General features: G+C 55.5%; 1 protein-coding gene across 2 annotated transcripts; it reads left to right on the forward strand.

The window, feature by feature from the left end:
- The first annotated feature begins 30,311 nt into the window (after positions 1-30,311).
- CD82 (CD82 molecule) lies at positions 30,312-55,235 on the forward strand. Of its 2 annotated transcripts, XM_065882101.1 has the most exons (8): positions 30,312-30,388; positions 35,718-35,790; positions 40,633-40,757; positions 40,913-40,987; positions 50,132-50,233; positions 53,503-53,709; positions 53,935-54,018; positions 54,315-55,235. In XM_065882101.1, exons 1-8 carry the CDS (start codon positions 30,326-30,328, stop codon positions 54,390-54,392), a joined length of 807 nt encoding a protein of 268 aa, XP_065738173.1. In that variant the 5' UTR covers positions 30,312-30,325; the 3' UTR covers positions 54,393-55,235. The 2 variants fall into 2 exon arrangements, with proteins under 2 accessions (XP_065738173.1, XP_065738174.1); XM_065882102.1 differs by lacking the exon at positions 40,913-40,987 and having other exon boundaries at positions 30,326-30,388; positions 54,315-54,392.
- The last annotated feature ends 14,499 nt before the right edge of the window (positions 55,236-69,734 follow it).

Raw genomic sequence — 69,734 nt, forward strand, 5'->3', positions numbered from 1 at the left:
TGTGCTCTCTGCCTAGAAAAATGACCGAGGTAAGTCATGGTGAAGCCTGACTCCCGCTGGAAGAGAGGAAATGCTGAAAAACCAACCCAATTTGACATTTCAGTAAATAACTGAGACACACATCTACTCATTGACTGTCCGTTAAGCTCCCAATGTGTGCCCAGCATTACGCTGGGTGCTGGGAAGACAAAGCTGAATGGCAGTGCCACCCACAGACCTGGACAGGAAATCCACCTGTGTCCACCCAAAACCTGCACCCCACCCTCCTCCTCCATCATGCTTCAGGTATCTAAAAACCTAGAAATCTCTGCCTAAATGGCCCAAGCCCAGTTTTAGGGCTTACACAAGCGACTTTTCCAGGTCCATCCATCTGAGGGTACAACATGGCCCCGTGTGCACCCCTAGAGGGGTGACTTGAGTGGTAGCTATAGGCAAGGTGTGTGGACAGAGTTTGGGCATGTGTGCTGAGGTGTTCACAGGCCTGAGTCCTAGGCTACTTGTGACACAGGACACAGATGGTGCTAGGAAGAGAATTAGGGTGGGTGTGCTGAAGACTAGTGTCAGGGCTGACTCACCCCTACACCCACCATGTCCCTGCATAGAATTACAAAGAGTACAAGGATTCTAAATTTCAACATGGCCTCCTTGGTCATTAGAAAGAATATTTCTCAAGGCAGGAGAATAGACATATTTTATTTTACAGCCTGTTAAACGTTTAGATATATATGTGGGGCTCGGTTTTCGCTATCAACATGTCAGAGTAGCTCTGTGGTACAGGATCAGTGCCCCAGGCTGTAACTCCTATAGGAGACCCTCTTCTATAGGCTGCAAAGGATGGTGGGAGAGTCTGGCAGAGATTCCAGAAGCTGCCTGCAGACTGCCCTCCATGTTGCCCCAGCTGCCTCTATCTCTAATCTGGAGTGACAGAGACAGGAAGGGGTGGCAGAAGGGACTCATGTGATCTAATGCCTGCCTGGGGGAAGGGGGGCATTGCTGATGGAATCCAGCTGTTTTGCCACCTGCCAATCACCATCACCAACACCCCCAGCTTGAGGGGAGGGTATCCGGAGCAAGGTAGGAGAGGAAGGTATTTCATGCCCATTTTGCACGGATTGGCTAGGGTGGGAGATGGAGTCCAGGCCAAGACAGAATAGCACTGTGGTTCCCGAAGTATGGTCTCTGGACCCGTAGCATCGACATCATCTAGAGCTTTTTAGGCTCTTGGCCCCTTGCAGGAAAGATGGTGTCCTTCTGTGGGAAGGGCAACAGTATGGGACACTTCTGGGCTTAAAGAACTCCCCAGCCCCACTCCTCCGGCTTGGTGTGGAGATTCTATGAAAGGGACTTTTTACTGGAAAGAAAACATTTACTTACTGAGCATGCACAGTGTCCAAGAGAGGAGAAACACTTCACGAGCCCTTCCACATTTAAGCCTCAACAGCCACCCTCGAGATTGCTATTATTTTTATTATCATGATATCCTTTTTTTTTTTTTTTTTTTGTGGTACGCGGGCCTCTCACTGTTGTGGCCTCTCCCGTTGCGGAGCACAGGCTCCAGACGTGCAGGCTCAGCGGCCATGGTTCACAGGCCCAGCCACTCGGCGGCATGTGGGACCTTCCCGGACCGGGGCACGAACCCGTGTCCCCTGCATCAGCAGGCGGACTCTCAACCACTGCGCCACCAGGGAAGCCCCATGATATCCCTTTTAAGGGCTCAGTCTAGAGGGGTTAAGTACCTTCCTTGCCTTGCCTTGGGTCACAAGGCTCCCAGGAGGCTACTTGCTCTGTGTGATTCTCAGAGCACCCTGACTTCTTCACCTTTATGCTAAACAGTGGTTCTCAAACTGAAGTGTGATTCAGAATCACCTTGAAGCCTTGACAAAGCGAACTGCTAGGCTCATCCCCCAGAGTTTCTTGCTCAGTAGATCTGGGATGGGGCCCCCAACACACACTCCTAACAAGTTTCCAGATGCTGCTGCTGCTGCGGGTCCAAAGACCTGCTTCGGGAACCACCGTGCTGGGCGGGGATCCAGCTCCCCGCCCTACTCCACCCATGCAAAACTGGCACAATCATACCTTCCCCACAATGGTGTCCTTGTGAAATGCCAGTGAGATAATGGGAGTGAAAGAGCTTGTCAGCTGCACAGCTCAATGGCTCTGGTCATAACCCAGGGACCTGACGCTGGTCCCTGGGGTCTGGGTGTGTGGAGGGCTGGGATGCAGGTGGGGGTACCACAGCCATCCGGAGATCTTTTGCAGCCCATCTTAATTCTGAGCCACTTCCTCTCAAGGGAGAAAGCCAGCTTCTCAGGGATGGAACAGCAGCCCCTGCTGCCCCCCAGCTCATCAACCCATGCCTTCTCCCTTACCTCTGGCAGCCTGCTAGCACTGCCTCGGCAGACGGCTGGTCCGGGCTGCTCCTCCAGGGGCCAGTCCAGGCAAGCTGGTGCAGCATCAAGCCTTGTGATTCACGGCCTGGGACTGGGTCCTGCTCACCAGCCTTGTGAGACTCAGAGGCCGTGACTTCCCTTCTCTAAGCCTCAGGTTGCTCATTGGTAACATGGGCGCAACATCTGCACAGAGCTGTGCAAACTCAACGGCCAGTACTTTTAAAGTACGTTTCTAAGCCACAGCTTGGCACACAGCCTGGCCCCTGGCGCAAGTTCAATCAGTGGTAGCTGTTAGTATTTTCAAAAAGTGCCTGGGCCCAAGCCACCTCCTGGTAGAGGCCCGGACTTGGAACGCAAACCGCTCCCACGCCGTTCCCCGGTTGCACCCGGATACACCCGCCCCGGAATGCCAGCGTGGGGATCCGGAGGCCTGCCTGCCTCGGGTAGGGTTGCCAGTGTAGGGCAGGGCAAGATTAGGGAGGCGGTGAAGCGAGGAAGGGGCGTTCCTGGGGAGAGGCCTCATGCTAGGAGGGCCGGGGGCGGGGATAAGCCCTGAGGAGAGGGAGTCGGAGGCGGGGGTGGTGGGAGGGCCTAGGGAAGTGGCCAGCGGCCTGGGAGGAGCGTGGGAAGGCTGAGGAAGGCCGAGGAGGGGCGGGACCGTTAGGAAGCGCTGGGAGTGAGGTTTCCCACCCGGCAGGGTTGAGGCTCATGCCCACCCAGACAAGGCTTTATCCGGGCAGGGCCCGGGGCCTGGAGGGGCGCAGAAGACCCGGCCGAGGAGGCAGGCCCAGGGAGGGCCCCATCCACAGGGTGAAGTTGGGCCGTAGCGGGGCGGGGCGAGGGGCGTAGCTCCATCCCCCGAAGGACCCGGGCCGGGGCTGGCCGGTTAGAGCAGGGAGGCCGTAGCGGACAGAGCCCGATCCGGCTGGAAGCCAGTCAACATTCCTGCAGGGTCTGGGGGCGGGGCTGGCGGGCCCAAGTCTGGAGGCCGAGGGGGTGTGTCTGGGGCGTGGCCTCCGGAGGGCGGGGCCTGGCCGAAGCCTCGGCGTTCCCCGACGACTGCCGGGAGGGCGACGATCGAGCTACTGAACCCAGGGCTGCGCAGTCGGACGCTGACTGGGGCGCGAGCGGGTGACGCCAGGCTTGCAGCGCGGAGCAAAAAACAGAGCCAGCAGGTGAGAAGGGGGTCGGGGGAGGCCTGCCGGCAACCACGAGCAAAGTTAGTTTTCGTCCCCACTTCCAGAGGCCGCTCGGGCAGTTTTCTCGCAACAAGTGACAGGTCGGGCCAAGAAGGCAGCTGGTGGGTGAGAAGGAGCTTAATTAAGTTCCCAAGTCCTGACCCCCAGTTCTCCGGCTCCCTCGTGCTCCAGCTGTGTGACCCTGGGCGCGTACCCCCACCTTACCCTGGACCTCTCGGGTTCCAGTAAAAGGAGGAGGTTGGACTAGGTGGACTCCGTGTTCTTACTGCCCTTTCTCACTGAAACCCCGGAAGGTGAGGCTGGTAGGTGAGAGCGGACTCAACAGGTATTCGGATTGCGTCGCCCAGACTACAGTTTGTCTCCCTGCAGAGTGACACTGAGCAAAGTGAACTCTCTGCGAGCGTGAAGCGAATTGCTTTAAAGGTCACACTAGTTCCTCGCATGGGACTTGAACCCACAGGCCTGGGAACCGGGGGCAGAGGCGGGGGGATGGGGGTGGGGTGGGTGTCCAAGTCAGGGAGGTTTCAGCCTCCCCTTCCCCCCAGCTCTGAGAGCCTAGTAAGACTTGGGGTGGGAAACTCAGCAGGGCATTTGTCCCCCTCCCAGGGCTTTTCCAAGTGAGCTGGCTTGGGAGGCCCCTGGCGGCAACTAGGGGACAAGTTCTTATCCGGGTGAGTGGGGAAGACAAGGGAAAACCCCGCAAACATTGGGCCCAGAGTCAAGCCCAGAGCCGGGGCTCTTGCTGCATGTGCAGGGTCCCTTCCTTGGGCTGGAGGTTTTTGTCCCTGGTGGCGGTAGGTGCTCTGTGCCAGGGCCATAGTAGTTGGGCAGCCTAGTTCAGTGGTCAAGGACTTGGGACCAAATTTGGATTCCACTCCCCCTTCAAGCTTCAGTTTCCTCATCTGTTAAATGGGGGTAGTGATGGTACTCAACGGTAGTAGTGAGGACTTAATAGAATAATGTGTATATAGTGCTTAGCAAGGCGCCAGGCACCCAGTGAGGCCTCATTGTATGACAGCTGCTCTGATGTGGATGGGCAGGTGATAGACTGGCTTCTTGCCTGGGAATGAGGCTGTTTTTGGAGGGCTGGCTGCAGCTCCTCTTGACCTTGTGAGAGCCAAAACTTGCCACCTGCCACCAGCATCACTTTGTCCATTTTGGGGTTGGGGAATGTGTCATCTGGACCAAAGAGTAGCTGAGTTTTCAGTAGTATTGCTTGCAGTTGTTAGGTGTCTCGTTAAATAAACCCCCAAATGTTTACTTGGCACCTACTATATATTAGATGGAGCTAGGTGATACAGAGGTGAACTAGCCTCTGGGTTCTGCCCTCATTTTGAGTTGCTGACAGTGAGGTCTCCATCCCCACCATGCCTCTGCTGGAGAGGATAACTCACACCCAGAGCTCAAGGCCAGATGAGGTCTCATGGGTTTGTACTGCTCTGGTGGCCAGAATCCAGCTCTTCCATTGCATGCTTGGCTCAGGGTGGAGGTGAGGGCCAGTGTGGGCACCTTTTATCTGTTTGATCAGGGTTGGGCACTGAAGGTGGCTGGCTCCCTGCATCTCCTGGGGAGATGAGCCCTATACTGTGGAACCAGCTGGAAAACACTATGGGACAGAGTTTGACTGAGGGCTGTGCTATGTGGAGGAAACAGCGTGTGTATGTATGGGAGGGTGGTGCTCAGGGCAGGTGAGACACGGGAGAAAGGGAGGTGGTGAGACTTGAACGGGACTTTCTGCCTGGGATCCCAAGTCCTGGTTGGGCTTGGATCAACTTGGGGCCCCAGACTCCCCTCTCCAAGCATTTGAGTGGCTTAAGATTAGAGTTTGGTCTGGTGGGGAGGGAGAGGGGTCAGTAGGCGTTGCCTGTGAGGGGGGCAGGGAGGAGATGTTCATTTCCAACAGTGCTTAGTAAACATCTACTGGAAAGTCCTCCTAGCACCCCTCCATCCCACGTGATGAATGACGGACGATGACACACTGACCCCATCCTTAGTTGCTTACCATCTGGTGAGGAACTTAGACAAGGGGACTCTGATAGGAGATAGATGAAGGGTCAGAGGGATCTTTAGGAAAGCTTCATGGAGGAAGTGGAGTTTTGAGTGGGCCCTAAAGATTGCAAAGGTTTCAGTAGCCACAGCAAATATAGTGTTTTGGGAAGAGGAGGATGCCGAGGGGAAGGCAAGGAGGTCAGTGTGTTCAGGGGATTTTTTTTTTTTCAACCTTGTTTGAAAGTAGCCCACATACTATATAGCAGACACTGAGCACAGCTTCAGTACTTTTACAACCACCAAGACCAGGGTTCAGATCCGATGGGAAAGGGAACCAGAGGGTTCAGGGGATTTTTAGGAAACTGTTAGATTGATCAGTCTGGCTGAAGAGCTGGGACCGTGCAGGGATGCGAAGGGGGAATGGTCGGTTGGATCAACTTGTAGAGGACCTTGAATGCCAAGGTGAGATGTTTGGATTTGATTTGTAGAAAGTGAGGGCCGCTGAAGGTTTCTGAGCAGGGGGATGACATAGTCAGGGTGGCACTTTTGGAAAGATAGTCTTGCCAGATGCGCTGGGGTGCAGGACCCAGTGGTCAAGGGATAACGAACCGATGGCTGTGATGATGGGGAAGCAGGGGCCTGGGGGGCTTTGGGGATGTCTGCAGCTGGGGGATAGGAAAGGCACTGTTGGAGGGGAGGGGGAGCAAGTGTCCCAGTGGGTGCCCTTTGTTTCTTTCGATCCCCCATGGAGCCTAGACCCTGGTACATAGCAGGTGCTCAGGAAGGTGGCTGGATTGGGTGGGTAAAGGCACTGGGGAGGGTGACAAGTGCTACAGAGTGATAGAGAGGGAGCCGCCCAAGAAGGCTGTGTGTTTGCCCATGAAGGGGAGGCCTCTGGGCCGAGTGGAGGGAACTTGAGCCAGTCAGCAGGGCCTGGGGCAGAGGGAGAGCAGGGCAGCTGGAAAGAAGTGCCTGCAGCTCTTCCCTCTCAGTCCCAGCCCAGGGAAGGCCAGGGTGAGAGGTTAGCCAGCAGGGGCACAAAGTTCCCACATGCGGTAGGGGGGTGGATTTTGGGTTCCTCCAGGGCTCCTCTGAAGTTCCTGCAATGTGGGGCAGTCCCCTCTCTCTATGGCCTCAGACTTTTGAACCACTTCCTGGAAGCGCCTCACCCCCTTCTCTTACCCTCCAACCCTGGGGATGCAGCCCCTGTTCACCCCGAGGACCAGACAGCCCCTCCTGGCCCAGGGCAGAGCAGCCCCAAGCCCCGAGCATTCCTTTCGATTTGGAGCATCTGGGGCCAGCTGACACCCCCTGGTTTTGGCTCAGCATTGACCCCCCGCTCCAAATCTTTAAACCCACTTCCTCCACCCCACGGGAAACTCAGGGGGCGGTTATGATTTCACGGAAGAATCAGACAGTCAGGAGATGGCTGTGTGAGAGGCGGGCGGGAGGGAAGAGCCTGGGCCCCTGTGTGTGACAGGCCGGGGCCAGGGTAGGGGGTCCGGTTTAATCTCAGCAGGAACTGCCCTGCCCACCGGCTTCCCTTCCTCTAAGCCTGGATCTGAGGGGCCAGGAGGGAAGCCTGGAGGTAAACATTGGCCGAGCTTCATGCTACGCTTGCTTCCCTCTTCCCTTCGGCCCCTGATGCTGCCTGTGAGGAGGCCAGCCACAGGCCCAGGGCCTCTGTGACGGCCCCGCTGGTGTCTGGGGGCTGTCTGGTTCCTGACTCAGCCCTGGGGCTCCCCCTACACCGTGGTTTTCCTGTCAGCAGCTGATTCACTCCGTACTCACACGGAGACGCAGCTGAGGTGAGGGAAGAGGCCTGTCTTCTGGTTCCAGCTCTTCCGTTTACAGGCTGTGTGACCTTTCATGAGTTCCTTCTCCTCTCTGGGCATTCCTTCCATCCTCTGCTAATGGCCTATTCTTTACGTGGCTCTCAGGGGATTCTGTAACCTGGACTCTGTCGTTTGTAAAGTAGGGCACATGTGAGTGCACACACACACACCACACACACACACACACACATACAACACAGGGTCTCAATACAGAGTGGAACTGGACAATTCCACCTCCTAACCTTGCCTGCCCCCCACCTGAAGCACCCTTGTCTACCTTCTGCCTGTCCACAGATTAGGGAGATGGTACAGCATGGTGGTGAAGAGTTGGGGACTTGGAGCAAAATCTTGGCCCTGACCATTCCTAGCTATTTGACCCTTTCTGAGCCTCAGTTTCTGAATCTCTAAATTGGGGATAATAATGGTAACTACTTCATAGGGTGACGTGAGGATAAAACAAAGAAGTGCATGTGTTGGGGCTTCCCTGGTGGCGCAGTGGTTGAGAGTCCGCCTGCCGATGCAGGGGGACACGGGTTCGTGCCCCGGTCTGGGAAGATCCCACATGCCGCGGAGCGGCTGGGCCCGTGAGCCATGGCCACTGAGCCTGCGCGTCCGGAGCCTGTGCTCCGCAACGGGAGAGGCCACAACAGTGAGAGGCCCGCATACCGCAAAAAAAAAAAAAAAAAAAAAGTGCATGTGAAACGCTTAGCAATTTTCTACCTACACACGGTGTATCCTCCATGAATGAGAGCTGCTGCTGCCCTTATTTTCTGCACCTGGCCAGTCTTCAAGGCTTATACTAGGCTGCTTCTCAGGCTCCCAGAGACATTCCCCAGAGCGCCAGCCTTCCGTATGGGCCCTCTGTGCCTCTCCAGCGTGTGTGTACGTGCTCCAAGACACCAGTCATTTCCACCTGCGTGGTGCTCTTCCTGGGGGTGGCTGGGTCTCCCCACCGTGACTCTGAGCTTCCTGAGGGGAAGTAGGTCTGAACGTCAGTGGCAGACTTTCTCCAAAACCCCTCCTTTCCCTTCCCCTCTTTCCTCTGCGCTTGCCTACACTGAGTACTTGCCTCTTTGCTGCTGTTTGGTGGCATATGGAGTATCTCTGTGAACCCTCCCAGCCAGGGACTGCCCCATCCATCTCTGTGTCCCGACTCCTGGTACAAGGCCTGGCCCACAGCGGGCACTCAGGAAATGTTGGTTGAATGAATAAGTGATTCTCCTCAGGGTGGCCCAGTAGGACCCAGTTCAGAGCCAGATCCTCGGTGGCTCCTTTTGGCAAAGGCGGAGCTGGGAAGCAGGGTCTGGATGCCCCTGCCTTGCCCTTCAGGCCTGCCCGTCCCGTGCCTGCAACCGGGGTCCAGGGAGGTGGGAATGGTGTGGCTGGCCTGGGATTTCTTCAGCCCGGGCTCCGGCTTCCCTCATGAGGCCCAGCCTTTCCCCTCCTAAGAGGGGAAGAGCCCAACTTCCTCCAGCCCCAGCCTGTGGGAGCCACTCTGGCCCTTAGTGAAGCCCGACTCAGCCAGAAAAGGCACGTTCAGGTCGGCAGTTATTTGTGGAAGGTGTTCCTGCCCCGTAAGGCGTGGGCGCAGGGCTGGGGGATGGGAGGATGCCCTCCAGGAGGCCCACCCCTGACATTATCCCTGGAGACCACCAGGTGGGCAGCTCTGGGGGGCCCCGCCACTCTCTCCTCTGGCTTCTTTCCTGGAAGTGGGAGCTTCTGCCTTTCTTTGGGCCCCACCCCTGACTTTCCCTTCTCTGTCAAGAGGTGATCTGGGGTGGAAGTTCCTGAAGATTCTGGATCTAGGCTCATAGGACCCATGCAGGAAAGTGGACGAAGTGCCAGAAGCTGGGCATTAGGAAGCCTGGGTTCGGCTCCTGGCTCTGCTGTGACGTTGCAGAGTGAGCTGCTCCAGGGATGTGACCTCCTAGGCCAGTTTGCTTACTCCTCAGGCAGAAATGCTCCAGAAGCCTGCCCGGGGTCCAGCTGGCCCTGGCCCAGGAGAGTGGAGGACGAACCATAGGCAATGTCGTGGACTCTGGAATCAAACTGCCCAGGGATGCTCATTTCTGCCTCTGCTCTTTACCTGCTGGGTGAGACCTTAGGCAAGTGTCTTAACCCCTCTGTACATCAGTTTCAGCATCTAACATGGAGTTGGTTATAACACTTACTTCATAGGGTTGTTTGAAAATGATACGAATCAATGTACGTGAAGCGTTTGTGAGACGTGCCTGGCACATAGTGAGTGCTTTATATGGACCAGATGTTTTGGATAGCGTTGCTATTAATAGGAAGCAGGATTTAAGTCTTTGGGGGCAGTCTTTGGTGAATGGCTTGAGTCTGGGAATTTGGAGACCTGGGTTCTGATCCCAGCTCATCCTTTACTTGCCATGTGACCTTGGGCAAGTTGCATCCCTTTTTGGGCTGCAAAACTCTATTATCCTGCATTTGCTGCACTTGGCTCTTGTAAGACAGGCACATGTGATATGACAGTGTGGAGCTGCAGGGTTTTATTCAGGGAAAGGACTTCTGGGTGCCCAGCCTGTTCTCCTGCCCTGAGACAGCCACAGTAGGTGGGCAGGTTCCCACACTGTCACAGAGGTACTGCAGACACAGAACGACAGGGCAGCCCCCCCGCAATGGCACTCAACAAGGCTAAAAAGTAGGTGAAACATTTAAATATACACATAATGGGATTATCTAGGTCACATTACAGACTTTTTTTTTTACTCTTCCCCATTTTCTGAATCTTCTGCAGTAAGCCCATATAATTTTTATGCTCAAGAAAGAAAGAACACACTTACACAATAAAGCTATCAAAAAACGTACTATATATATTTAAACAAAAATGCATTATATGAACGTGGGATCATATTGAAGTTCTTGTTGTTGTTAATAAATCATATTTATTTCAAAAGGGGGTCGGGTGTTGCTTTGAAGAGAATGTCAGTTTGTCAAGCCTCAGAAGACTGAGTGTCTTTAGAGGGAGACAAGAGTCAGATTCTGAATGGGATCATAATCCAGCTTCCATTGTGGTGGACACACCCCAAGTGCCGCCTGGTGTTTAGAAAGCTTTTCAACAATCCTTGACGCCGACGGGCTTACTTTCTTCACGTGTAAAATGGGGATAATAATAAGACATAATTCAGAGCGGTGCCACGAAGGTTAAAGGACTTGTTTAAGTTGCGAGGGAAGCCCTCTTCTTCTGAATTTGGAACCAAGTGAAAAGAACAGTTGACAAAGATGGAGCTCCAAAGGAAGCCCCGAGAACGTGGCTTTAGATCCAGTCCCCAGAGGGCTGGCTAACCGTCTGCCCTGGAACTGGCAGAGTTACGGTCCGGTCACAGGCAACTCTGAACAGGGGCCAGCCTCCCTGCAGGGCCTGGTATTATGCCGAGGAGCAGCCCGGAATGAACACTGCCTGCGGGCAGCCGCCGAGCGTGCCCAGTACGTCTCCCAGATGAACCAATCAGATAACCCACTGCTGGGGTCCTGGCCTGAAGTGAAGAAGTGGGTGGAGCGAGGCCAGAGGTGTTCTCCCTGTAGAGGTCCCTCCTCAGGGAAACAAGTGGAGAGAGAAATATGTGTTCCTCCTCATAAGTACAGGGCGCTTCCAGTGATGCCTGGTAGGCACACACTCGATGTTAATTTGACGTTGCTAACAATAGTGATAGCAATGAGTAATTCTACTACTGAAGTTGGAAAATTACTCTCCCACCCACTGTCTTAGGATGTGGAATATTAGAATGTTGTTGCAACGGGACATGATGAGACGTCCTCATTTATAAAGGAAATAGAAACTCAGTGGGGCTGGGGGATGACTGATTTGTCTAAGATCCCACCGCAAATGAGTGGGTGGCTAGCTAGGCCCTGGGTCACTGACGGTCACGTAGGCAAGTCACCTCCCTGACCCTTTGACCTCTCTGAACTCACAGCAGAGGAGTAACTGCGGCAGGAGGCTGTGTCATTCAGGGGCTCTCAAATGGCCCTCTGATCCCCTATCTCACCAATTTCGGTGAGGATTAAATGAGATAATGGCTCTGGGTAAAATGCTTAGTGGTGGGCCCAGCACGTAAAACTCCTTCCATACAAGCCAGAGGTTGATGAGGGTGATAGTGATGAATGAACGCTGCGCCTTCCACCCCTTTGAGGAAATGACAGAGTCCTCCTTCCCAAAGACCGAGGTCCCCGGTCTGGAGTGAAGGAGCTTTCCAGGGCTGTTTGGAGATCTGGGGGTCAGGAGGGCCTTAGGCCTCTATGGGCCTGGTCCTCTATAGGACAGTCTGAGCCCAGCCTCAACCTGGGTGCTTTTGGCTTAGCATGAGGGCAAAGATGGAGGCTCGTGACTAGATTCACAAGCTCGTAGTCTTGTGAGCAGCATTATAGTTCATTGAGTCAACCTACCTACTCAGTCCGATCCCATGGACAACATTCAGCCTTTGCTCGCACACCTCAAGGCTTGGAGAGCTCACTACCTTTCATGTCTGGACATATCTGACTCTTAAAAAATATTGTGTAGAATTTGAACAAACGCACTCTCCCTTGACTTGTTGGTCCTGATCATGCTTTGGGGACCACTTGGGGACCATGTGGAGTATGAAGGCTCTCTGGGTGTGGGGGAGGGTAACCAGACCTCCCTCGTAGCGCCCCGCCCCACCCTCAGGCCAGAAAGAGACATTTCTGTCAACGTTTTGTTGTTGTTTATTTTGCTAATTTTTTTGGAGCATAGTTGATTTACAATGTTGTGTTAGTGAATCAGTTATACATATACCCACTCTTTTTTAGATTCTTTCCCCATTTTGGTCATTACAGAGTGTTGAGCACTGCAGTACAGTAGGTTCCTGTGACTTATCTATTTTATACATTGTAGTGTGTGTATGTCAATCCCAATCCATTTCTGTCAGCTTTTAAAAAAAGCCTTCATCTCTACCTGAACCAATGGACCCTTTAAAAAAAGGCCCATTGAAGACATAGTTTTGTGGGAAAAGTTGGAGGGTGAAGAACAGATGCAAAGGAGGAAGTAACCGCTCAGAGATGTCCTGTGAACAGTTTGGTGTTCACACACACACACACACACACACACACACACACACACACACACGATTGGGGATCATACCCTATGAACCACTTCCTGTGCTGCCGTTTTTAGGTTAACATTGTAGCGGGAGGATTTTTCCACGTTATTCAATATTCTTCCACAGCGTGTTTCCCGGCTCCCTAGTATCATACCACGTGGATCTGCCGTGACCCAGTTAAGCATTCCCCTGCTGTTGCACACTTAGGCTGTTGAGAATTTTTCATTAGTACCCACATTGCTATAGTGACCAGCTGGTCCATACGTCTGTTTTGTTCTCAACTTTAATGATCTTCACAGACTGAATTCTTCGAAGTGGCTGTCTCGTCAGATGGTTTTTAAACTCAAGGTCCAAGGACCAGATTCTTGGGGGAAAGCCCTTTCCCTGATACGCACCAGCGCGTACCCGCACATGTGGCTCCAGCTCTCCTGGGGCGAGAGGCACTGTCTGTCCCTCTGTGCTGATGAGCAAGCTCACGGAGGGAAGGGAGCAGGCTCTTGGGGCGTGTGTGGGTGCACAGGAGTCAGACAGAAAGAGAAAGACAGATATGGAGGAGCTTTTCCTCCTCCACTGTAGTCTGACTTTGGACCCTCCTCCTCTCCGGGAGCCTGCGGTGTCATTAACTAATTATGGGATCTTTACTCTTTAATGACCTCTCTCCATGGTGAGTCCTTCCTCCCCAACAGCCTTCTGGGAGCCAGGGAAAGTGAGATGAGTCGGTAGGAGGAGGTTTCTCTGGAGTAGGGCTTGGGGGGGTCATGGGCTGGTGCAGTGGTTCTCAAACCCTGATATACCTCAGAGTCTCCTGGAGGGTTTGTTAAAGCACAGATCATACCCCCAGAGTTTCCGGTTCCATTGGTCTGGGGCGCAGCCTAGGAATGTGTGTCGCTAACATGTTCCCAGGAGATGCTGCTGCTCTGGGTGTGGGACCACACTTTGAGAACCAATGGAGTAGTGGATTGGGGCAGGGGAGGCTGTGTAGTGAATTTCAGCGCCTGGAGCTGCTGCCCGTAGGAACCTTGCCTTGTTTAATAAAGGCTTGTGTGAGATCTGAACTCACCCTCCCCCTACCCCCACTTCATCACCCCTTCTCCAGTATGCACTCTCCAGTAGCCATGTGCAAGAGGATAAGATGATTACCCCCATCCCCATTTTACAGAAAGGAAAACTGAGGCTCTGACAGGCGATCTGATAGATCCAGGGATGCTCTGAAAGCCGGCAGGAGCGCTAATACAGGACCCCTGGCCTTGTCACCTCTCCCTGCTCCTCCTGAATCTCATTCCCCACCCGACCCCCCCCCCCCCCACAACCAACACACACACACACACTCTCTGGGCTTACCTCATGCAGGTGGGATGCAGGAGCAGAGGTGCCTTCCTGAACCCTGTGCCTGCCCTGGGGGACTCCAAGGGAGGGGGCTGGGAAGGAAGGTTCCCCATCATCTCTGAGCCAGGGTCTTGCTCTACTTTTTACCCCCACTAACCACTCAGCAACGTGATCTTCTTCTGAGATCCAGTGTTCTCCAGCCAGTTCATGTTCCCAGTTATTGTTCTGGGTCACTTTTCCGGGAGGCTAGAAACTTTCTCTGGTTGAGCCTGGGCACTGTGTGGTGGGCACAGCAGAGGGAGGGGAGAGAACCCTCACCTGTTGAGCATCTGATGTGTGCCAGGCCCGGCCCTGGGCACTTTGCAGCCGTGATGTCAGGTCATCCTCCCAGCAGCACCCTCCCCCCAGCAGAGGTTATCATCAGCCCCCATTTACAGATGAGGGAACTGAGGCTCCCAGGGCTGAAATGACTTGCCCAACGTCACAGCTGAAGGAGGCAGAGCTGGGCTTTCAGTTCCAAACTCCAAGGCTGGGCCCCCTGGTCTCGAGTGGCAGCGGATCCTGGACAGAAGGAGCTGGGATGTGGGGGACTCAGCCTGTGCTCCACCACCATCCATGCAAAGAGGGTCAGCCCGAGGGGCAGGGCTCCCCTGGGACTCAGGGTCTTGCAGTGGGAGGACCCTGGCCCAGCCACCAGGAGACCCGTTCAAATCATGCTTCCTTCACCTCAGAATGATACCTTATGCTTTATAGCTTTTAGCAGTGGACATTTTCTCACGTACTTACTCCTGCAAGCCTCCCAGCACCTTATGAAATAGGCAGGGAGGGTGTTATTACTGAGCCCATTTTACAGATCACGACAGAGGCTGTGAGTGAGATGCCCAGGATCCTACAGCTAAGGAGGGGATAGAGCCAGGACTTGAACCTGTGTTGTCTTTGCTCCCCATCCTGAGGCTGGTCCATCACCCCAAGCTGCATCCTGAGTAAGGAGGGAGAACTCTGGGCTCCTCTATTCTCAGCTCAGGGTTGTGGATCCCAGGGCTCTTAGTTGGGGTGGTGGCTCTTGGGTGCCAGGGGCCCAGGACCCCGGGAAACGCTGGCCGGAGATCCTCACTCTGGGCCAGAAACCGTGGAGAAGGAAGATAGGGTGGTCCAGGCTGTCCGTGTTACCGGTTCCTGCCCAGACCCGGACATTTGAGGTCCCTGGTGGGAAGGGGGGTCTGGCCATGGTCCCCCTCCCACCTCAGCTCCTGGTTGCTCTGAGGACTGTGCCTGCCCTCCAGATACACGATACAGAATTTTCCAGCCTCTCAGGCCTCGGTGCCCCTGCCCTGTGGTTCAGCCTGAATGCCCTCAGCTCATCCCTTATCTCCTGATCTGCATCTTCCTTGTCCCTCCAGACCCAGTTCTAGCCACCTTCTTCCCTGTGGCCAAGCCAACTCATCTGTCTTGGGTTCTGTCCAATGAGTAAACTGGCTAACAGGGTTAGATAACTCACCAGGGTGGCCATGAGAGCAGGGACTGTGGTTCCATTGGGCCCAAGCCCTGGGGGGTCTGCCAGGCTGGCAGGGCTCAGGGCGCTGGGTCTGCATGGGCTGGGGACAGCTGAGTCCCTCAGGGTCAGCCTCAGACCTGTGACTCATACTTTGGCCCCCCTCCCCCCCGCCCCACCCGAGCAAGCCACTTCTCTTCTCTAACCACTGGCTTCTTTATAAAAATAAGAAAGCTACCTTCCTCACCAACCACTGTGAGGCTGGCGTGAGATGCAATATGCAAAACACCTGCCGCTGATGTCTCTTGGGTTCCAGGTGCTCGGGAAGTGCAGATCCCTCCCCTTGCCTGCCATCAGCTCGGGTTTCATTCCTCCTCCACCCACCCGATCCCCTGGGATGGGTGTCTGGTTGGGCATTGGTGTCAGGCCTGAACTCTATCTTCTCTGGCTGGGAGATATCCTAGGCAGATAACAGGGGAAGGATTGGGCAGAGGGACAGAATTAGCTCCAAACAGGCTCTGCCAGCCTCACGTTGTGAGCCTGGGCACAGTACCTCCTGAGCCTCAGTTTCCAGGTCTGTGGAGGGGGCATACGCCTGTGACCTGTGTTCTCAGGGTCACACAGGGCTTCCTGGGAGAGCTGGAGGAGTGGGGGTGGGAATCCAGGTGACCTGAAGTGCTGCGTGCTCCCTCACAGGAGCCTGGAGTCCGGCCAGTCCCAGTTCATTTCCATGGCCGCTTTCCTGCTGCGACACAGACAGCCCCCTTTCCCTCTGGCCACCTGGAGGCTCACCAGGCTGCTGTGCTCTTGGCTCTGGGCCTGGCGTAGGGGGTCACCATCCGTCTGGACTTGTTGCTTCCTGTGCAGCTTGGAGCCGGCCCAGGCCTGAAGCCCTGCCTGACTCAAGGTCCCTGCACTGAGAACTCTCAGAACCCCACCCCTGGCCCCTGGGGCTCACTGGGGGCACAGACCCCTTCCAGTAGGACCAAGCCCCTTTCCTTTCCGTTTCTGTCTGTCTGCACACACCCCTCCTACCTCTCTCTGGCCTGGAACCTTCTTGAGGTGATAATAATCACATGCTTCCCTTTGTTGTGCTAGGGCATTCTGATTCCTCAAGCCTGTCTCCTCCCTGTAAGGTAGGAGTGAATTGCTGTCATCCCAGAGAGGGGAAAGGACTTTTCAAAGCCCACAGTGGGGACTCACGACCTCCCTGCCCAGCCCCGTACCCCAGCCCTCAGTGGGTGCTCATATTCTTGGCGGAATTTTGCTGTAGGCACGCCCCTGGAGTTGGGAGTGGGAAGTGGGTTGAGAGAAGGCAAGGGTGGTGGAGTCCTAGGTCTCCAGGATTGCAGGGGCAGTATCCCTGCTTCTGGGGCTGGTGTAGGGACTGTCCCCATTGCTGAGGGGGGGGAAGCTGAGGTTTAAGGGAGAGGAATGAGATAGTGAGGACCTGGCTGGGCTTTGCTCTTTCCTCCCCAGGGCTTGAGTTGGGGGGATTCCATGGGGCTGTGTGGGACCTGGGTACTCATTGTGCCTTAGGCGCTGCGGGCTGAGGTCAAGTCCCTCACCCTGCCTCAGCTCCTGTAGGCCCTGGGAGTGGCTCCAGCACCTTTCTGGTGATAAAGACCCAGCCTGCTCACGAGTCTCCGGAGGGGTGCGTGCGTGTGTGCGTGTGTGCGTGTGTGTGTGTGTGTGTGTGTGTGTGTGTGTGTGTGTGAGACGGGGTTGGGTGTGTTTGTCCAAGCACCGCTTGGCGCTCCCAGAATCTGGGGGAGGCCAAGGCTAAGAAGAATGGTCTGGGGAAGGGATGGGCCATTGTTGAAGACTGGGGGCGGGAGGGTGGTGAACACCCCGGGTGGGCTGCAGGGCAGAGCTGGGCTGGCTCCCAGGGTGGGGTCCTGCCTGGGCCAGCAAGGCCTGCACGCCAGGTGAGCTTTTGCTTCAGGCCCCCCCTGGGGGCTTCCCGTGGAGACCAGAGAGGCCCTGAGGTCTGTGGGCTGGAGCCCTGGCTGCACGGGAGGCTCCCTTCACCTGGGATCTGTCTATCCTTCTCTGCCTGCCATTCTCTGTCTCTCTTCCCTCATCTCTGCCTCTGTCTCTCTCACTCTCCCCTGCCTCTCTTTTTACCTGCCCCACAGCCAATGCCCCCTTCAGTCTCCCATGCCTCTGAAGCCAGAGCATCTCTGGAGGGTGTAGCAGGTGTTGAGGCCCAAGGCCACCCTGGCTGAGCCCAGTCTAGGGGAGCTGGAGCCGTCCCAGCCCTGCTCCTTAGCAATCCCTGAGGACCCAAGAGGCCCAGGGAGCCCTGGACAGGGATCCCTGACAGGCTGTGCTGGTCTCCTCTGTGACCTGCTTTCCTGCCCCAACTACCAGGTGTCCGGGTGGGTTAAATGGCCGCCGCCCTGCCTGGGAACTTGGGACTTGGCCTCTGCCTGCCATGTGGGAGGTGCAGCCCTTCCTCCCAGCCCCGGAGGGCCTGGACCCCTGCAGCTGACTGTGGAAATGGGGCCCCCGGGCCACCCCTTCCTGGAGCCAGGTGCCCGCCACGGGGAGGACTGGCTGTGCTGGAGTCCGGGCCCTGTGTCTGGAGTGAGTGCCCTGGGTGCTCTGAGGCCCTCAGGATATGAGAGGGAGAGGCCTGAGAGCTGGTCTCAGAAACAGGGAGGGACGGACAGAGGGGAAGGCTGCAGGAAGCCACCAACAGAGAGAGGGACAGGTACAGAGGGGAAGACACTGGTGAGGCGGAGGGACTGAAGGACAGAGTGGGGAGGGCCCAGAGGCCCTGCAGTGCCCCCTCCTCCCCTGGCCGAGTGGCCTCTAGCTGGGTCTCAGGTGGAAGACCCTCTCTACCCCCTACACTGCACCTCCAAATTCTTGGAGTTACAGACCTGCCCTTGCCCTCCTCACTCTCCATCTTTTCTGTGTTTTCCCCCCAGGACCCATGAGAGAAAACGTACCTGTGCATACCTGTGTGTGCAGCACTTTGCCTTTACTGTGTCTCACTCACCTCCCTCTCTGTCTGTCTCTCTCTCATCAAATGTCCCCAAAGCCAAAATAGCTCTTAAGCCTAGAAAGGTGCTGAGAAGTACAGCTTGGGAAGTAGGAAGTATTAGCCCATTTTACAGATGAGGGAACTGAGGCTCAGAAAAGTTAAGTGACAGTGATGGGTAGACAGAGCCAGGGTTTGAACCCACATTCGTCCGATGCCCACCCTAACTGCTCATGCCAAGATGATTGGGGCTGCCAGATGGTGCTCCATGAGCATCTGTGCAGGAGGATGCTCTGGGAAGGCTGCTCAGAGGAGGTGGCATCTCAGGGGCCCCATCTCTTCCTTTCTGAACCCAGGGTCTGGAGGGTGTGTGCTGTGACTGCTGCCATGTGAGGTCCCTGATTAGAGCCCCCCTCCTTCTCCCTAATCACCCTGCCACCCTGCGGAGGGCCCACACCTAGCTCGCAGCCTCCCCACACCCAGCTCCCAGCCTCCATCTCCGCAGCCCTGACCCAGAGGGTAACCCTTTGTTAGCCACCTGTGCCCAGCTGGCCAGGCCCCGGGATGGGTGTGTGAGCTGATCCCTGATGCCTAGTGCCTTCCCAGAGTGTCTTCAGTTGGCTGGGTCTGGAGGCTGTGTTGTGAAACCCAGTTAATGTAGGTTGGGCCTTGGTGAGGTTATTTTAATTACGTATCATTTATAACTTCATTTCTGCAGGCAGTGCAGCATGACAGTAATGCTCAGGGGCTCTGGGTCAGGTTTTGGGGTTCAACTCCCAGCCCTATGGTCTGTGTAACCATGGGCAAGTCCCTTCACCCTGAGTCTCAGTTTCTTCAACTGTGAAATGGGGTTAAAAGCAGTGCTTACCTCATAGGGTCATTGCAAGGATAAAGTAAGCCATGTGAAGCGCTTAGCACAATCTCTCAAATAGTAACTGCAAAAACATTAGCTTTTGTTGTTATCGAATACTGAGGGCTGTGTTCTAAAGAGCCCATCCTGTCCCACAGAGGAAGAGCTGGAGGCTGGGCAGAATCACCGTGCTGCTTTATGATGATGCTGGTGTGTAATTGCTTAGTTTCCTGTCTCTGCCTTCTCCAGACTGAGCACTCCCTGAGGGCAGGGATGGGTTTCATCTATCCACTTCCTGTGTCCAGCTCCGGCCCAGCCAGAGTTGGGGGGGGGGGGTGTCAAAGAACTGCATTGATTCAGGATGGAAACTGAGCAGAGATGGCCTCTTGGGAGCCCTCTGGGAGGGCAACCCCTCAGGCCTTCTGACCCATGAGCGGTTCTGGGGGGAGGCTTGCTGCCCCCTTGAGGTCGCCTCTGAGGGTTAGGCCTGGGTTCACTCACATCCTGGTGGTTCAGCCTGGCCCTCTGCACCCACCACTGCCATAGCTGGCTGGTGTAGGGTAAGAGTTCCACAGCCCCTGTGTGCTTGTTACACCTGCAGACACCTGGCCCCACTCCTGGGTACTCTGATTCCACGGGCTTTGATGCTGGGTGACCCCATGTGAGAAGGCTTGGCAGTAAGGAGCAGTATCACAAAACAGGTAGGACATTGGACTCCAGAGTCAGAGGGTCTGGAGGACAAAGTTCAGCTCGGACACTGTCCTCCATGTGACTGAAGCAAGTGCCACCACCTTCCTGAGCCCCAGACACCCTGCTTATAAAACAGAGATGATGAAACCATGCTCTTCACGTGGCAGGGGGATGTGGGGTTAAATAAGATAAGATCTGTGAAGCACCGCTCACATGGGGATGCTTTCATTAACATTCGTTTCATCAGTCCTCCCTCTGCCTGACATCTATTTCAAGTTCTTGGGTGACGATAACTTTCCAGGGTCAGTTTGTAGGAATCTTTGTGTGTCCCACATCTCAAGGGAGAGTCTCTACGCGTACCCTCCTCCTGCCGTGTAAGGAAGGGACTCTTTGCCTAACATGACCTCTTCTCAGAGACTCCTGCCTCTGTCATGCTTACTTTCTAGGCTTTGGCAAGCTGATTCCACCATCTTCCTGGACAAGCCTTGATATCCCTATTTTACAGATAAAGACACTGAGGCTCAGTGGGGTAGGCAGCTTGCCGAAGATTATACATCTCTGTGAAATGGGATTAGAATTTAGGTCTCTCTCAATTCAAAGTCCATACTATGAACTGGTTCATTATTCTCCATCCCACCATGGGGCTGGGGAGGGGTCCTCAGAAGGTAGTTGACCCCTGAGAGCCCACCTGGGAATCTGGGTCTTCTTGTTAGGGCCCCTAGACTGTGGGGCTCCTGGGCAGCTTCTCATATAGTCCTAAATATCTCTCTAACTTAGGGCTTCCCAACTGATGTACCCGAATGGCTGGTTATCTCCTCAGCCCTGGGAACAGAGCTCTGGGTGGGTCACCTCAGACCAGGCCCAGTGTTGTCTGTCCACATCAGGGTGCTGAACGAATATGTGTACTTCTCTACATGTGTCGTGATGTGATACACATTGGGAAGTACTGACGGCTCTAACCAGTCCCCTCCCTGCCCTGTACAAATACACTCCCCAGGAGGGTGGGGATTCGTGGTCCTCTCTGGGCCTCAGTCTCTTCATCTTACAAATGGAGACTGAAGTAGGTGATGTCCAAGGCTTTTCTAGCACTGTGAATCTGAGTGTACAAGCCTTAGAACCCGGGGTTGAGAGGGAGCAGGGTTTGCATGGGGCCCAAGCAGCCTGCAAAAAATAGGAAGGGGAGCCATGGAGAGGGAGAGGTCAGAGACTATGGCTCAACCTCAACTTGAACCTTTGGCTGCGTTGGGCCAGGTGGAGAAGCTGCAAGTTTCAAAGTGTCTGCTCTCCCCAAAACTGCACCCTCTGTCAGAGTGGCCCCTTCTTCATGCTGAAAGCCCTCTGGTCTCATTGCTTGGGTTTCAGAGAAAAGCAAGGAAGGACCACATCTGTTGGCCTCATCAGCCAGTGAAGGAACAGTGTGGCCAGGATTGGTGGGGCTGATCTTTTCCTTCCTGACGGAAGCCAAGAGTCAGGCCTCAGAACTGGGGTAAGATGAGGTGTCAGGCAAGCAGACTGAGGTGTGGCAGGGTGGAGCAGGCGGGCTCCGCCATTGACCTAATTCACTTTGGCAGCAGGTGAAGAGAAAGGAGCTCTTGTCTCAGGTCAGACCTGAAGTTCAATCAGGGCTTAGCCACTTACTTGTGTGACCTTAGGCAAGTCACTGAACCTGAGTCTCAGTTTCTTCATCTTCTAAATAGGGGTAGTAATATCTCAGGGGGTTGTTACAGAGATTAAACGAGAGACAGTGGGAATGGCATTATACAAATGAAAAAGTGCTGTCACTCTACTGCCATAGTCTGGCCAGGGTGGCTGGTGGCCTGCATTCCTCTGCTACCCCTGGCCTCCTTCCCCCAAATGTCAGGGGTCAGTCCCAGCTTCAGGCTGTTAAGGTCCTCAGGAGAACAGGAGCCTGTCACACCGGCTCCTGGGATCATTGCTCCTTGGGTTCAGCCTCTATAAGACAAACAGGAGGCCTTGGGCTCTAAAATCCTGGGATTCCTGGGGAGGTCTGATCTGGATGTGTTTCTTCCACCCCATGGTGTTGGTGGTGGTGGGGTTTGCTCACTTGCGTTGTGAGCAGCTGACAGTGCCCCCAGAGCTCTTTATTTGCCCCATCTCAGTCCCCCAACAACCCTACGAGACAGGGGGTCCTGCTAGTATCCCCATGTTAGAGATGAGACGTTGGCCTCAGAGAGAGGTTCAGTAACTCCCTTGCTTAAGGTCACATAGGAGGAAGCAGAGCTGGGATTCAAACCTAAGTCTTGAAGGAAATGTGAGATCCTAATCATGCTTTATGGCCTCCTGATTTTCTGGTTGCCAGGGTAAGAGCTTTTTTTTTTTTTTTTTTTAATTTATGTTTGGCTGCGTTGAGTCTTTCATTGCTGCACGCGCGGGCTTTCTCTAGTTGCGGCGAGCAGGGGCTACTCTTTGTTGTGGTGCGTGGGCTTCTCGTTGCGGTGGCTTCTCTTGTTGCGGAGCACGGGCTCTAGGTGCACAGGCTTCAGTAGTTGTGGCACGCAGGCTCAGTAGTTGTAGCTTGCGGACTCCAGAGAGCAGGCTTAGTAGTTGTGGCGTACGGGCTTAGTTGCTCCACGGCGTGTGGGATCTTCCCGGACCAGGGCTCGAACCCGTGGCCCCTGCATTGGCAGGCAGATTCTTAACCACTGTGCCACCAGGGAGGTCCCGGGTAACAGCTTTTTATTTTTATTTTTCTGTTTTAACAACAAGGGGAAAAGGTAAGACCCAAGATGGAAAAATAAGGTAGTAGGAAGGTCAAAAAGCCAGCCCCTGGAGTCAGCGTGGGTTGCAGGAAACACATCACCTGTCACACATGAAAACAAACACAGCCACCTGTGACCAGTCTCTTTTCACGGGCAGTCGGGACAAAGTCCAGAGAACTGCAGAGCTGGGTGGCCAAGAACCAGCTTGCAGGTGGAGTGTCTGCTGACAGGCAGGTTTCCAGAGTAGAACGGCCAGGCCAGGCTTTCTCACTCCACTTTGTCTCCAAGCTGACTGAGCTCCCACGGGATCAGTTGTCTGACTCACCAAACTGGCTGGACGTCCAGGTCTCAGGCAGGCCCCTGAGGCACAGCCCGGAGGCTTAGGGACAGAGGCCCCCCCCACCCTGTGGAGGGCAGAGGCCTCCTTCCTTAGGTGACCCAGCCCTGCCCTGTTTCACCCCACCCCCGTTGCCTGAGAGCAGCAGTAGTTACTCTCTGGCACAGAAGCCTCCAGGCTGGGCATGTATCTGGAGGCTGGATCTAGGCCCCCAGAGGGCTTCAGACTGTTGGTCATGAAATCAACAACTTCCGGATCATCATCCTCATCGTAATTGGTGGCTTTTACTTGACACTTACTAGGCGCCAGGCATTTTATGGATGCTGACTCATGTAAGCCTCACCATAGCCCATTATTAAGTCCATTTTACAAGTGGGAAAGTTGAGGCAGAGGGGTGAAGTGATTGCCCAAAGCCACACAGCTGGTAAGATGTGGCAGAGTTGGCATCTTCAGGCAGAGAGGGTGGGAGGGAGGAGGGGGCCAGGGGGCCAGCACGGATCGAGCCCTACTAGGTGCTAGCCTGGTTGCACTTCACCTTCACACCTGTGAGGGGTGGGTGGGTTTAGTCTCCCCGTTCACTGATAAGGAGGCAGCTCTGTAGGTTACGTGGCCCGTATGTAGCAGATCCAGGGGTGGGAACCAAGGGCTGCTGTGTGACTCTGAGTCCAGTTCTCCTTCAGTCTCTATGCGGAAGGCCCGGTGAGCTGGGGCAGGACAGCAGATGGAAAGAGAAAGGCCCGGACCGGGAATCTGCAGGTCCTCCACTGTGTGTGCAGCCCTGATTTTGCTCTGTGACCTGTGGTCTCCTGCTTTCTCTGGCCCCTCTGAGAAAGGCAAGGATCTCAAAAGTCTTCTGCGCAGTGGATATCGCTCTCTGGTGAATGATGCGGGGCATGTGCCTTCAGGAAGTGGAGGATGGAGCAGAGGTCCAGGAAGCTTCGTGGGAGATTCTCCCCGGCCAGGACCTGCTGCACCCGGGACCCCAGGCCTTCCTGCATCCCACGCAGAGCAGAGGGACCAGGCCATGCTGGGTCTCAATACATGAGAATCCCCTGGGAAGCTTAAAAAAAAAAAAAACCCAATGCCCAGGCTGCACCCCAGGCCAATTAAAGCAGGATCTCAGGGGCTTGGGGGAGGGGATTGGCGGGGCAGGCACCAGCACGTTTTAGGGCTCTCCGGATAATTCTAATGTATGGCCAAGACTGGGGGCCACTGCTCTCAAGCACCTGGGAGACGGGGAAAGTAAGTCCTGGCTTTCCAGGGTTAGTGGGCCCCTGAAACCGGATGGAAGCGTGTGCCTGCCTGTCTTCATGCATCTTTATAGAGAGAGGGTTCACGGCTTCTATCAGGCTTTTCTGACCCAAAGGAGATTAAAATCCAGTCCTGGGAGGAAGCAACCCCCTCCCCACAAGCCAATGATGTCATTTTTAAGGCCCAGAAACCTCCAGTTGCAGGATCAAAGCTGGTTTTTCTTATCTCCTCTAAGAAACCTTTCCTGACCTCCCCAGACTTCCCTTTCTGTTCCTTCTTCCTGCAAATACACATCCAGGGGTTACTACGTGCTAGGCACTGTCCTAGGCTCTGGGGTACGGGGCAAGTGAGACAGACGCAGCCCCTCCCCTGAAGGAACCATATTCTAATGGGGGCTCCGGATACCCCAGTGGACCAGTAGGATGACTGCAATGAGCAGGGTCATGTGACAGGCTCAGGTGTCAAAGCTGCTGTTCCTTAGAGTTCTCAGGGAAGCCCCCATACCCAAGAGTCTGATGACTTGCGTAGGGCAAGGACAGGCGGCTGTGCACGGGCATATTTTGGTTCTAACGCGCAGCTAGAGTTGAGGCCTGCTGTATAGATCAGGTGTTCGGGTAGGGCCTCTGGGAGGAGTAACTCAGTCTACTTATAGGAAGGGAAGGAGCCAGCCAGGGGCTTTGGGGGAAGATGCTCCTGGCAGAGGAGCCGTGAGGGCAAAGGCGCTTAGGTGGGCAGGGGCCTGGTGTACAGAACAATAAGAAAGAGCGGCCTTAGGGATGAAGGTGGGATGGGGAGGACGGAGGTGCTGAGGACCGAGGAGGGGCAGGGCCAACCAGGCAGGGCCCCGCTGGCCACATAAGAGTCTGGATTTTATAGCAAAGTGTCAGCTACATCACCATTGGAGGGCTGCAGGCAAGGGAGTGACAAGATCTAGTTAGCATTTTTCCAAGAGCCCTCCCTGCAGTGTGCCTAACAGCTTGACAAGGGCAGGAGTGGAGCCTGTGACCAGTCAGGGAGCTGCACTGGTCCAGGGGGGAGGTGAGGCATGGGGCCGGGAGAGGTGGCGGACTGGAGGAGACGCATGTGGGCTGTGGGATGAGGGGAACGGGGAAGAGACGCGAGCGTGGCTCTCAGGTGCTGGGTCTGAGCCAGCTGGTGGGTCAAAGGGCCGTGCATCTCCTCGCCTCCTTTGAATCCTGCAGTACATAGAGTCCAGGAGCCCTGGCCCCCAAGGGACCCTCAAGGGCCTAATATGTATTCCATGTGATGTTAGGCTGTTGAGTGAAAGACGGTTTTAAGTCAGCAGTGTTTACTGCCAGGTGTCTTGGAGACACTAAGTGTCTAATGTACAGTGACTCGGGGAGAAATGGCGCTCCACAAACTTGGTGACAGCAAAGACTCTTGTTCTTAAGGGCGTGTCTTCTAGGACTTGTGTTTGGAAGAACTACTGTGGAAAATGCTGCTGCTCTGGTCCCCCAGCCTGTTGTTTGATCATTGAGGAGGCAGGTCCGGGGCGGGGGGCGGGGAGGTCCGGGGACAGTCCGGGGACAGTCACCTGTGCTGGGTCTCAAACAGCACGTCCCATCAGAGCAGGTGCCGAGCACAAACCTCTGGACTTGAGGGGCTGCACCACCGCACCACTTGGTTTCCCCAAGGCTATTCAGGGGCACCCAGGTTCTGGGGTCAGGCTGGAGGGCTCCTCCCCCAACCTCAAGTGAAGGATAAACCAACCTCCGACGCTGCAGGGGTGGACTCACAGAGCCCCAACACAGACAAGAGGTTCCCTTAAAAAAGGGGATCTTCCCCAGGGGCTCCGGGGAAGGCGAGGGAGCCTTGCTTGTGTGTCCTGGCATGCAGAGGTGGCCCAGGGTGCTCACCCGACACATCTCCCACCCCACCCCTTGGGGGAAGACAGAAGAAGGCTGTAAAGAGAGTCTCAGCTGATTTAGGGGCAGTGGAGCTCAGACTCCCTTTGTGTGACTGAGTACTTGAAAGTCCCGGTGTTCTATGTGGAAGTTCCTTCCCCTCCCCTTCACCTCTCCATCTATCCACTCAACCATCCCTCCACTCATCCCTCCTTCCATCCCCCATCTATCCCTTCATCCATGTACTCATCCCTCCTTCTCTCCCTCCATCCCTTCCTCCATCCATGCATCTAGTCTTTCATTCAGCAAATTTGTTGGGAGCCTACTTTGACCTCGTAAATAATACATAGTCTCTCCCCTCAAGCTATCACAGTCCACGGGGGAGATGGGCAAGTAAGTAGAAAACTACTGTACAGCATCATGGGTTATAATAGTAACCTCCACTTATTGAAAACCTATTCCATGCCAGGCATTTTACCCACGTTATCTAATTTAATCTCTGGGCAAATCTGCCAAAAAGGTTTTATTTTCCTCTTCTCACAGATGAGTTAGTTGGGATTCAGAGAGGTTAAGTCACTTGTCCAAGGTCACACAGCTAGAAGGTGATAGAACATCATTCACACCCAGGCAGTTTGATGCCAGAGCCCATCGCAGGAACTGCTCTAGTATCCAGTGCCATTGGAAGGAAGCAGAGGGGGAGGGCTTCTAACCAGCATACGTGTTGGTGGGGAGCGCGTGGCCCTGATGGTGGTGACAAGCGTGGCTGGAGTAGGAGGTGTCCTGGAGGAGGTGGATGTCTGAGGTGTGTATTAAAGGATGAGCAGGAGTTAGTAAACTATTGGTAGCATAATAATTCCATTGTATAAACTGATTTGGCATAAAATTATATATTTGGTCAATTTAAATTGGAGTTGCTTAGAAATGGTCAGTTTACCTGCTATAGAGTATAACATAAAATCAGCACCTCCTTCCTACTGCTCACAGAGCTGTCGGTGCCTGTTCCAGAATTTTCCAAATAAGATGTACTTGCATCTCGTTCCCTTGTTTTGTGGCTTTCCAGACATCCTCACAGAAAAGCACGGGCAGACCTTCTAGGGTTTCTGTAAAGCACAATATTGGGAGACTCTATTTTTGTTTAGTTTCATGAGCAAGTGAAACGCTCACCCTTCACTCCTTCCACAAGTGCCCATAAAGACACTTACCCAGCTCCAGCTCATCCAGCCCTGACTGTGCGAGGCGCTGATCTCACTTTTCTTTATAACAGGGGGTTCAGTTGGGAAACGAGGCCCTGTGAGTCCTTTCTCTGTGGCTGTGCATTGGCAGAGCTAGGATTCGAACCCTCGTCTATTCGATTCCTGCCGCCCAGCTCGTTCTCCCCCAAGATCCCGAGCTAATGGCAGTCCTAATCCTTGCCACCTTTCACAGACACTTGTGTGTGTGCCATCTGATCCCCTGCCCCAGGGGCCTGCAAACTTCTTCCATAAGGGGGCAGGCAGTGAATGTTTTAGGCTTTGTGGGGCAGTGGCCTCTTGTCATAACCAGCCCACTCTGCTGTTGCCTGTGACAGCAGCCGTGGACAATACAGCTGGGTGCCAATACAACTGAACTTATTTATTTTAATTTTCCGTGTTACAAAATAGTCTTTTTATTTTTTCCCAACTGTTTAAAAATGAAAAATCTGTTCTTAGCTTGCAAGACGCACAGAATAGAGGCGGTGGGTTGGATTTGATCCACAGGCCCCACCTGGCTAATCCCTGCCCTATACCAACCCTTATTGTTGTGGATGAGGAAACTGAGGTTCAGGCCTCTCAGGGTGGGCGGGCAGAGCTAGAGCGTAACCACAGGCCCTCTGAATCCGACTTTGGGGTCTCCTCGGGGCTTGGTGGTGGTTATGGGCTCCCTGAGGTTGATGCCAGACCCCATCATGGGGCAACCTGGATACGTCCCCAGACTGAGCTGACTCCCAGCCCTTCGTGGAACCGCCCAGCTTCTGCCCAGTATGGAGAACGTGTTCAACTCCTGCTCCCTGTTTCTGTGAGCGGGGAATGTCAACACTTGCGGGGCAGAAACACTTTGTATCCTGGATCTTGGCCAACAGGCCCTGGAGCCACCCACCCCGGGCTCGGATTCTCAGCCCCTTCTCTCCCCTCAGGCGATTCCCAGGTAGTCTCTGGGCCTGCCCTGATTGGCCAACCCACCTGCCAGTCATGGGGCTGCCTGGCTCCTGTTTTAGTGTCTGAACCCACCCAGCTGCCTCCTGGAGAGGAGGAGGCGGCCTAAGGGGCCAGGAGGACTGGGTTCTGTCCTTGCTGGTCCATGTGGCCTTGGGCAAGCTGCTTCACCGCTCTGAGCTTTAGTTTGCTTGTAGGATGCTGAAGGGCTTTCTTTGCCCTACGCCTACTTCAGTTTGTGTGAGTGACAAGAGGCCAGCGGGGGTGCCCGGAGAATCGGGGGATACCAGCCCAGCAGCCTCTGCCTCCTTGCCCACGCACCAGAGCTCCTTTGAACAGTGACCTTGGTGCTCACCACCTACCTGGACAATGGAATCCCAGCCATCCCCAGAGACCCCTTTATACAGCCTTGGCCGTTCCCCGGAAGGCAGCCCTTCACAGATCTTGACCTCGGGAGTTACCACTGCCTAACGAGCTATGTTTCTTGGGCAAGTTACCTCATCTCTCTGAGGCTGTCCCCCCACCCCCATGCTCCCCAGGACAGGAAGACCTTCCTCACCTTCTGGGCAGGTCGTGAGGATTAAAGGGATGACACATACCAATGGCTGTCCAGAGCAGATGCCGTTCAGGGGGAGGCCAGGTGTTCACTGTTGTCTAAGAACTGCCCCTTTCTGAACACCCGCCGCCCAGCAAGGCTGCCCTGGACACCCAGCCTGAGCGGAGGATGTGGGAGCCGGAGAGTGGAGAAACTCCCTTGCCTGTGCAACACGGCTGGCGGACATCAGTTGCCAAAGGACTGTTTCAGCACTTCTCCAGTTTCACAAGAATGCAGCCAGCGTCCCGTTCCCGCTGCTGCCCGCTCAAATGCTGTGCTGGAGCTCTTCTGGGGAAATGATGATTTATCTATAAGCTGCTTGGGGCTGAGAGACTCAAGCAGGTCCCTGATAGGAAAGAAAAACAGGCCTCCTTTGGTGGGAGACTCCTTCCTCTCTTGCTGTTTCACTCCGCACCCGTTTACGAAGCGCCTGTGGTTGCCAGGCGCTGCGCTGGGAGGGGAGAGAGGAAACAAAGCTCTCCTTCATGTGGACCATCCCCAGCAGGCCTTCCTGGGGCCAGGCCTGGGTTCAGGATCTCAGATCTCTGGATCTCCCGACACGGGGCGGGGGTGGGGGGAGGGCACGGAGGGGAAGCCCTTGTTTTCTCCCCCTCTGGGCCTGGGGGAAGCCCCAGGTGGAGTTGCTGAGGCCAGACTTCCCTGGTTCTGAGTCACTGTTGTCCCCGCATTTCTCAGACCCAGGTCTTGGACCCTGGAGCCTGGAGGAGTGTTCAGTCTCATCTCCCCACGTAGCTCTTGAATTCCCCATAAGTCTTTAGTCAGATGTTGCTTCCATGCCACTTGTGACGGGGTGCTCGTTGCCAGGCAGTCTTTTGCTTCGTTGGAGGCTTTGCTTCATGCTGTGCCCGAATCTCCCCCTTAACTCCCCTACCCCGGTCACTGGAGGTGTAAAGTTGAAGCTGGGCTCCCACTTGGCAAAAATGATACGAGAAGGGCAAGGGGACCTCCGTGTGGACAGGGGAGAGTCACAAGGCTTAGGACTGCCTTGCACCCTTGCAGGAGGAAGAAGGGATAAAGCCCACGCCTTGGGCCCTCCGTTCCGTCTGCTCGGTGACCTGCTTCTCCCCACCCCCCAGCCCAGCTCTGCCCACACAGCTGTCCCAGTCCAGCTGTCTCGGCCCCAGCTGCCTGTGCTGGCTCCCTTAGCCCCATGGGGCCTGAGGGCCGTGGCCATTCCTGGGGTTTCTGGCCTCAGGGAGCCTGAGGGTCTCCTCCATAATTTTCCTCTAGGCTGAGCCCTGGTGAAGTGGCTGACCCAGACCCCAGCTGCCACCTACCCCCCACACCCTACTGCATGGCTTTGGGTCAGTCATCTAAGCTCTCTGGGCCTCCGGGTCCCCTGAAACAGGACCTGACCTTAGTACCTACCTCATGAGGTAGTTGGGGGGGGGGTGAGCTGGGATGATCTGGGGCCGGTGGGTCTGGGGTACCCACCAGCATTGATTCCCTCTCCTCTCCCCAGCCCCCAGCCAGGTCCCGCCCCGCGCTGACCGACGTGCCTTCTCCACAGGGAGCTCCCGGACCAGCAGGATGGGGTCAGCCTGTATCAAAGTCACCAAATACTTCCTCTTCCTCTTCAACTTGCTCTTCTTTGTAAGTATGACCCGTGCTACCCAGATGCCTCCAAAAGAGATGCTCCTCCCGGGCACGTCCCAGTCCAAGTCCCTCCAACCTGGGGATGGTGGTGGGGTGTGGCTGGGGTCAGGGTGCTGAGGCCAGACTGTTGGAAATGGAAGCAGGTGGGAGCAGTGAGGAGATTCCCAGCGTTCCCAGCTGGCTGGATGGCAGAGCACTGGATGGCTCCCCCAGCCTTCCCCCTTCCTGGAGCACCGAGGCCGCCACACCCGGGCTCTCAGGGCCGGAGGTGGGCGTGGGGAAAGGAGAACCCCCGGGGCATCCCCTGACTCCTCATCGGGAAGTTGTAGGGGAGCCTCTGGGATCTTTCTCGTCCTGTCCCGACTCTCCATCCTCCTCCACCCGCTCTGAAGAATTTGCCTGTTAACAGGTCTGGGTCTCAACTGCCCCCATCACACTCCCACCCACATGGTGGGGGGTGTCCCTGGAGCTCCCAGAGAGTGGGCAAGAGGAGGCTGGGCTCTGGGCCGGGGTGAGGACACAGTGGTCCTTCCCCAGATCCACCCTGGCAGGCGTCACCCGGTCATGAGCCCCGGGGCCGCCCAGATATAAGCTCTGTGCACATCTGGAGCTGCTTTTCCTGGGGCCCCAATTTTCCTCTCTGGTTTGGCAAGACAGACTCCTGCCTTGGAGTTGCCAGGATGATGGAATGAGTGTGTGTGTGTGTGTGTGTGTGTGCGTGCGTGCGTGTGTGAGATTATGTGTAAGTATATATGTGTGTGAGTATATGTGAGGTTATGTGTGTGCGTGAGTGTGTGTATGTGTGAGTATATATGGGTGTGAGGGTGTGGGTGTGTGAGCGAGTGTGTGTGTGAGTGTATGAGTGTGCATGTGTGAGGGTGTGAGTGTGTGTGATGGGGTGGGGCTGTGGGGAGAGTGGCCTGGAGAGACCTTCAAAGGAGTGCTGCTGGGGACTGTGGCCTCTCATGGTGTTGGTTCACCCTATACTGTTAAAAACATCAGATTTTTTTTTTTTTTTTTTTTTTTGTGGTACGCGGGCCTCTCACTGCTGTGGCCTCTCCCGTTGCAGAGCACAGGCTCCGGACGCGCAGGCCCAGCGGCCATGGCTCACGGGCCCAGCCGCTCCGCGGCACGTGGGATCCTCCCAGACCAGGGCACGAACCCGCGTCCCCTGTATCGGCAGGCGGACTCTCAACCACTGCGTCACCAGGGAAGCCCCATCAGATTTTTTAATAGGATATTTATTATGATTCAATTTTAGTTTTTAAAATGTACACATACATGAATATTTTTGAGAGGAGAAGAAAATACTTCCAAATGTTAGTGTTGGGATTCCTGGGAATTTGGGTTTTATTCTTTTTGCTTCTCTGCAGTTTCCAAATTTTCTACAACAGACATGAATTTCTTGTAGAAAAAAAAAGTTTTACATTACAAGTTACATAGGATTATAGAAAGTGTGGAAAATAAAGAATCTTTCTAAACTCCCCCTCATAACTTTAACCCAACACACAGATACTTACAAGTGTGTTCCTGGCACACACAAGTACACCCACGTGCACACACACACGCACACGCACACGCACATGCACGTGGACAGCCCTGGTGTTGCCTGCCCTACTGGTCGTCCACCTTGGCTCCGACCCCAGCTCCCCTCTCAAGGACGGCACTGGGGCCCTACTGCAGCTCTGGCCCTCCACTGATGGCAGCCGGGCCTGGGCACCTGGGTTTCCCAGCTTGGCGGTCAGGTCCCTCCCAGCTGGGCCAGGCTTCTGGAAAAAAGTGGCTGCCCACACAGGCATGCCTTTCCTGGCAGGCACTTGGCTCCCAGGCTGAGGCCCAGATTTAAGGGCCAGCTGGCCAGGGTGGGGTGGGGAGTGTGGGAGCCCTGTGGTTCTGTCCCTGGGGCTCTAGGGACTGGAGGGAGGAGTCTGGGCTATAGCCTAGGAGGTGGCAGGGCTTGGGGTTCAAGGGCACAGACACCCCCTCTCCCCCCATGCAGTGGGAGGGAGGGAGGTAGAGACTTCATGGAGAAAGGGAGAGGGGTTGATGGTTTGGGGCCAAGACGTCCCTTCCGCTCCCAGTCTCGCCTATGGAACCAGAGCCTAGAAGAGCTTCCCTTGGGCCTGAGCTCTGGGGACCGGTCTCGCTTGGCCTCCTCCCAGCCACTCCAGGGCCCTGGGGGGCAGGTGTTCACTCCCTGTGTGCTGGGGCCCAGGACGGGGCCCATCAGGATAGTGGTGGAGGGGAGGTAGTGGGGGAGAGGGGAAGCTTTTATCACAGGAGGGTGAGAGGGAAAGGAAAGAGTGAGAGGAGACTCTGTGTGTGTGTGTGTGTGTGTGTGTGTGTGTGTGTGTGTGTGTGTGTGTTCATTCACAAATACTTCTCCACCAAATGTGTCTTTGACACCCCTGTGTATTCAGACCCTGTCCTGGGTGCCGGCTAGACATTCACCAGCAGGAGAGCCGCGACTTCTTCACTCACAGGGCTTATGTTCTGGGGGGTAATGGGCTTTGATCAAATGCTTACTCCAACGGATGATAAAATTGCAGTTGTAGGCGCTCATGGGAAAGATGGATATGGCCCCTAAGAGAGAGCAGATAACAAGGCACTTGACCTTGTCAGGGTGGTCAGTAAGAGCTGCCTGGAGTTCTGTGTGAGGCTGGGGAGAGCAGGGTCCCGGCAGCAGGAGCGGAAGTCCAGCACAGGGGGAGTGGGCCAGCGCGTGCCGCTCCGGGGCTTGGGCCGCGTAGCCCTTCCAGGAAGGATCTGGGTCTTTGTTTCATGCACAGTGGGAAGCGGTTACATGATTGAACTCGTGGTCTGGCAGAATCCCTCTGGTTGCCATGTGTGCTCATGCATGCACGCGGGTACACGTGTACCCCCTCGCCTTCACTCCCTCCAGACCCCAAACTCCCCAGAAAATTGTCCTGTCCTCAGCTTTTCTCAGATCCTAGGAGACCCTGAGGCCGCGGCTGCCGTGGCCATTCTGAGGGTAGGACGCTGGCTGTGAGACTCCTGGCTCCTGTTGGGAGATTCTGGTGGGTCTGGGTGGGGTGGGTTAATGTGGGGTGTGTCCCGTGGCCCCAGTCATGGTTCACAGAGAAAGGGGGTTTTGTGGTTCCTCTCCCAGTCTGGTCGGCCCCCTGCCCTGGCCTCGTTTCTGGCTGTCCCGTGGCCTGGCGCTGATCCAGCCACACCTGGCGCTCAGGCCATAGTCATCAGACGTGCAGGGGAGCTGAAATGGCAGCGCCAGGTACTTCGCTCCCTGGATTCCGGGAGGCGAGCCGAGGAGCCTGGCTGGGAAGTCTGGGATTTTACTCTCTTTGGGATTATATTTGCCCAGAGGGCAGTTTCTGCCCTGTCTTGAACTCTCTATTTGGGAGGACTGTTCCCCCTGCAGCCCTGCCCCGTGAGTGCAGGAGGTGAGCGGACAGGGGCTCCGCCACGTGGGTCTGAGGTGGCAGGGGCAGACCACGGGCCAGCTGTGCTGTGAGGTGTGAGGCTGGGGTGAGTAGGGCTTCAGGAGTCTTTGGGAACCTAACTGCCGGGTCCTGTAAAGCCCACCTTCCACCCCGCAAGCTGTGCAGTCTGAGGTGCCCCCCTTTCGGGTGGGCACTTCCTCTCCCCAGGGACTGGCTTTCTAGGCTAAGGCCCGGGACGGACCCGAAGTATCCCTGCAGCTGATGTGCTACCATCTGGCGTAGCTGTATAGTCAGACCTGACTTGGAGCCCCTGATGAGTGAATTGGGTGACCTCGGGTGAGGTTAGGACCTCAGTTTCCCCATCTGTTAAGTGAGGATGATAACAGGGCCCATCTGACAAGGAGAGAGGAGGGGACAAGTGAGTGGCTGGGGACAAATGTGGGGAGGTCCTTGTGCTTTCCTCTTCCTGGTCGTCAGCTGCTGTTGTCTTTAAGAAACCTGGGCCAGGGCGAGACGAGTGAGGCACTCACTTTGGGATCAGAAACAGCACGGCACTGCATCACATCGGGGCCCCGCTCCTTTTCAAAAGGACAAATCAGGAACACCAAGCCTGTCTTTATTGAAAAGCTTGATATTTTGTTCATCATGATGGATTATTTTCCCCCCATTAATTTTCATTTCTTAAAACTGATTGCTGTAAACTCATTTATCTTGGTTCCTGAGTGTTTCTGGTGTCCCCTGAATTTTCACATGTGAGGCAAATGCCCCATTCACCTTACCCAGCGTCCCAGCTCTGGTGGTTAAGATCTGTAGAGCAAGGCTGATAAACCCCTGGGACCGAGCGGCTCATCCCAGGCTGAGGGCGTTATCAGTAACTACTGCTCTTGCACCAGAGGTTACGGGATGATGGCTGAGGCGGGGACCCAGGGCTGGTAATAAAGGTGGGTGGTGACATGCTGGGACCCTGAAGGTGGGTTATCCCCCAGGTAGACCCAGGCCAGGCCCCAGGGAAAGGCCAAACTTATGGGGTGATGCAAGCCTCCCCACCTCCATCCCCTCAAGGGAACCTGTGCTTTTGCCCAGACTGCAGGCCCTTCCCCAGCCTTGGCTGGCTTAATGGGATCTTGCTGGGCTGATCTTGGCTGGGGGAGGTGAGCTCCGGTTATGGGTCTGCCCCCTGGTGGAGGGAAGAGAGGCAGGGAATACCTGGGCCTATGCCAGCCACCCTACCCCGTCCCCACCACCATTCGTTTGCTTTTCTAATCCTGCCTTTACACAGTTTGGTTCATGAACTCGCTCATCCGCGGGGGCCCTCAGCACCTGGTGCGCCCAGGCCCACAGAGCTGCATGCAACCCAGCCCTGCCCTCAGGGAGCTCACAGTCTAGCCAGAGAGACAAGTGGCAGAGTTAAACCCAGAGGGAAAGGCTATTAGAGAAGGGTCCCACGGTGGTTGCCACACAGTAGAGGCCCCTTAGTCTGCCCGGGGGTCAGGAAGCCTCCTGCGGAAGGTGGCCTTGGAGCCGAGAGATCTGGAAGACGGGTTGGGCTCCGACGGTCATGTCCCCCGAGGGTTTCCCCACCCTGAGCCTGGCTTGTTGGGGAAGCTCCCAGCCCCCAGGCTGGGGCAGGGCCAGGAGATAAGTAGGAGGGTACCCGTGGCAGGAGGCTGCACCCCCAGAGCCGGTATGCTCAGGTTGACCACACATGGGCGTAGGAGGGCCTCCCCACTCATGGCCCTGCTGTCTGGGTTGCTGGAGTTGGCTGGACTTGAGGTGCGGGGCCTGAGGCCACCCTGACATCCCTGGGCTGGACAAGGATGTAGGCAGCTCCCCTGTGTCCCCCCGGCCAGGCTGCAGGGGCAGCTGGGAGCGGCCCCCCACTAACTGCCCCTTTCTCCTTCCAGGTCCTGGGCGCGGTGATCCTGGGCTTCGGGGTGTGGATCCTGGCCGACAGGAGCAGCTTCATCTCTGTCCTGCGTAAGGACCCCTCTGCTCCGCCTGCCCCAGCTGCCTCTGAAAGGGGGCGGGGACCGCAGGCAGGGCTGCTCCCGCGAGTACTTGAACCTCAACGCCGGTCCCTTTTCCAGCTGCCCTCAGGGCCTCGCTTAGGTCCCGCATGCTGACCATTCCACCTTGGGCCTCGCCCAGGTCCTGCATGCTGACCGCTCCGCCTTGGGCCTCTCTGCAGGGGTTTCCAGAAGGAATTTTCTCTCCCTCCCCAAACAAAGCTGCCGTTGTCTGGAGAACACTGGGTGGGGGATGAGAGAGGCTTGTTCTCCATCCTGGCCCCCTCCCTCTGCCCTGACCTGAGAAAGCCTCTTACACCCTCAGTTCTTCCATTTGCCTGCTCAGCAAAACGTGGCCAACAGCCCCTCCCCTTCCTAGTTCAGAAAAAGGGCCAGGAGTGGCAGATCGTCAGATATGTGTGAAGCGCCTACTGTGTGCCTGGCACCAGCCAGGTGGGTCAGGCAAGTGTGCTGACGAGGAGGTGCCGGGCCCAGTGTCTATCGTTTGTGGTCATGATGTGCCAGGCATGGGGCCAAGCATTTGGCATAGATAAACTGTCTTAATCTCACAACAGCCCTGTGCAGTAGCAACTTCCTGCCTTACAAATGAAGAAATGAGGCTCAGAGAAGTAGCGTCCCTCGCTCGAGTTCACCCAGCCTCTGAGGGATAGGTGTGGGACTCGAACCCCCAGAGCTTTGGTCCTAAATGCTGCACGTGGTAGGGGAAGCCCCTTGTCTCACTCTTGAAGCTGGAGGAAAAGAAGCCCAATGATGATGATGAGCGCCCTTTCCGATCTACTCATGGTCACCACCAGGAAGTCTGCCAGGCTTGCTGCGCTAGCGTCTAGTGGACATCCTGAGGAGGGAGGGAAGCAGAGCAGAGCACAGAGATGCCACTCCCCTCAGCAAGTGCGACCTTGGCTCACTTCCCCTCCCAGCAGCTGCCCTGCCCGAGGTAGCAGGTTTGGACTTAGGCCCATGACAGCTGCTTGATTTGAATGAAATGGAACCAGGCTAGGATGGGTGATGGAGGGGCCCTGGGGGCTAGGCCTCCCCTCACACATGAAGGGAAGCAAGGAAGATCCACCCTCTGGCCACTTCCGACGCCATCTGGGGCTGTCAGTCCTCACTTCTGCTGGGACTGCTCCCCATTCTGGGGCTAAGGTTTAGGTTTCCAGCCCCATGCCCTCCCCACATGGGACACATCCTCCTTGGCCCTGCTCGGCCCAGGCTCCCGCTTCCTGGGCTGTGGCCCACACCCAGCGGGCACTGCATCTCGGGGCAAAGTCTCAAGGCCCAGCCCGCCCACTGCGTTTGTGCCCTCTGCACCCTGACTGGGGCTCCGGGGGCGTCCTGCTGCTCCTCCCTGTTCGGGGCTGAGAACCTCAGGCTGGCCAAGCTTTAGAGGCCCCCTGGATGCACCCGAGTGCTTTTACAAATACCAAGGCCTAGCCCTACCCTAAGGGATCTGACTTCAAATCAGCACTGAGGTTTTTAAGAATCTTCCCAGGGGTTCCCCGGGCAGCCAGGGTTCAAAAACACCAATCTGCTAGCCCAGTCACTATACCCTTGGGTAAACTGAGGCTCAGAGAAGAGGAGAAAAAGACTCGCTAAGAGTCACACGGCAAGTGAGGTCAGATCTGGGAACCCAGGGCCTATTGTGTGCCAGGCCTGCATGGCACGGCTTTTCCCTTACCAGCTGAATCCTCTCCATGAGCCCGTGGGGCTAGGCATTACTAACCCCATTTTACGATGGAGGAAATTGAAGGGAAGGGAAGGAACTTGTCCAAGGGCACGCACACAGCTAGAGGTGAGGGAGCTGGGATGCGGACCAGGGGGCATGGCTCCTGAGACCCCATCCCCTCTAGCACAGTGTTCTCCACCACGCCACGCATTCACACCGCAACGAGCGGGATCAAGCACAGTGGTTAAGGGCACAAACCGTGGAGCCGGGCAGCCGGGGTTCCCATCCTGGCTCTGCTGTCTACGAGCTGTGTGATCCTGGGCAAGTTACTCCACGCTCCGTGTCTCCTCATCTGTGAAATGGAGACAATAACAGACAGTATGTCCTAAGGCTATCGTGAGAAACGGGGCGAGTTAATAACAGTTTCTAGTAAATAGTAAACCCTACATAAGTGATTGTTAAATTAGTTTATAATACCATCTGAACCTTCGAACATCTTTAAGAAGTAGGAACTAGTTTTATTTCACAGAGCCAAAAATAGAGGCCCAGAAAATGGCTTGCCCGGGGTCAGAGCCTGCTAGCAGCAAAGCTGGGATTAAGTGGCACCCTCTTCTCGTGCTCCTCAGTCACTTTCAGTTTGGGCCACTTCCTCCCCACCTCGCTGGTACCTCCGAGGCCCAATAAAACCAAGAAGATGCTGGCCTTGGTGCACAGTGGGCGGACTACCCCACTCCTTCCTAAGTCAGGTTGCTCAGATCAGGGCCAGCCTGAGACCCAGGAGGAAGACAGGGACTGGTATTGAAATCTTCTGAGAAAAGAGAGACGCCACACCGCAGCTCGGCTGGCCTCCCAAGAGAAGGACCCGAGTGGGGGTCTCAGCCTCCAGCCTTGCCCCTTGGGCCCCATCTGCGGCCTCTTGCCCGCTCTGGGCCTCTGGGCCCTTACAGACAGATCAAGGTGCCGATCTACCCTCATTGGGCCACGGCAGAAATTCAGCAAGATGGTTTGGATAAAGGGCCTTTTTCAGGGCTGGCACACAGTGGATTTCCAGGCAGTGCCACTTGCCTTTTGATGGGGGGAGTATTCGCTGGGAGGGCTTGTTGGAACCCAAACCCAGGAAGTTTAAGAAAAGCAAACTTTGATGGCCTTCCCCTGCTGTGGTTGATGGCTGAGAGCCAGGGCAGTGAGGGCCTGGAGTAAAAAGGAAGCCCCTCACTCAGCCCCTCGGGGCCTCTGTCCGGCTCCTGGGGGCTCCTGTGAGGAGCTGAGCGGGGGCCTCCCTCCCCTGGTGCCTGAGAGTGGAGTGGGCTGGCCAGGGCTTTTCCTGAGCTCCAGAACATTCTGTCTGTGCCCAGGAAGTGGATGGAGCTGGATCACACTTTCCTCCCCACCCACACTCCAGCTTTGTCGTTATTCCTTAAGGGCCCTAATGCTCCGTCTGTGGTCGAGGTGGGGATCTCAGCCCCTCTGAGGTGCCCCCAGGGAATGGTGGTCAGTCAGCCTATTGATGGGCAACTGTGGCAGCCCTGGCTGTGCCCGAGACATCTGGGAAGCACATTCACCATGCAGATTCCAGACGGTCTCCTGGAAAGTCTGCCTGGCTCTGACAGACCCGGGAGTCTGCATCCCTGAGAGGTCCTCCTGATCTGCTGAGGCTCTCCGGGATGTTCTGCCCCCTTCTGGAAACACCCCACACCCTGAGAGTGCCACGCCAGCCTCCCTGGAGTGCCTGGGCTGTCAGGGGAGAGAGCCCGCAGCGCCCTGCCTGCCGGGGGACGCGTCCACCCTGGTCCACCTAGCGCGTCACAGCCTCAGGGTAGAGGGGACCCCACGCACCCCACACCGGGGAGCTGGAGAAGGACATAAGCTTCTCCCTGTGTGATCCGTTGGGATTCTTGGGAAATGCTGGTCAAGTGCCCCAATGAAACTTCTGACCTCCACCTACCCCGGGGGCTCTGTCATCACCTTTAGGCCCCCGTCTCTCCGCCTCAGGCGTGTCGCCTGTCAGACTCCTCTCTCACTCACACTGATCCGTTCTTTCTGACCTTTTTATTTTCCAAACATGCCGAGCTTACTCCTTCCTCAGGCCTTTGCACCTGCTGTTCCCACGGCCTGGAATGCTTTTCCTCAGCTCTTCACTCGGCTGACTGCTTCATTCTCAGCTGAGCGATCATGTCACCTGCTCAGACCAGCCTTCCCCCACCACCCTGGCCCCTCCCTGCCCATGTCCCTGACCTTAGCCGGCTTCAGTAGCTTCCCGACCCTTCACACAGCCAGAAGAGACACTCCTCACCCCATCAGCTTCATGGCGTGGGGACCTCGGCAGGCTGACGGCTGTATCCCCAGCAGGTGGCACAGACCCTGGCATACGGTGGGCCCCGGGTAAATCTTTGGGGGCTGAACACATGAATGAGCATCACGCCTGTGTCCGTACACGTGCCCGGTGCTTCAGTGCAAAGAGTGTGGCGCTGGGGGGGTTGCCTGTCTCCAAGTCCCAGCTCTGGCCCATGCTGGTGTGCCTCTCTGAGCCTCAGTTTTCTCATCTGTGAGATGGCCATGCTGGTACCTACTGGGTAGAGTTCTGGCAGAGGGGAGATGGCACATGTGAAGCCCCTGAGGCCTAGGGAGTGGGCAAGGGAGGCCGGCATTTGGTCACGGACGAGGAGGGAGGCAGGCCCTCAGCGTCTGTGGCCTCAGCGGAACCTGCCAGTCTGTGGTTCTTTCATTCAACAGTTACTCATCCAGCACTTTGCTGTACCAGACACAGTTCTGGGGTGGGGGGTTCAGCAGGGACTAGAGTCCCTGCCTTCGTACAGCTCACAGGCTTGTGGAGGCCGCAGACAATGAGCGAGATAGGCCGGTAGAACGAGAGTCTTTTCAATCCTGGTAAGCGCTGAGGAGAAAAACGAAAGCGGGACGGTTGGCAGGTGGGGATAGGATAGATGCGGGGTGGGGCGCACATCTAGGGGAGGCAGCTTCCAAAGCTGGTGAAGGAACAGGCTTCCGGCTGGATGGCTGACCCCAGAGCCCTGACCCCAAGGCAGGGATTTGGTAGCAGCCCTGCCCCGGTTTTGTACTTAATACGGGCGAGATAGGCAGGCTGAATCGGATGCTCTTGTCCACCCGCAGAAACCTCCTCCACCTCGCTCAAGGCGGGGGCTTATGTCTTCATCGGCGTGGGCGGCTTCACCATGCTCATGGGCTTCCTGGGCTGCATTGGTGCTGTCAATGAGGTCCGCTGCCTGCTGGGGATGGTGAGTATGGTCCTCCACCACCGCCCGCCCAGCCCCCCTCATCCCGTCCAGAGTGGCCTGAGTAGAGCCCCGGCCCAGCCTGGGTGAGGGCGTCTGAGGCATGTAGGACTTGGTGGGAGCCCCCAGCTGACTCTGTGCCTGCTCTGTGTTCCCAGTACTTTGCCTTCCTCCTCCTGATTCTCATCGCCCAGGTGACTGCTGGGGTCTTATTCTACTTCAACATGGGCAAGGTAAGCACCCCCCTCGTCCCCACCCCCCGACCTGGGCTGGACCAGCCACGTGGGGTGGGGGGCAGGGTTGGCCTGGGACGGGGGCTAGACAAGAGGCCTCTTAGTTGTCACAGAGAAACCCATAGGTGGGGAATTTCCTGGCAGTGCAGTGGTTAGGACTCCACACTTTAACGGCCAGGGGTGCGGGTTCAATCCCTGGTCAGGGAACTAGGATCCCGCAAGCCATGCGTTGCAGCCAAGAAAAGAAAAACCGGGAACCCATAGGTGCCAGGTCAGCCTCCCAGGCTTCTAGCCCCCTGTGGTCACATGGCAGAATGTTAGAGGAGAGGACAGTACAGGTCGGTGGAGTCGCTGCTGGGCCCAGATCTTGGCTCGATCCCACCACTTTCTAGCTGTGTGGCCGTGGGCAAGCTGCTTTCCTCTCTGTGCCTGTTCCACCTTCTGTAAACTGGGGACATTAATAAATTTAACTCTCGGGGTTTCTGTGATGATTCAGTGAGATGATCTTTATCTTAGCAAAACACTTAGCACAGTTCTCGGCACCCCATCCACAGATGAGGCCCAGGGAGGAGACTGTCAATGAAAACATTATTCCAGTGTCAGCGGGAAGACACTCAGCGTTGAGGAATAAAAAATCAGACAGGCTGGGGCTTCAACTCTAAGGACATTTGTTGTTGACTGAACCAGAAGTCAGGTTCGGAAGCTCGGAGGCCCTGGTTCTGGCTGTCTATTCAGCATCCTTACTGTGACGGCTTTCCTTCATCTTGCCACTCACCTCATGGCCGCGAGATGGCTGCCACAGCACCAGGTACAACATCTGTACTGCTGTGGCCTGAAGAAAGGGAGTGGGCTAGTGCCAGCCATGGCCACCCCTTTTATCAGAAAAGCAAGCCTCCCAAAATTCTCCCCCAGTCTGGGTTATTAACACGCCCCTAGCTTCAAGGGAGGCTGAGAAAGTGAGTATCCAGCCTACAGGCTCTAAAGACAGAGACGTAAGAGAGGAGGGAGCTGGCATTGGCTATTGGGCCTGCCAGTCGATTGTGGCTGTCACGGTTATTGTGGAGCACCTACTCCGTGCACGTGGTATTTTCTAGAAGCTTTATACACATTGTCTCGTCCTCCCAGCAGCTCTGCCGTGTAAGTGTTACGTTGACGGGCAGAGAAGCAGATGCCCAGAGAGATGAATAACAACGACAGCATCGGTAGTAGTGACGATAACCCCTCATCCCTAATCCCTCTTCGGCACACACCAGATACTGGGCGCAGTGTTAGCCACTTTACGTTCCTTCTTTCCCTGATCCTCACCTCCTCATCCTCATCCTGCAGGTGAAGGGTGAGGGCACAGGGTGGTCAGTGGCCAGGCCAGGTGAGAGCCCAGGCTCCCTGAGGCCAGTCGGAGTTCACCCATGGCTCAGCTGAGGCTGGGACCCTGCCTTCCTCCAGGGCTACAGTTCTTGTCCACTGACTGGGCTGGCAGAGCCAGCGGCCAGGTGATCTCCTACATTTTACCACTTGAAGGTCAAGTTGCCACAGATCTCTCTTGGAACGAAGCTGAGAAAACATTACAGCAACATCTCAACTAATGCTTAATAGAATTTAGAACAAGCCTGGCACTAAACGCTTTGCATGTACTGCATTTAATTATTCGTTCCTCACAGCAAGCCTTTGAGGTCACGGGTATGAATACCCTCATTTTCAGATGTGGAAGCTGAGGCACAGAGAGGTTAAGTCACTGGGCCAAAGGTCACACAGCTAGTAAGTGGCAAAGCCAGGATTTGAACCCTGGCAGCCTGGCTTCTGGGTTCATGCTGGTGAAATTTTCATTATAGTGGTTCCTACCTGAATCTGCTTTACTTATTTATAATCCGCCCAGCCTGTTTCCCAGGAGAATTGGAGCTGGCTTCCAACATAGGCATAGAGCAACTAAAATCAGTATGAGAAAGATCCGAATGCACACTGAGACAGAAGAAGGCCACTGTTCCTGAAGCTAGGGGACAGCATACTCAACAGCAGCTGAGAGCTAACTTGAACACTGAGCTTCCTGGCAGCCAAGGCAAAAGGGGAAATAGCAGTTTAGTAGATGAAAGGAAGTTCGCTTGGTGCCAGACAGAAAGCCGGTGTTTAGGGAAGGGGAACTACTTTTCCAGTGCAAGCACTATGGGATTAGGTCTTCATTTCCACCCTGTGGCACCTGGGGCTTCTCTGGGACCCAGTCACTGGTACATTACAAAGAGAGTGGTTAAGAACTGGGCCCCAGGGAGCCGGTTCCTGTGACTCAGAAGCTGGTCAACATGGCAGGGGTGTCAGGCAGTCCACCTTTTCACCCCTGTGCTTCCCCATCTCACAGTAGTAAAGATGGTGCCCATCTGTGAGCGCCAACCACGTCCCAGAGGCTGAGCTAGTCACTTGGCGCACGTTTTAGTGTTGAGAGCATTTTCAAGTTTAAGAAACTGAGGCCCAGAAAAACAGTGACTTTGGGCCACGGTCACACTCAGCTCAGATGCATCAGAGCAGAGATTTCCATCTCCATCCCTCCGACCCAAGGCCACGCCTTCCTCTACTCCATGCTCCTCCCCTCGAGCTGGTATAATCTGCCTGGCCGCTGACAGGGAGCCATGCCTTAGAGGCACCCCCCGGCCCCAGAGCAGGGCTTGTTTGGAGAATCAGCTCTCCTGACTCCAGTCCAGGCTGTGTCTGTCGTGGTACCCCACCGTCCCCTCCTGTGCTTCCCCGCAACCCCCAGGCTCCACACCTCACACCTCCCGCCCGCAGCCCCAGCTGGCCTCACCTTGGTCCACCTCGTTTTCTGGAAAGCAGGGGGAAATTTCCTGGCTTTGCTGGGGAAGTTCTGGCGCCACTCGATCGCCCGAGTTGGAATGAATGATTTATTTTTTCTTTCCTAGCGCATTGTAAATCCCAGTGGAAGACTAAACATGCCCTGGTGGTGTTTATTCCTGCAGATGAGGCCCAGTTGGGGAGGTGGGACTTGTGTGAGCCTGAAGGAAGCAGGCTTTCTGGAAGGCGATGGGTCCGATCTTCCTTCTCTCTCCAGGCCTCCAGGGCGGGTGGGAGGGACTGAGCCTCTGGGCTCTCCCTGAGGTGGTCTCCAGGGCCGTTATCTGTCCTTCCTCCCAGCAGCCACTGTTCCCAGGGCAGCAACAGGGGAGGCTGTGTGCCTTGGGCAAAGCACAGGCCTTCCAAGCCGTGGGTTCTGTGTCTGTCAATGGAGGAGAATAGACCTGGCTGGCCCCCACCCCTGCCAGGGTTGCAGGGAACCCAGACTGCGAGGCTTGTAGAAAATATAGAGTGGTGGCCCAGGGCCTGGACCCCGGAACCAAACTGCCCACGCTGGAGCCCTGCTCTGACACCCTCGGCAAGTTACTCAGCCTCTCTGTGCCTCAGTTCCCTCCTTTGTCAAATGGCAGTAATCCTACAGGTCTGCTCTATTTATCTGCGATTCCAAAGTCCAAAAAACACTTTGAAAAACAAAAATACCATTTGCGACTCATTTGGTGGCAAAATGGAACTGGAATGGAAATGAGCTTGTTGATGGCCATGGTTTATCCCCTTTAGGTGCCCCTTGGGAAATATGAATGGGAGAGATTGTGTGTGTGTGTGTATGTTGGGGGGTGACACATAGCTCCCAGCCCTTCCTAAAGTCTGAACGTTTCTCAGTGCCAGAGCCCACTGGCCCCAAAGGCCACCTGATAGCGTGGTGGCAAGGATGGAGAGCGTTGACAGATGGGAAGGGCATAGTGTCCGCCCGGTGCAGAGCAGATGTTTGCTGGCATCGTTGCAAGCGTTTATTATTACTGTCACCATTACTAACTTCACTAATGCCTAGTGAGGGCCCAGTAGATGGCAGCTGTTCCTGTTGTCGCCAGTATTAATGTCCGTATTAGCGAGGGCTGTGGGAACCAGGATGTAGTTGTGGAGTTAAGAGTCCTCTGGCTGTTTCCTCATCTGATCACTATCTAGCCCCTGTTTAGTGGGAAAAGGACAGGTCTGGGATTCAGGGCCCTGTGTTTGGGGTTTGCGGGGGGGGGCGCACCGCTATTTGCTGTGTGACCTTGAACATGTTACCCAGCCTCTCTGAGCCTCAGGTGACCTCTTGGGCCATTCCCAGCTCTGACACTCTGGGATTCTGACTTGTTCTCTCCAGGCAGTGAAGGGTGGGAGGTCAGTGAGGAAGGAGGTGAACTTGTAACTGTTTCCCAGCATGTGCTGGGAGCTGGGTTTGGTGCACTCACGCAGGCTGCACCACTGACCTGCATGTGTGAGACCGCTGAGGCTCTGAAAGGTTGTATCAGGGGCTTGTGCAGAAGGTCTGAGGGCTGAGAGTGTGGAGGGAAGGGGCTCGCAGGGTCTGGGTGGGAGCCGGGGGTTGGGGGTGGTGACCTTGGCTGGGCTGGACGGCTGTGTGCTCCCCAGAGAGGGTGGCCAGCCAGGAGAACTGTGACTCCCTCCCTCCTCCTTCCCTCTCCCACCTAAGAAACCCAAAGTAGCCAAATAGCCATGCGCATAGGACTGAGTGCACACGTGGTAAAACGTGTTCCTTGAGGACAGTGCCGCTCTGTGAGACATCTGAGATGTCTGTTTCCCTGCAATGGAAGCTTCCTGATCCACTAGCTTGGGTTTCTACTGCCATAGGGAGGCAGCTGGAGCCAGGACAGGGGGAGGCGATGGTGACCTTTCTCTTCCCTTTTGGAAAGGGGGGAAGAAGGCGTCCAGGCTGTCCTTCTGGAAAGGAATGTGGAGAGCAATGGGCGGAGACTCTCAAGCACCTGCGTGCGTGGCTCCCATACCTGACTGAGGCCCCACCCTCAGGGAGCCTATGGGGGTGGGGCCGGGAGCATACAACGTGGTCCTCCGGCTGAAATCTGGGGTAACTGGTTATGTAGATTGCAGCCGGACTCTCAGAAAAGACTTGGATGGTCACTGAAAGTAAACATGCCACCCCCTCCACATTCACCAGGGCAAAGGGTCCTCATTTCTTGCCAGGATCTCAGGATGAAGCCTCAAAGCATTGGCAACACTTTCTGTGGGAAACCGGGCAGGGGACAGGAAGGTGTGGGTCCCTTACATTGCATGGGGGCACCTCATTGTAAGAGGCAATTTGACACATTAGAGCATGGAGAGAGGGCTGAACACCATCCCAAAGAGCCATCAAAGGAGCCTGGAGACTTACCCTGGGGAGGAGGGGGTAAAGGGGGACGTGGTTGAGTCTCAAATATCTGAATGATGTTTGTCCTGGGAAAGAACAATTTGATTTGTTTTCTGTGGTCCCAGCTGGGACTTGGGAGGGAGAGGGAGGATAAAAACTGATGGGTAGAAGTCATTTAGGCTCAACTTAAAATGAATTGCTTGTATCAAGAGCCTCCCCAACCTGCAATGTGCTATTTTGTGTGATACTGAGGTCCCCATCACAGGGAGCATTTAAGCAGAGCGTGGAAAAGTATGGGGAGGATTCTTACATTTGGTTGATATGTTGGACTCAAAGGTGTCTTCTAATTCTACCTCTCTGAGAAAAGTCACACTACAAGGTGACATAAAAGCACAGCATGGGGTTGGGGGAAAGAGAGTCATGCCAGAGGATGGAAGGATCTCAGGCCAGGTGGAGATGGTGGGTGGCTTGCTGTGATTAGAATCTCAGGGCTCCAGAGCTGCATATGGCAGGTTATGGTCATATCTCGTCTGCTTGCCGGCTGTCTAATCTTGGGAAGTTGTTCTCACTATCTGAGCCTTGGTTTTCTCTTCTGGGAAGTGGGGAGGATGGTATTGGGCAGAACCAGGGCTGGCTTCCTGGGTGTGTACCCCGAGCAGCCACACAGTATCCCACACTTAGAAGGGTGCCGTGCTTGGTTTGATGTCTTGAAATTCGTAATCACTTTGAAATAAGGAGTCCTGCATTTTCATTTTGCACTGGGTTGTAAATTATGCGGCCATTCCTGGGCAAGACTCTTTATTACATGTGAAAGTAACCCAGATCTGGCCAGATCTGGCTGCAGGCTCAGCTGGATCCAGCCTTCTAAAGGCTGCCACCAAGACTGTCCCTCTCCATGCTCGGCCCTGCTCTCCTCCATTGGCTCCCTCCTCAGGCCAGCTATCCCCAGTGGCTCTTGGGGTGGCCACCAACAGCTCAGGCCCTCATCCCACCAGATTAGCAGAACTAGAGGGCCCATGTGTGTGACCTCGGGTCACATGCCCATCCCTAGACAGCTTACTGTGGTCAGGGGGTGGAAGGCACTAAGTGGCAGCCTGGGTCTTTGCCCATGGCAGCGAGGGGGCAGGGCTTCCCAGCTACATGGGGGGATTGAGGGGTGCTTACTGCTAGGCAAGGGAACTGCTGTTTCAAGAAGGGAGAGTAGCTGTGGGGCAGGCAGAAACCACAGAGGTTGCCGCAGGGATGAGGTGAGATGGTGAGTGTCTTCTCACTCTCCCTCCCTGCTCCTTCTTATCTCAGGAATGGCCTGGTTGCCAGGGTAACTTCCCTGGGCTCCTGACACCGCCTCTTGGGCATGTGCTTCCGCCCCAGGCTGAACCAGCCCCTGCAGCCATGGTCCCCGTGGCCCAGTCGTGTCCCTCAGCCCCATTCTGGGCTGGAGGATGGTTGTGGTGTTTCCATGGAAACCACCCAGCCTCAGTGGAAACCACCCAGCTTCCATGACCTTCTCGTTTCTGGGGCCTGAAACAGGGAAGTCTGTGCTGCTGCGGCTACCATGCCGAGTATAAATAGAGCCCAGGTCGGTGGGGGAGGGTGGGTGGGAGGATGTGGGGAGATGGCTGTCTATGCACATGCCTCTGGGGACCCCCTCCTTTCCATGCCTCAGGGATCATCTGCTCACCGGGGAGTCGAGGTGGAGCAGAGACAGTCAGGGCAAAAAGACTGAGATTCTGCAGGCAGACAACCCCCGCTGTGTGACATGGGCAAACCACTGAGCTTCTCTGGGCCCTCCTTAAAACTGCTCTGACCTGCTGCAAGGTACGGCCATGTGGTTTAAATGCCGATAGAGCTTAATGGGTAAAAACTTGGGTTCCGGAATCAGAAGAGCCTGGGTCCAAACCCCAGCTCTTCACATGTTGGCTGTGAGTCCTTGGGCAAGTTAATTAACCTCTCTGGGCCTCGTTTTCTGTACCTCCATAATGAGGGAACGAGGTCAGTACCTGGGCCATAGGTCTGCTCAGAGGATTCAAGTGAAACACTGCATTAAAAGTCCTCAGCGTGGCGCTGGTAATAATAAGCGTTAGATCAAAGTCAGTGGCAGCTGCTGTGATTCGTTACTGACAGGCAAGCTCTGCAAATTGTAGAGCTCCGTGTGCGTGATATCAAAGAAGTATTGATGCTTCGCTAAGAGTTTTATGGAAAGGGAGGGGGCAGAGAGCAGTTCCAGAGGGTGGGGCTGCCTGGGGGTGGGGCTGGTCTCACAGGGCTGGTGAAGGGAGTGGGGCGGGGAGCCAGGCCCGCAGCAGCTCGAAGGTCGGTCTGGAGGATGTGGGTTCTCTGAGCGCTGCATTCTTGAGGAGCTGGCGGAAGCCCTGTTCACGGGCTTCTGAGCCAGGCTCTGTAAGCGCCCCCCTGGAGGCACCTGTCCCATCTCCCCAATTCCTCTTTCTCAGCAGCAGAGGACCAGGTACGGGGCTGTCCCTTCGGTGCCCCTACCCCTCTCGGGCACCTTGCCCCAGGGTTCTGCAGGGACAGCAGGTGACCATGACCAGCCTGTCCCTGCTGGGGCACCCGGGGAGGCCCCTGGGCAAAGTCGGCAGGTGGGGCCCGGCCTCTGGGCCGAGGGAAGCGTGTCCGCAGCTCTTAGGCTGGTTTCGGGTTTGCCTCCCTTGCACAGCTGACTTGCTCCTGAAAAGCTGCCGTGATGAGATCCTCTATTCAGAGCCCCAGTAAGAGGCCTTGGGGGCTGAAGCCCTTTGATCTCTGCACCCCGCGCCTGCCTTCACTGTAAATGACTGTTTTCTCTGTGGGGTTAGTGAAAAGCAGGTGCTTCTCTCTTCCTCCATGGGGGGCCCTGGAGTCCCAGCACAGGCGGGATGCAAACTTTGTGGGGCCCTGGTGTGGGGCAGGTGGCGGGGTTACAAACGCGTCCCTTGTCCGTGCTCGCTACACACTTACTCTGACCAGGCTGGGTCAGACCCAGTCCCTGCCCCGGCAGAGCTGATGTTCCAGTGGGGGAGAGAGACCATAAATCCTGGAAACAGGGGAGCAGGTAATGACGAGACTATGAAGAAAAATATATCATGCTTCCCCTTGTAGGATAAGGAGGGTCTTGGAGGAGACAGAGAAGGGCTGACATTTTCTGGGTGGTCCAGGAAGGTCTTTCTGAGGAGGTGCCATTTGAGTAGAGCTGTAAAGAAAATGGAAGAGTCAGCTACATTCATATTTGGGGAAACAGAATCCTAGGCGGAGGGGACAGCAAGTGCAAAGGCCCTGAGGCAGGAGCATGCCTCGCACAAAGACAGCAAGACCTGTGTAACTGAAATAGAGGGAGGACAATCAGAGGACACGAAGTCTGGAAAGAGCAGGGCCAAATGGTGTAGGGCCTTGTGGGCTGTTGAGAAGACAGTGGTGTGTCTCCTGAGCGTGGTGAGAGGCCCCTGGATGGTTTTTAGCAGTGACGTGGACAGATTCCCATCTAAAGGGTCATGTGCTGCTGAGTGCTGAGGAGACGGTCAGGTAGGAGGGTTTTTTTTTTGTTTTTTTGTGTGTGGTACGCGGGCCTCTCACCGTTGTGGCCTCTCCCGTTGCGGAGCACAGGCTCCGGACATGCAGGCTCAGCGGCCATGGCTCACGGGCCCAGCCGCTCCGCGGCATGTGGGATCTTCCCGGACCGGGGCACGAACCCGTGTCCCCTGCATCGGCAGGCGGACTCTCAACCACTGCGCCACCAGGGAAGCCCAGGTGGGAGTTTTTGACCCTGACCACACTGGGCTTAGCGTGGTGACCGGGGGAGAAGGTACCCAGGAAGTACCAGGAAAGTGAAAATTGGTTGGAATGGGTGACGAAACGCTTTTGAGCTGTGAGCATGTCCCCAGTGTTTGGGGGGAGTGGGGGAGACGTGGCTTAAGCACATATGACCAGAGGTGGGGTGCGGGTTTCAGGGAATCTGACCTCGGTCCTCACTGTCCCCTCTGCAGCTGAAGCAGGAGATGGGCAGCATCGTGACCAAGCTCATTCAGAACTACACGGATGGTCACGAGGACAGCCTTCAGGAGACCTGGGACTACGTGCAGGCTCAGGTGAGGGCACATGGGAGACTGGCCTCTGTGTGTCTGTGTGTCTGTGGCTGGTCGTCTGTGGGCCTGGTAGTGCCCGACAGACAGACGATGTTAGCGGTTTGAGTGTCAGTGTGTATCTGTTGGGGGCAGGGCTCCTGAGCAGCCCCACTTCCTGCCACCCCCAGCATTTCCTCGCCCAGGGGCCCCGGGCACTGGAGGCTGCTCCAGGGCTGTCCCCAAGTGGCCAGAAGCAGGGGTAGCCCTCGACCCTCTCCTCTGAAGCCGGACTGGGGCGTGCTGGCAGCTCCCCTTGGAGGTTAAGAAACCGGGTGCCGTGACATTCTGCAGAATGTCTTGAGCATTTTGTAACATAAGAGAGTTTGGTGGTAAGAGCTAAAGGATAACTTGTCTGGCTAACTAGTTCTCTGGAAAGTTATGTGGTTACTGGGCCAGCTGTTTGCTATCAGCTGGTTAGCAGGTTCAGAATCCTTGTATTTTATCATAAAGGTAAGAAAGCTTAAGTTTTTAAATAATGGTTGTCAGCTAAAATGCACAGCCCCAAGGAATCCTCTTGTTTCCATTTTACTTCTAGTTTAATTGGGAATGAAAGTTAACGTTTATTGAAAACTTCCATATCTATGAAAATGATTCTATGAGTTGCTGATATAATAAAGTATGTTGTCAGATTTCTGACTACCGATTAGCCTTAAATTCCTAAAATAAAAATATTTGATCAACAAAAAAAAGAAACTGGGTGCCAGAGCTGAGACGCTGCCGCAGGTCCGAGTGGAGGCTGCCTTTGGGGAGGAGCCGCGGGAACCCTCAGGGGTGAAAGGAGTGTTCTATTCAAATCTTGGTCTAGGTGGTGGTTATGCCAATATGGGTGGCAAAGTTCATCAAGCTGAATTTGTACACTTTGGGGTGTGTGTGTGTGTGTGTGTTCTTCACCTCAATTAAAGTGAGAGACTGGCTGGCTGACTGACTGACTGACTGACTGACTGACTGCTTGATAGAATGACTGACTGACAGAATGACTGACGGATTGTCTAAATGAATGAATGACAGACTGATGGATGAAACAACTTACGACTGACTGACGGACTGACTGGGTTCCCAGCCCGCCTCGATGATGAACCAATCAGCACACACGCAAAGCGCCCTCAGTGATGGGATCCCAACTGCCCCCCTTTGGTGGTCCCAGATGTTGTGTGCCCTTGGCCATGAGCCGCCCTCTCCATGCTGCAGCCTCCCCCTCTGTCGCAAGAGGGCCCTGCACACGACAGTCACTTAGGACCTGCCGGCACTGCCTTCCGGCTGCCTTTGGGGAGACCTGTGGGATGTGAGGGGCAGAGACAGGACAGCACAAGAAAGCCTGACACCAGGAGAGCGTGGAGACTAGAGATGGGTCTCTGTCCCGGCAACATGGGCATGTCCATCATCTGAGCTGTGAAGAAGGGAGGGTGACACTTTCTGGCCTGTGTGCTTCACAGAGTTTTGGTGACACAGGGAGCCTGTGTCATCTGGAGGGCTCCAGGAACACAGGAAGACTCTTTGCATGCCACCTTTGGTTTGATCCGCAGTGGCTGAGACCCTTTGCTAAGATTAAAGGGAGCGGGGTGTCCCAGGATGAACAAGTGTCACCCTTCAAGGAGCCGGGAGGAAGACTTGGGTCCCTGGGGAGGTGATGAGCACCCCGTCATGGGAGGTGGTGGACTGACTTGGGGATTCCTGCAGTTCGCAGGGCCTCTAGGTGATTTGACGTCTGTCAGATGCTGCTTGGCATGGTGGTAAGAAAACAGACGGTGAGTCAGGCTCCCAGGGCTGAGATACAAAACTCAGCTACTTCCCGGCCAGGCCTTCTCTGAGCCCGTTTCCTCGTGTATAAAACGGGACTGTTGACCCATGCTCACGTGAGATGAGTTTATGAAGCCCGAGGCACTTATCACGTGGCAGGTGGGTGGTGATGTTTAATCATCACGCACAACCACTGAGACACAGGGGGTGTCAGTGCCGGGGCTCCTGGTGAGCCGGGCTCTGCCTGGTGCAGTCGAAGGACCAAGGCAAGCTGCCTCATTTTGCTTGGGTGTGGGAGGGCCTGTGGGTGGCCCTCAGAGGTTTGAGGTGCCAGCCTTTCTTGCTGGAGAGGAGGCAGCCAGGCACCTGCAACATAAAAAATAAATCCTAGACTAGAAACTGCCTGGAGCCGGAGAACGCCTGAGCGAGCCTGGCACGCCCTCTGCTGGCCATCGGGCTGCTGGTCAGGGACTTCCCACCCGAGATAGGAAGGAAGCAGGTGGGGAAGCGACCTCGCGCTGGGCAAGGTGTCACACAGCTCTCCCATGCTAGCCCTTCAGCCTCCCCGGGGGCCCTAGCAGAGTGGCTGTCATCACCCCATTCTCCGGTGAGGAAATCGGGGCTCAGAGAAGTGCAGCGGCTTGCCTGTGCACAGGGTAGGGCCAGAAATGGAAAGGGCCCTCCCCCGGCTCTGCTCTGCCTTCCACGGGCATTTCTCGGCCCAGGCGTAGTCCCTGAGGTCCCAGTCCTGTCGGGAATTCAAGCCCACATGTGATCTGAAGCCTCTCGGGGTCCTCTTCATGAGCCCCCATGGAGCCCAGAAAGACTCTTTGCCTCAGGAACTAGAGCATTTTCTCCTCTAAAAAGGTGGATGTACCGTGTCTCCCCTTTCACTCTGGCAACCAGGAAGCTCAGAGCCAAACCTCAGCTCCAGCATGTTCTCAGAGCCGAAAAGTGGAACTGGCCTTACCCGGGCGATTACCGTGCTCTCCAACCTGAGATGGATGCCTTGCCTGCCTCGTCTCATTTAGTCCTTATAACAGACCGAGTTAGGAACCTTTGTTCCCTTCATTTTGCAGATGGGGAAGTTGAGGTCAGCACTTTGATCAGAGTTGAGTAGCTGGTAGGTGGCAGAAATGGGATTTGAACCCGGTAGCGTGACTCCAGCCCCCAAACTCTTAGCCGTGTGCTGTCTGCCCGCCTCACGTCCCGTATACCTTGACCATCTTCTTCCAACTTGACCGTCCCTCCTGCTCTGCTTTATATTTTTGCTGATTTTGTTTCCTCCTGTTTTCATAGTTTATGGTATATCCTGAGAGCCCCTTTAAATCCCTTGTGGCTCACAAATGCCAAAGTGAAACCTAAACTCTAATCCTGGTGGTTTGGCTGAGACCAGGCTTGGGGGGAGCTGGAAGGGGCAGATCTGAGCTCCTGTCCAGGGAGACCCCAGTTGAGTGGGCGATGGACTCGAACAGCCTGTCCCCTTCTCTGCCCAGGTGAACTGCTGCGGCTGGGTCAGCTTCTACAACTGGACAGAAAATGCCGAGCTCATGAATCGCATCAACATCACCTACCCCTGTTCCTGCAAGAACAAGAGCAAGGACGACAGCAGCATTTTGCCACAGACGGGCTTCTGCGAGGCCCCCGTTGGCAATGGGACCCAGAGCAGCAACAACCCCGACGAGTGGCCTGTGTACAAGGAGGTGTGTGGATGGCTGTCGGGTAGGGCTGGGCTCGGTGCACAGTGGGTTCAGACCCTCAGTCCCCCTGGCTCACTCATCTATGTATTCACCAATGTATCCGTTCAAGGAACACCCAGACCCCTCTCTGCCGGCCCTCCAGGCTGGGGGTGGCCCCTCCTGGTGATTCTGAGTGATCGGGTGAAGTGGCCCATTGCGGGGTGACGTGGCTGTGTTCTCCACTTGTAGGGCTGCATGGAGAAGGTGCAGGCCTGGCTGCAGGAGAACCTGGGCATCATCCTTGGCGTGTGTGTGGGCGTCGCTGTCATCGAGGTCTGGGTCCCATCCCCTCCAACCCTCCCCATGCTGCCCTCCCAGGTCGTCCCTGCTCTGCAGACGTCCAGTGCGGGGAGGGGCGGGTTGAGGCTCATCAGCTTCTAGAGGCCCTGCGGCTAGCGTGGCCTGACCACTGCCCCTCGCCGGCCCCTCTGCCGCCTGAATCACAGGCTGGTCCTGAGGCTCTAGTTGAGGATCAGCTTCATCCAGGTCAAGTCCCGTGTGTTGACCTGGGGCCTCTGGGGACCCGGGCAGCCCGGCCTGACTCTGACTCTCGCCTTCTCCCTCGACAGCTTCTGGGGATGCTCCTCTCCATAACCTTGTGCCGGCACGTCCATTCCGAAGACTACAGCAAGGTCCCCAAGTACTGAAGCGGCCGCTGTCCCCACCTCCCTGCCTGTCCCCCAACCTCAGGGCTCCTAGGGGTCTCCCTGGCTCCCCCTCCAGGCCTGCCTCCCACCTCACTGCCAAGACCCCTTGTCCGTCCTGTGCTGGCTGGAAGTGGGGGGCGTCCTGGGGCCTGGACCCCTCTCCTTTGCTTTTCTGCCGCCAGCCTTAAGCCCCCGCTCTTCTGTGGCTCCTCGGCTCACTGTCTGCCAGGGTTGTCTTGGCAACTCCGAGAAAACGCTCCCTGCACAGGTGGGCTGGGTTTCTACCTGCCTTGGGGGCTGTGTATATTGTACGGGAGGAAGTGTATTAAAAAGTTGGGGGTGGGGTGGATAAGGCACCCTGGGCTGTCGGGTGACTGCCCACTGCGTGGGTCAACTTTGTTTCCACTACGATGCTTCTGTCCTCGGTTTTCACATTTTCGTTGAGGTAGCGGGGGCGGGGGGCTTTACCTGACATGAGGAGAGCACCCCTTCCCCAGCCTGAGCCAGCCCCACCCGGGCAGCTCAGATCAGTCTGGGCCGTGCTGTGGGAGCGGTGCCTAGGTGAGCTGGGCTGGAGCGGGGCTGCCTGGGCCAGAGGGTCTGGACTGGCCCTGGGCCGCCTAGGGAATCAGACGGGTGAACCCTCTGGGTGTGGTACAGAGCTGGCCCTGCATTCTGCAGGACCCTGAGCTGTCCAGGGAAGCTAGAGGATGCTTTTTCCTGTCCTCTGTCCCTCGGGGAATGGGTGGGTAAGGCTGTGCCTTGTAGGGGAGTGGGGAGGGGCCCTGTGTACAGTTCTGTAAAACATAGATGACTGATTATTAAAGAGGATTTGTAACAATCCAGCCTGCCATGGTGGGGATGCTGCTTCCCTGGGTTGGGGGAGGACCAAAGGGGAGAGGTAATCTTAAGAGAGTGGCTGGGTCTGCAGAAGAGAGTTGTGGGCGCCTGACTGCTGTCTCCAGGGCCGGGGGCCCTTTGGGGGCATCTCTGGTCCCCTGTTCAAGCTGGGACCATGAGAAGTGTGACGCCTGCCTCTTGTCCATTTGCATGGCTGCCGGCGTGGCTGGAGTTTGATTTGTGTGTTCAAACAGATGTAGATGGTACCCCTAGGTTCCGGCCTCCGAGACCAGGGTACAGGTGCCCCTGGGCTGGCCGCGGGGGTGCATCAGTGAAGCCACAGAATGAACTCCGCCTCTTTCTAGAGCATCTGTTTTTCACAAAGGAAGGAAACATTTTCATATTAAAGAAATGTGATGGAGTAAGATGTGCAGAGTTCAGGAGGTCTTTAAAGACGCAAGATGAGACTTTAAAGGAAGCTCTTACTTGTGCACAGGGGTGAGCCCCAGCACACCCCCTGCCCAGCATCACAAAGCCCAGAGGAGGTGTTCAGATGCTCTGCCATCATGGTGGCTTTAGGACATACGATGGAGGAAGTTCCCTGGGGGGGAGGGGGGCGGTGTGGTGGGTAAGGAAGGCTGGGAGAACGGCCAGTCTAGGGTGGCACTTGCTCTGCCATTTCCTCCTCTCCAGCTTCTCCGGGGCCCTGGAGGCAGAGGAAGGGGCCGGTGGGGGACTTGCCTCCCTGAAGTGGGGCGAGAAGGGTAGTGGAGGTGTTTCAGAGGGACCCACCAGGTGGCGCTGCCGCCCCAGCTTTGGAGCTGGTGGGACCCAGAGTTGTTGTCAGGTCACTCCAGGTGCTTCACCAGCTCCAGGCCTGTGGGTCTCTCAGTCGGGTAGGTTGGTTAGAGTGCGGATCCCAGGGCTCAGCAGATCTGGGCTGGGGAGAAAGAAACTGCACCTTTAGCAGCCCTCCAAGGTAATTCCTGAATCAAGTTGCTTTAGTCTCTCAGGCTCTGAAAAGATGTAGCTACCAATGCTCCCCAGACAGATGGGCTGGAGGGTGGACCTGGGGAAGATAGCCCTTGTCTATACAGGAAGGAGGGAGGGGGTACACCTTAGAGACAGTCTAATTCTTGATCTGAACCCAGTTAATTTCTTGCAAGAGGCTTTCTGCAGCTAAAATCCAGGGCAAACCCGCTTTTGGGCCTGTGGGAGGTGCTGGGCACAGCCCTGGGCTGAAAAAAGCCTTAAACTCCAAGGGGCTGTTTACCGCAGTCAGGCACTCTCCCTGGAGCTCTTACCAAGCTCAGAGGGCTGAGGGCTCTGAGTGAAGCTGTTCCAGCTTATTTTATTTATAATCTGCCTCATTCCACAAAGGAAGTACATCTAATAAAATATAAAAACTTAGAGAAAAGTAAATTTATGAGGAAGTATAGACTTGGGTGAAATAAACACACGTTTATTTGATTTGCCCAACCTGTTGATGGCAAATGCACAGTGAGGGGCTGCAGGAGGTGGGCGCTAAGGAGCCCGGGGCCCTGTAGGCAGTGGCGGGAGAGTCTAGGTGGCCACATGGCAGAGCTTCCCTGCCCTTCAGTGACGCCTGCGGATGGGACCCCTTGTGGGACACCTGGAAAAGTAGGTGTGAGGGTGTTGGGTGTTGCAGACGGGGTCTCTGCCCGGGCGCTTTCTCAGGATTCATCAGGACCCAGGAGTTGGGGACGACACCAGGCTGGGGCTAGTAATCAGTTGAGCACAATTCTCCTCCATCCTCCTCGTCCTGGGAGGAAGAATGGAGGAGCCAGGATGGTCCAGGAAGCCCAGAGCCCCTTCCCCAAAGAGCAACCGCAGACGTTAGCTGGCTGAGAACACAGCGTGAAATGCCTGGGGCTCTGGGGCTGAGGCTGGGAGTCTCAAGAAGGTGGGGGGCAAGCGAGACCTGAGGTAACTCCTGTCCCGGCCACGGGCTGACCTCCGACCTAAATGGGACCTTGGCTACCTCCCTCTCGAGTGGGTGAAGGGGAGGGATGGGGGAGTATAGAAGGTTCTACCTGGCCTCTCCTCACGGGCCCTGTGCCACAGAGAGTAGGAGTGGGTTCAAAACTGTGCCTGAAAATATTTTAGAGAAGACAGAGAAGATGTCGTAAGTGATTAGGGGGTGGGCTAAATGCCGCAGCCGGCTTCCTCTGGCATGCCCACCTCCTGAGGCACATGCTGGCCTGGCAGCAGGACTGGAGCGGCATGGAGCGGACTCTAAGGACATCCTCCTGCCTCCACAGCCTCCCTCTGCCCCAGATCTCCTGGGATGACCCCAGGGTGTGTTGTGAAACCTGGTCACCATCGCCCTGAGCCTGCTGGCCGCTCACTCCTACCTCCTGGGAGTTTCTCCCCCTGCTTCTGCCCCAGGCCCGTGAAATTCCACAGGGAGGTGCTGTGGACTGGCTTCTCTAATTCCCAGCTGGCCCCGAGAGCCAGCCATGTGTCCACAGGGGCCATGGGCTTCCAGCCTCTGATGTCCCTCCCTGGCGGCTGGGCCAGCTGAGCTGCTGCCAGGCCTTCTGTGGGGCGGGGCCACCCCCGGGCCGCTGTCTCTCCCACTAAGGTCCAGGCCAGGGCACATGCCGTTCTGAGGACTGGCCAAGGGTCCCACGGTGCCTGGCTGCTGAGCCCCTGGGGCCAGGCAGGAGGCCTAGGTGGGCGCCAGCTTGCTCTCTGGGTTTTGGGGGGAGCCAATGGCAGTGCCCAGGAAGTGTCCAGGAGGCTGGACTTCAGGGGAGCTGTGTGGCACGGACACTGACCAATGGGAGTGGAAGCCCGACTTGAGCTGGAATAGGGTCCTTCTGTGTGGATTGGTGGGCGGTGCAGGGCCACCTAGGGGCTGGCCTGGGGGGATTGTCATCCATCAGTAGAGAACTGTAGTAGTGTTTTAATAACTGGCATGGCTGTATGGGTGAGTACTGCTGGACGCCACCCCTGTGTGCGCGCGCGCGCGCACACACACACACACACACACACACACACACACACACACACACACGGGGCCCTGAAACCCCCTGAGCTCAGTCCATTCCCGGCTGGGAAGACTCCCAGCTCTTCTCTGCTCACACTAAGCTGTGGGTGGCCAGCCAGTGGTAGGCAGGAAAGGCCAAATGTCTGCCAGCCTGGAACATTCCAGGACAGGCAGAGCAACCCACCACCGACCCCGATCCTGCCTGTTTCAGGGCAGAGCCTCCTCCAGGCCCTGCCCTGGGGTCTTCCAGGTAAGCAAGTCCCTCAGGCCAAGGAGCAGTGAAGGGGGTCACGGTGACACTGGAGTGGCCAGCCACCAGCACTTGTTGTGGGCCAGGACTGCCACCACCTCCTTCGCCTGCAGAGGGACAGAGACCGAAGTTACCACACTGCCTCGGGGAAAATATCCTGCTGCTCCCTGGGGTCTTTGGAACCTGTGGGCTGAGGCTCATTCATTCATTCATTTATCCATGCCAGGAATACCTAATGGCCACCTGCTGTGTGCCAGGCACTGTTCTAGGCTCTCGAGAACACGGCTGTGATGACACCTACGTGGCACTTGTGTTCTGGTGAATGTAGGGAGTCGTGCACTCACCTGCACCCACCTACATGTACATGCACACAACTGCCCGCTGCTGACAGCACGGTCCCTGCTGAGTGTTGCTTGGGACCCCTGGGGCCCATCCAAGGCCTCTGGCATCCTGTGGAAGGAAGTAGAATAATGAACAGCGAGTGGAACAAACAGGAAAGGGGGTGGAAGGCTCATCACTCAGCCCCCTCCGCTCCAGTCACACTCCACAGGAATCAGCCATTCCCCTGGCAACCCCCTTTCCATCCGAAACCAAATAAAATCAAAACACCTCCTGGTCTTGGGGGCTGATGGGCCCAGTGACTTCACCTCTCTTAGTCTCATCTGTGAAATGGGGACTATAATTCCTAACTCCCAGGGTTATCGTGGGAATCAAATGATGTAAGGTACATAATGAGCTACTTCCCGTGCCGCCTATTCCCATGACTGTCCTTGGCCTCAGTGGAGTTCCTCATCCCCTTGCGGTGGGCCTCCTTGGACCGGAACGGGCAGGTTGGAGCCTCCGGCCCAGGAACTGCTGGTCGGTCCAAGAGGCTGCTGCTGGAAGGAATCTGTATCCAAGCCCCTGCCTGGTGGGGCTGAGCCTCCCAGCTTCTGGGGAAGGTGCAGGGGGTAGGAGGGGCCGCTAGAGGGCAGCGAGCTATGAGCACCCCCCCACCCCAGCTGCCCTCTCTGAAGTCACTTCCCCAGCACCTGTCTTCTGGGCTGGGGGGATGTCAGGCCCAGAGCCAAGCTCCCTGCTCCCTCACTAACGTTACCTCGGATGCCTCAAGCAGCTCCCTCTGGGAACAGGAGTGGGCTTCCTGCAGGATGCTGGGGGTGTAGGGGCATCGGCAGGAACAGCTGCAAGTACGGAGGGGCTGGCGCGTGGGAAGGATGCAAGGTGGGAGCTGGAGAGGCCCCAGCAGCCTCCGGGGGTCGGGGGGAGCGGGGGCGGGAAGTTGCTGACGGCAGCTGACAGGAGTGGAGCGGTCTGGCCTCTGCCCTGCATCACACACCTGGGTGAGCCCACTCTGGGGCTTCCGGGGGGACAGTGACCCTCTTGGTGACGGTCCCTGGGGGACTCACAGTCTTGGGGGCCCAGAGATGTCCCTGTCCTGGGGTCTGCTAGGATGAGAGGACAGGGGCAGGCTCACCCAGGGAGCCGCAGAGAGGAGGTCGGGAGGGCGAGGGTGAGAAGGATGCTGTGAACAGGACCCTGGCCAGCGGCGGAGCTGGGAGTAAGAGCTGGGCCAACTCTGCAGGGCAAGGCATGACTGGACAGGGGGCAGGCGGGGAGGCAAGGCGTGCCAGCCAGGCGCTTCTCCCTGGCACCTGCTTCCTTCCCAGTCATCATCACCATCATCATCACCGTCACAGCAGCCGCCATGTACTTAGTGTCAACCTTTACCCTTCCCACCCCAGCAAGGTAGACGCATGCTATGGTTGTGGAAACTGAGGCGTGGAAAATCTAAGTCGCTTGCTGCAGGCCTGCCCCACTGCACGAACCCAGGAGGAGTCATTCACATTGTAGTCTAAATGAATGGCTCCCCCTGGAGGTGGCAGTGGACAACCAGTACCACGGCACGTGATCACCTCGTGTCCACGGTCACACGGTAAGCGGAGGAGCTGGGATTGGCCCCCAGGCCTGTGGCTCTGTGTTCATGGATCTTTCTACTAGGCCTCAAGGCCAATGGGAGTAAAGACCCCTGGTTCAGAAAAGGAGTAGAGGAGGTAAGCCTTCTGTGAGGAGGCTCAATGCAATTAAATCCAACTTTTCATCCATCCATCTGTGCAACAGCTATTGGGCACCCACTATGTGCCAGGCTCTGTGGAAGGAATCGGGGTTCGCCATCACCCCGACAAGGTGGAGCTTACAGTCTAGGGTGGGGCACAGGCCATAAATACAAACATAAACTGGAAAATGTGCCCCCTATCGGGGACATATGACCAAGACACTGTCTCTGCCTACCAGTAAATGCACAGAGGATGGAAGAAGCCTGTCCCCAGACTGCCCATCTGACCCGACGTCCTCATTGCCTGGAGCACTGCAGGGGTGCCACTCTACCAGGAGGCTGGCCGACCCAAGAGGCTGCACAGGAACCGATCAAAATGTGAATGCAAATGAGAACCAGGTACCCCCTACCCCCAAGGGGAACTGACATGCCCTCCTGTCCATGCAACGTGGGCAGAAGGAGCTATCTGTAGCTTCCGATGGTCTAAAACACCTTGTCAGAGATAAGTTTAATGAGTTTCCTTAGCAGACAGCTGGGGCTGCCCTGTGGGGAGGGCAGAGGACACATGCACGTCCAGCCGTGCTGTGTATATTTCCTTCCCCTGAGGACTGAGGGGACAGGGACTCCGTAGAGTTTCCATGCGGGAGGCAGGTCATCAGGTTCCCGTGACTCCATGAATGAATGGGATGCATGTGGCTGGCCCTGTGCAGAGCCTGGGCTCCATCTCCTAAGGGTGCAGGCATTTGCAGGTGGCAACCTGGCTCTGACCGGGGTTGGGGCATGGAGCAGTGGAGCCATCTGAGAAAGCACCAGACTTTGTCGCAGGGCAGAGCAGGTAGCTGAGGTGGGGTCACTGCACTGCAAATCAAGAGACCTGGTTCCTGTCCCAGAGGTCCCCTCATAGGCTGCACTGTGGTCAGTTGTTTCCAGAAATGGTCACACTCTCCCCCTTCCTGTGTCAATGCCCTTTGCACCATGACTGTGTAGCTAGCTGCCCCCTGCCCCGACCCCAAATCTTGACTAGCCTTGAGAATTGCTATGGTGAATGGGATGTTGGGGAAGGGGCAGCAGGTCAGATCTGAGCCCAAGCCTCAAGAAGTTTTGTTCACTGGCTCTCTCTCTCTCTCAAAACCCTGCCACTGCCCAGTGAAGAAGCCCAGGTTGGCCTGCTGGAGGATGAGAAGCATCCTCTCAGTCACCTCATAACCCCAGCTGGTAGCCAGCATCCCCTTGGAAGCAGAGATGCCCAGCTCACCTGTGGCCAGCCACAGACGCAAGAGGAGAGCCGAAGAATCACCCAGCTGACCCACCTAAATCGTTAACGTGCTAAACAGAATTGTGAGCTAACTGAATGGTGGCTGTTTTAAGCCCCTAAATTTGGGGGTAGTTATTACATGGCAGTAGCTAACTGATACAGTGATGAGCTTAGGTAATAATAATGATGGCTATCGTTTGTTGAGCCTACTGTACACCAGGCCCAGTACCAAGCTCTCGACATAGATCACCTCATTTAATCCTCCTAGCAGCTCTGAGCATTGCTATTCAGATCTTTGCTTTACAGTCAAGAAAACTGAGACTCGGGGAGGACATGGGCCTCGTCCAAGCCTGCCTGAATGGCTGGTGGCAGAAGCAAGATTGGAACCTAAAGTCTGTTTTCATGGACTCAGTTCTGAATCTCCTTCCTAGACGAACCTCAGTGTCAGAGCAAGCCAGCAGCGCTTGAGATCATAATGTATTCTGCACACGGGAGCTGACGTCATTAAGAATGTTCTCAGCCTTCCATTCCCCCAGAATTATGCCATGTCTCACCCTGCTCTTCTCTCACCCCAGCCAATACCTCTAATTCCCAAGTGTTTTAGAAAGACAAAGGCACAGATGTCGGGGTCATTTCTTTCTTTTTTATTCAACCTCCTATTTAATCAGAAAATATTTGAGGGTCTATCAGGTGCCTATTTCCATCGCATTCTTTCTCTCATGACATTTCCTGAAGCCCTATTGTGTGGCAGGCCCTCACTTAGCGTATGCTATCCTTACAGCGACACTGGGGTAGTTAAGATCATCCCCACTTTACAGATGGGAAAACTGAGGTTCCAGAGAAGTGAAGTGGCCACCTGAGGCCACCTAGCTAGTAAGTGGCTGGGACATGATTTTGTTCCAGATTTGGCTGCGTTCAGGGTGGTCCTCTTCTTACTTTATCACCATAGCTGTGGCTTTTTTTAAAGACTTTTTTGAAATTTACCCTGGGCTCTGAGTATGGCGGATAGGGGACTGGGAGGCTGAGACGAGAAAGAAAGCATAGTGGGGTGCTGGAAAATGTTCCCTAACTCCAAGAGCTGTCAGGCACCCTGCCACAATGCTCAGGCCCAGGTAACCCTGTGGGCGGCATCAGGCCAGGAAGGAGGGAGCGTGTGTTGGTGGGGTGGAGAGAAAACCGCAGCCTCCGTCTTGCTCCGCTGTGTCCACAGCTGACAAGTCCCAGCCATCCTTCATCCCCTGCCCACCAGCCCCTCCCCTCTGCTTAGCTGCTGGACCGCAGCCATCTTCCAGCACCAGGCACCGGGCACAGTGCCCTGTTCCTCCTGGCTGAACTGTTTACAAACAGGGAATTCAGGGACGGTCCAGGCTGTCTCCTCCTCCCAGGGGGATTACACTCCCAGGCTGGGGGCTTAGCCGTAGGCCTTCAAAGTTTGCCAGAGCCCTGTTCTCACCGAGGCTGTCTCCCCCAGGCTGGCAGCAGGCCTCACCTAGCTGCCCTGGCCGATCAGAGTCTAGCTGCAAGGAGCCTTCGCGTGCCCAGGGGCAGCGGCAGGTGTGTCTGCAGGGCAGGAAGGGCGCAGAGAGACTAGGCTAGGAGGCCTGAGGGTCTTCTCGGCGATGGCAGGGATTTCACACCCCTCAACTGCACGTGGCTCTCTTCCCCTGGCTCAACTTGGGTGCCGGGAAGATCCCTGCACTAGGGGCCCCCACTGGCTGGGAAGCCTTCGACAAGTCACTCTGTCTCTCTGGTCCTCCATCTCTTCATCTTTAAACTGGACAGAGAGCACTCAGAGCCACATACGCACAGGAGCTAAAACCAACGTTTAGCAAGCGCTCAGAACTTCACGCACAGTATCTTAGTTATTTTTCCAAACAACCCTAAGACGGAAAAATTCTTAGCATCCTCCCCATTTACGGGTGAGGAAACTGAGGAGGATTGGCGAGGTTAGGTAGCTTGCCCAGAGTCACACAGCTGGCAAATGTGTGGCCACAGGGCATTTGAACTGAGCCACTCCAATTTCCAGCACAGGGGCTCGGCCTCATGGCCGCTGGCCCCCCTTCTGGGGGAGGTACCATTTGCAAGTGCGTGGACACGCTGCCAGATTCATCAGCTGCTGGGCAGGTAGCCCTCCCACACTTACTCACCTGGTGCTCTGGACTGTTGCTGACCCTTTACTCCCTGAGTGCCCTGAATTCCTCTGTTGTGCTAGCGCGCTCAGAAACGAGTCCGCTTCGCCTGAAACAATCTCCCTCCGGTCTCCTGTCGAGCCCTGCTCCGCCTTCAGGTCAGCCTTCAGGGAGCTTCCCTGACCACACCCCCTAACGACATTGGTGGCCTTGCTCCGCTCGCCCTCTCCTCCCAAGACAAGATAGCACGGCCTCCTGGCTGCCCGCACATGGGCCACGGGTTCAAATCCGGACCCTGCCCTCCCAAGCTGTGTGACCCTCAGTGAGTGGGTTAACCTTCTGTTTCTTCCTCTGAAAAACGGGCATAATAATAGTCCCACCTCAAAGGGTTGCTGGAAGGACGGAGTGAGTTAGCACATGTGCAGGCATAGGACTGCTGCCCAACCAGGAGCAGACTCTCAGTGCCAGAGACGGGCACTGTTTCCCCGTTGGAGCTCTGGTGACAGTAAATTGTAATTGCTGGCTAAAGTTTGTAACTTCTGTTGAACTCTAAGTTCTTGGAGGGCAGGGGGCTTCTGGCTTATTCTTTGCCGTGCCCCCAGCTTGGAACACAATGCCTGGCACAGACAGACATTTGATGTATATTTGTTGAATGAATGAATGTAATGTCATTTCCATGCCAGAATGAAATAGGGTGATGCAGAAAAGAACTCAGGCAACGATCCTTTGAGCAGTGCCCCATACTTGCCTGATTTAACGATCACCTGAGACTCCTCTTAGCGATGGAAATTTCCAGGCCCCACGGTTGGGGCAGAGGGTACAGAGCTAGGGAGAGGAGAGAGAGGAGGGAGGAGAGGTGAGTGAGGACCAAGTGATTGAGGGTTTGGGAGGGTGTCAGAGGAGGGAGCCATGATCCTATTTGTACCTTGAAGAATAACTCTGGCTGCTGTGTGGAAAGCAGGTTGGAAGGGCTTGAGTAGGGGCAGGGAGACCAGTAGTCCAAACAAGAGGTGTCGGCAGCCTGGACCATTTGGAGCAGGGGAGATGGAGGAGGGTGACCAGCCATCCTGGTCTGCCTGGGACTGAGGGATTTTCCGGGATGTGGGATTGTCAATGCTAAAACCTGGAAAGTCCCAGGCAAACGGGTTGCGTTGGTCACTCCAGGATGGGTAAGTCCCCAGAACAAGGGGGCCGATTGGGGTTATAGAGGAAGGGTCAGAGAAGGTTCCCAGGTTCCAGCTTGGGCAACTGGATATGATGAAGGGACATTTACAAGCTTGGAAACCTGGAGGAGGGGCATGACTGGGAACAGATAAGGGGCCATGACGAACAGGAACTTGGGCAGAAAACAGATTTTCGACATGCCACGTTGAGGGTGTAAATGGGTCAGGTGGCTGGAGAGGAGGAGAGAGATTTTGTCAAAAGGACTTCTTTAGAGGGAGATCTGGGGGTTCTTGCATTTCCGGCCCCTGTGAAGTGGGGAGAGGTGGGACTACTCACCCCTCCTTCCAGCTTGGTGAGAGGCTTCCCAGGGGACCATAAGAAGATGGTCACATGTGTCTCCAGTAGGTTAGCACATAGTGGCCCAGACGTAGTTGGCTCCCACCAGGGAAATCTAAAAGGGCCAGAAAAGGGCTGCTACCTGCTAGGGATGAGCAGGATGGCCCAGGACCCCAGAGCTTGTACAGGACACATGTGTGTTTTCTGTGGTCCACACATGGGCCTGGTCTGCCGAGGTGTCTTACAAGACACAGAACATGGTCACCATTATGCGGTCTAGTAAATTCGAGAAACAATAAACAGAGAGTCTGTGTGGCCCTGGAGAGCCTGAGGTTGACTGGGGAGCGGCCACATGGAGAAGGCATATGCCCACGTCTTGAGAGTTGGAAACAGGGCCTGAGGACCCCCAGAGTCAGTCCTACCCTCTGCAGGGCCCCATGAGCAGAATCCAGCTCAGAAAGGGACCAGAGAAATAACACCTTTCCTTCCCTCGACTTCTGCCTCTTCCTCTCTAGACTCTGGCAGCCTTTGAAACTCAAAAACAAGGTGAGGGAAGAGGGTGGAAGAGCAAGGGCCCGTGCAGGGGTGAAGGAGGGTCTAACAACCTTCTCCAGCTCGCAGGCAGTGGGGGACAGCAAGGGCAGGAGTATTCAATCTGAACCAAGTTCAAAGGTGTGACTCTTACCTGGGACCAGATGCTCTGAATTGTTAGCTTGACTTCATGTTTGCAACTTAAAGTGACCTAAGGATTTTTGTCCCCTAACGGAAGACAGAAAACTAGAGGAACTGCCTGAGTTTTCATCCAGGAATGGGGGAAGAACTTTCTCCCATGAAGAGATCGTAAACAGACATCAGGAGACAAGAGTAAAACTGCTTTCCATGTCCGCCCCATGAGTCCAGCTTGTCCCAAGTGCTCACTGGTTTCTGTCCTCATGGGTATGAATTTGTCTCCCCTCCCAGAACTGCAAGCTGCTTGTGGGCAGGCCCTTTGTCAGATTCACCTCCGTTCCTCTGGCACCTGGCCACCCTTGGATGTTAATTTCCTCCCTGCCTTCTGCCTGACCCTGAGTGCTAAGAAAGGATGGCATCTGGCACCTGTGAGAGGCTAGCCCAAGGCTTCAGAAAAGTAGACAGAGATTCAGCCCATCCCTGCCGCCATTTTCAAGTGTCAGTCACGTAAATCAGACAGTCCATCTCACAGTGAAGAGAATGAATGGTTAGGCCATCAGATAGTAGAGCATCGATCAGGGGATGTCCGGCTGCCAGCCTTGCCAGACAGACAGACCACCGCTCCGCACTCAATGCGATGTGGACACTCCCCTTCCAGAGTTCCCTCCCAAGACTCTGGGAATTCTCCTTTCCCGGAGACCCCCTGCCCAGGAGGCCTGGTCCTGGGTGCTCATGGCAGGGTACCCATTCCTGATCACCAGCTTGGCAGCCTCCTGGCCGCTGGCCCCAGTACTGGCCCTCCTCACCCCTCCCTCCCAAGGTGGGAGCTTCAGGTCTGCCAAAGCATTACTGAGAGGGCGGCGACGTCACCCTCCAGAGTCCCACCGCACCCCGGCCAGCTTACCCTTCACCCTTGGCTGCCCCTGAGAATCTAACACATCCTGGGTGGGGGAGGGAGCTGTCCCCTGGGTCCTCAGCCCTGGGCCCAGGGTGCTCAGGCTGCCTTGCCTCCCCTCCGAGCTGGAGGCTTCTCTGTCTTTTTTTTTTTTTTTTTTGCGGTATGCGGGCCTCTCACTGTTGTGGCCTCTCCCATTGCGGAGCACAGGGTCCGGACGCGCAGGCTCAGCGGCCATGGCTCACGGGCCCAGCCGCTCCGCGGCATGTGGGATCCTCTCGGACCGGGGCACGAACCCGTGTCCCCTGCATCGGCAGGCGGACTCTCAACCACTGCGCCACCAGGGAAGCCCGGCTTCTCTGTCTTGCTGGAGCAGTCACGGTCCTGTAGGCAGAGCCATCAGATACAAATACACACTCAGGCTTCTCCACTCACCAGCTGGGCGGCCCTGGACAAGTAACTTTATCTCCTTAAGCCTCGTCTCTAAAACGAGGATAGTAATCAGACTTGCCTCACAGGAAGATTGTGAGGCTTAAATGAGGTCATGTCCATCAGGGTCCTGCCCGGGGGAAGGTGAACTTTGGGCCATCTTGGTTGCCAGTGGGATGTTTATTCCTAAGTCCTCAAGGTCCATTTCAAAGTTAAATGTCTGGTCCTTTGCTGTCATGGCCATCTGGGGGACAAGGACCTCCCACCCATGCTTTCAACACTCAGCTCCTGGCACCACAGCAGCTGTCCCCAGTGTGAGGCACGGCCATGTGGTGCAAATTCCCGGCACCGGACCCGCTCTGGTCACAGGAGCTCCAGTTCCTCAATGGGAGCCAAGGCTACAATACCAGCACGGGCTGTTCATCCTTCCCATCAAGGGGATTGTGACTCCCGAGCAAATACCTGGATGGAGGTTTTATTCAGGAATGACGTTGAAACACAGTGAGGCTCTTAATCCCCACCCGCGGCCACCTGGGACCCAGAATTCGAATGCAGAGGGCGGCTGGCTTGGCAGGGAGAGGGGAGAACCTCCCTGTCCCTCCCGCTGGGAGATCGCTCTCCCGCATCGCATCCTCTGGCTGCCCCTGGAGTTCTCCAGGGAAGAGATCCCCCAGGCTGCCCCAACAGGTGCCACCCAGCCAGCACCTCTCAGCTGTGTCCACCAGGATGCCAGTCCTGCAAGGTGCTTCATCAGATACACACCCACACACGCCACTGCCACCAGTACCACCAGTAAATTAATGGTAGTGAGGGTATGTGGTTGAGTAAATTCGGCAAGCAAGGCAAAAAACCTTCCCCACCTCGCCCCATCTACCCAACCCCACCTTAGCTTTTCATGGTGAACACTTTAAGCTTCTGTTATAAAAATAACACATGGTTACAGTAAGAAGCTCACACGATGGAGACAAATATAAACTGAAGATAAAGTTCCTCCGCTCACTCAGGATTCAGCTCATGTCCCCTCTTTGGACACCTTCCCTGGCCGCCCTAATTAGATAGTCCCCCAACCCATGTTATGCTCTGCTGTCCTCACCCAGCTTCGTTTTCCTTCATAGCACAAAACACCACCTGACACTGTGCTATGGATCGTTTAGCATATAGGTTTGTCATCTGTACTTCACTAGACTGGCAGCTTCATGAGGGCAAGGATTTCTGCCTGCTTTGCTCTTCTTCGCTGTGTCCCCAGTGACAAGTACAGAGCCAGGCATAGAGTAGATGCTCAGATAATATTTTTGAGTGAATAAATGAATGAACGAATGAGCTCTGGTATTAAAAAACAGCACAACATTGTAAATCACCTATACTTCAGTAAAAAAAAATGGCTTTACCTTTTTTCCTTCTCCTTTGGTATTTGTCAAACTCCTCTGACATCCATAACACTAATCTTGTAGAAGGGGTGACTTTCAGAGTATACTTTGGGAACTAGTGCACACTCAAATCACACATCTAGCTCCCCTTTCCCCATGCTAATGTCTGGAGCCTTGGCTTTCCTAGTGGGAAGGTGACACACAGGCACTCGTGATTATGTACGTTACCAGCTGGCATTCTGATTTATACAGCATCCTTTGGGAGGTGGTAGGTGTGAATCAGCGTCCATGAACCTGATCAACTCTGGATCATTGAGAAGTTTGGATTGAGGGTTTAATTGTGGCTATTACTAAAGAACATGTCACCTAATGGCAGCCAGTATAGGTGACCTTCAGGATGACTCAAATAATTTCCATTTGAGCTTTTCCATCTGGAAGCTGCCACTGGTTTCGTCCTCCCTTGCACTTAGAGGCAGCTGGAGCACAGTGGCTGAGTGCATGAATCTGGAGCCAGAGTCCCTGGGCTAAAATCTCCGCTTCCTCACTTCTAGCTGTGCAATGGTCGACACATTAATTAACTTCCCTACACCTCAGTTTTCTTTTCTGTAAAAGGGAATAATAATAGTACCTATATACGGGGTTGTTAAGAATATTAAGTGAGTTTATACGTGTAAAATGCTTGGGCTCTTCAAGTCATATGAAGAATGAGCTACTCTGACATTCCCTCCTAAATACACCAACTGAAACAAGCCAGATAAAATATTATAAAACAGAAACTAGCAGAGGCCCAAAATGATTTCCGATTCAGGAAATCTGGGATGTAAATCAATATCAATGCCAGCTTTCACCTGCTGGACACTAGTGAAATAAATCAAGAAGAACAAAGTAAATGGGAAGAGAGCTCCTGTTCATGGATTGGGAGATTTAGTATTGTTGAGATGG

The sequence above is a fragment of the Phocoena phocoena genome, chromosome 8 (genome assembly GCF_963924675.1).
Source record: "Phocoena phocoena chromosome 8, mPhoPho1.1, whole genome shotgun sequence".
Lineage (NCBI taxonomy): Eukaryota > Metazoa > Chordata > Mammalia > Artiodactyla > Phocoenidae > Phocoena > Phocoena phocoena.

Bases quoted from the DNA above. Each gene is read 5' to 3' on its own strand.
- CD82 (XM_065882101.1), top strand. From the start codon at position 30,326: ATGGGGTCAGCCTGTATCAAAGTCACCAAATACTTCCTCTTCCTCTTC. The intron at 40,758-40,912 runs GTGAGTATGGTC...CTGTGTTCCCAG, and splicing joins TCCGCTGCCTGCTGGGGATG to TACTTTGCCTTCCTCCTCCT. The intron at 53,710-53,934 runs GTGTGTGGATGG...CTCCACTTGTAG, and splicing joins AGTGGCCTGTGTACAAGGAG to GGCTGCATGGAGAAGGTGCA.